The 72,089-nt window shown below is 38.5% G+C and overlaps 1 protein-coding gene and 1 long non-coding RNA gene across 4 annotated transcripts; one reads left to right on the forward strand and one right to left on the reverse strand.

Moving 5' to 3' along the window:
• Positions 1-11,140: 11,140 nt before the first annotated feature.
• On the reverse strand, positions 11,141-49,771 carry NUF2 (NUF2 component of NDC80 kinetochore complex). 3 transcript variants are annotated; one of them, XM_061120222.1, is made up of 14 exons: positions 49,644-49,771; positions 46,307-46,441; positions 44,797-44,871; positions 43,781-43,857; positions 43,224-43,285; positions 33,711-33,808; positions 32,493-32,566; positions 30,299-30,395; positions 29,108-29,170; positions 26,649-26,786; positions 23,368-23,508; positions 22,370-22,545; positions 21,305-21,440; positions 11,141-11,537 (listed from the first exon to the last, which is right to left on the reverse strand). In XM_061120222.1, the coding sequence occupies exons 2-14, from the start codon at positions 46,427-46,429 to the stop codon at positions 11,400-11,402; spliced, it is 1,398 nt and encodes a 465-aa protein (XP_060976205.1). In that variant the 5' UTR covers positions 46,430-46,441; positions 49,644-49,771; the 3' UTR covers positions 11,141-11,399. The 3 variants fall into 3 exon arrangements, with proteins under 3 accessions (XP_060976205.1, XP_060976206.1, XP_060976204.1); XM_061120223.1 differs by lacking the exon at positions 49,644-49,771 and adding an exon at positions 49,504-49,633; XM_061120221.1 differs by lacking the exon at positions 49,644-49,771 and adding an exon at positions 49,367-49,497.
• A 15-nt stretch (positions 49,772-49,786) lies between these two features.
• LOC133040482 (uncharacterized) lies at positions 49,787-54,321 on the forward strand. The gene is made up of 3 exons (XR_009688974.1): positions 49,787-50,105; positions 53,279-53,487; positions 53,903-54,321. It is a non-coding gene; the product is annotated as an uncharacterized LOC133040482 (long non-coding RNA).
• The last annotated feature ends 17,768 nt before the right edge of the window (positions 54,322-72,089 follow it).

Genomic DNA, 72,089 nt, shown 5'->3' on the forward strand with positions numbered 1-72,089 from the left:
ACTGAGCAAGGTTTGAGGGATTTCTTATCTCTGATACTAGAACAGCAGCAAAGACAGGGAAAAATTGCAAAAATGTCAAAGGCTGCAAAATTTGAAAATGGTTTCAGCAGCCCTGGGAGTTGTAAATTAGCAAATGCCTTTAGAACCATCTTTTTCCATTGCTTCCCTCTGCTCCTTTTGCCTGCCCCACACCCATTCCACACCTGTCGGTATGCCACAATTACTTCTTACAAAATGTAATCAGGTAAATCCAGGCATGCTAATATCACCAGCCATAAGTCAGCATTTATGGAGTGACCTCATTGAGCAGGACACTGAACGAGAAGCAGATGGAGGAGGGCAGGGGAAGGGGGTTATAGAGGAATCTGAAGACATTCCCTCTGTCCTTCAGTAGTTGATGGTCTAGGAGGTAATTTTTGGTAAACATTCTTATGAAATAAGATACATCTCTGTACTGACCGATTAAAGATAGAATGATAACATTACTTCAGGGCTGATAGCATTATTTGGGACCTACATTAATTGAGATTATTTTAAAATATTCTACATAGCTTGTTAGTCATTCTTTTAAGATAGGATGAGGTAAGAAGTTGCAAAATACAGTCTGGCAACGTGAAGAAAGTGACAGAAAAGAGATGAGGTGCATGTTTTCTTTTTCCCAAGTGGCTCAGACTGTAAAATATCTGCCTGCAATGTGGGAGATCTGGGTTTGATCCCTGGGTTGGGAAGATCCCCTGGAGAAGGGAATGCCACCCCACTCCAGTATTCTTGCCTGGAGAATCCCACGGACAGATGAGCCTGGCAGGCTACAGTCCGTCGGATCAGAGTCAGACAGGACTGAGCAACTAACACTTTCACTTCATATGATATAAGCATGCTTCCCATGCATCCACCTTATTTACCAGATCAGGGGCTTAACCCTTCTCTGTGAAGGACAAAATAGTAAATATTTTTGGAAATGTAGGTCATATTGTTTCAGAAAGGGGACCCCTTCCAGGGTGCAAAAGGGGGCTCTTGTCTAACACTAGGAAATGAATTATCCCAGGAGACACTTGTGCTGAAAAAGCAAGAGATTTTATTGGGAAGGGGCGCCCTGGAAGAGGGCAGGAGGGTAAGGGAACCCAGGAGGACTGTTCTGTCATTTGGCTCCCAGTCTTGGGTTTTATGGGGATGGGATTATTTTCTGGGTTGTCGCTAATCAGTCATTCTGGCTCAGGGTCCTTCTTGGTGACGCACGCATTGCTCAGGCAAGATGGATGCCAGTGAGAAGGATTCTAGGAGGTGATAGGACGTGTGGCGTCTCCTTTAACTTCTCTTCTGGCTGGTGGTGGTTTGTTAGCTCCATGTTCCTTACTAGGACCTCCTGTTGTGAAATAACTCATGCAGATGGTTACTAGAGTGCCTGGACAGGGTGGGTGGTTTCAGCGTGCTTCCCCTAACAACCTGGCGTCTGTCACAATTACTGAACTCTGCTTGACCACAGGCATAGACAGTATGTAAACAATGAGCCTGGCTGTGTTCCAATAAAACTTTATTAACAGAATCAGGGAGCCCCTGGGGGAATTCCAAATCCCAAGGTTTGCTTCTTTTTTCCTTTTCACTTATCTACAGAGGGGAGGCGGTAAGGGTGACTTTGGGGCTGAGTGTGTAGAAAGGAGAAGGGCTTTTATCCTGGAATGCCTTGGCTTCTGCAGATGAACCAGGTGTTGGGGGAGAGAGGTGTACCTCTGGGCAGACGCCCTGTGTGTGGGTAAGGCATGTGGAGCTGATTTTTGTTCCCCACCCACCTTTCTGAGAAGTTGGAAGATTAATCACCCTGAACATAAAAGTTGAGCAAAAAAAAAAGAAAGAAAGAAAAAGAAAAAAGTTACCCCTTCTCTGTATGAGCAAAAGACAAGAGAGTTTTCTTCAGAACTCTCTGGAGCCTGATAACCTAATCTGTTACATAGCAGTGGATAACTAATAAAGGATTTGGGCAAAAAGAAAAGCATAATATTTGCGTGGAGAGAAAGCCCTTAAGAGTTGACATTGTCCATGGATACTTCTTGACAGCAGAAACTTGTCTTTTTCACTTGACCTCTTCCAGTGACCACACTCATATTGCATGTGGTATAATTACTCTTAGTAAATGACCATTGTATTATTGATTGAAGTGGACACCTAAATTCTGTGAGAGTAAATGAAACCCAATCATGGATATGAGTAAGGGAGCAAATAGGGCCACATGGATAGCTATACATGCGGGCTAAGTCACTTCAGTCGTGTCTGACTCTGTGCCCACAAGGCTCCTCTGTCCATGGGATTCTCTGGGCAAGAATACTGGAGTGAGTTGCCCTGCCCTCCTCCAGGGGTATCTTCCCGACCCAGGGGTCAAACCTGCGTCTCGTGTCTCCTAGGTGGGTTCTTTACCACTAGTGCCACCTGGGAGGCCCATGTGTATGTATGTGTGTATGTGTGTGTGTGTGTATGCATGTGTGTATATGTGTGTGCATGTATGTATATGTATGTATGCATGTGTGTATGCGTGTGTGCATGTATGTGTGTATGTATGTGTGTGTGTGTGTATGTGTGTATGAGGATATATGTATATCTTTCACATATTTAGGGAGACCAATCATTCTGGTTTGCTCTGAACTGAGGGGTTTCCTGGAATGTGGGACATGCAAGGTTAAAAACTAGGACAGTGAGAGAACTAAAGGAACCCTTCTAAGAAAAATAGAAAATGAGAGAACCTGAGGGACAGATGATTACACCTTTGAATACAGTAGGGTTTCTCCATTTGTTTCTTCAACAAATATTAGTTTGCTTCTATTGTATGCTAAATTCTATTGATTAAAAAATTATGGTCTCTGACTTGAATGAGCACTTACATAAAGTTGCCTTGATTTACATTAGGACAAATTTGCCTCTAAGATAAAATACATTTGATTACTGAGAACTTTTTAAAAGATATTAATATTTCCATAACTCTTTTCTTTTTTCAAGTCTAGTCTAAAAGATGGCTTTAAGCATCTCACTGTTTTCTGAATCCTTTCCCAGGTATGCCTGGTGACATACCTGAGAGCAATAAACATTAGTAGTGGGTAGGTCACAGTCACGAGTAACATATGCTTTTTTTCCTGGTTAGATTCTATTTCTTTCAAACTGTAAAAAGCTCACCTAGCACCTCTGGCAGCTATTTGTGTCATCTCTATTTCTTGGGTTTTACTAGTAATAATAGCCATTTACAAAGAATGATAAGAAGCTCACATTTATTTTCTGATTTAATTCTTACAACAACTATGTGGAGTAAAGACTACTATAATCCCTAACATACAAATGGGGAACCTCAGGCTCCATGACATTCTATAACATGACCCAGTTCACATGGCTGGTAAGCTGCAAACATGGAATTTCAGTCTCTCCAAACCCCACATTCTTCACCACTACACTAAAGAGCTCGTCCTAATAATTGTTAACATAATGTAAGGTGCTTGCCTCTGCACAGGCTGCTGTGCCATGCACTTTACACACACCGTCACTTCCTTGGAAAGTAAAGGACTTGGTGATATGAATGTGGAACCAGTGATGAGCGGCAGGGAGTGATACTGACTTTGGTATTCAGTGTCAGGAGTCCTGCAGCACGTTTCACCCAGAAGCTGTTTAGAAATGCAGGATCTCAGTTTTTTGCATGTGTGCTCAGTTGTATCTGACTCTGCTACTCCATGGACTGCAGCCCACCGGGCTTCCCAGGCAAGAACACTGGAGTGGGTTGCCATGCCCTCTTCCAGGGGATCTTCCTGACCCAGGGATCAAACCAGAGTCTCCTGTACTGGCAGGCAGATTTATTACCACTGAGCCACCTGGGAAGCCCTGCAGGATCTCAGATCCCACCCAAACCAGCTGAATGAGAATCTGTATTTTAACAAGATCTCTAGGTGACTTGTAAGCACATCAATGTATTTCAATTGCTATAGAAGACCTATGAAAAAAGCCTATCCCCATCTGTGAATGGATTTCTCTGTTGCAGTGATTCTCTAAGTGGGATCCCTGACCAGGAGTGTCATCTTCACCAGAGAATTTGAAATGAACATTCTAGAACCCCACCCCAGACCTTCTGAATGCGAAATTCCAAGGCAGTAGTCTGTCTTAGCCTTTCGTGTGATTCTGATGAAACCCGAGGTTTAAGAACCATCCTTTAAATGTACAATCCTCACACCTGTGCTCTACTTGGAACGAGGAGCCAGCAGTGACACCCTGTGGAGCCAAGGGAAGCTTGCATGTTTTCTACGAGTGTACTTGCCTTTTTCCCCTGGTAAGATAAAACCTGGAGAAGGAAATGGCAACCCACTCCAGTGTTCTTGCCTGGAGAATCCCAGGGACGGGGGAGCCTGGTGGGCTGCCGTCTATGGGGTCGCACAGAGTCAGACACGACTGAAGCGACTTAGCAGCAGCAGCAGCAGCAGCAAGATAAAATCGTCACGATCTATATCCTTTGTACTAAAAATACAAAGCTGATTTCCTACCCGGTAAACTATATGCTTTAGAATCCTCTGCTCATTTTGGCCAAGCTGACAAGATCCTTTAATTCAGCAAACATTCATTCATCACCAAGTAGGTATAAAGGACTGCAAATAAGGGTAGTGCAGAAAATAGAAAGATTGTTCCCTGGAGCAATCTACTACCGGTTATGTTTATACCAGCACCAGCTACCGTGTACTTGCCGTGGAGTAGGCACTGTGCTGGGTTTTAAAAACTCACTCAATTCTTATGAGCTAAAGATGTATTTATTATTCCCATTTTATAAGAAATATAAATACTGACTCTAAAGTGTACGCTTTTAACCACACAGCAGAGATTCTTAAAGTGATCTCCAAAGATCACTGTTATAAGCACTGAGCGCACTTGTTTTAAGTGCAGCCTCCCAGAGACCCCTCCAAATCAAGGCATACTTAACAAGCACCCCAGGCGAATGTTATACACAGTATAATTTGGGAACTACTGTGTTACACCACATTGCCTCTGTCAAAGGGTATTATCCTTCAAAGTATTATGGATCATATCCTGAAATGAGCATCAAATATTTGTAAAGCAGTGGCAAAGAGATGATTAAATTTGTATTTTAGGGAGATCTATATATTGGCAATATGAATGGATTAGAGGAGGATGGTAGTAGTAGAGAATGACTTTATCATCTTATGAAGACAAACTAACAATGTCAACTAACAATGTCACACTAAAATAAGGCCAGGTGGTGGTCTAGGTTAATTTCCTAAGTGACTTGCTCATTCTTGTATGGGTATCTCAAATTCATGTGAGGAAAGTTCAGTTTTAAGAGCTGCATGGAATCTAAGCTAGAAATCCTGAACCAAGTACTAGGAGGATAACTGAGGTAATCTAAAGAAAGAACGAAATAGGGTCAGAACTGGAGCTTTGGCAGTCATCCTCTTAGCAAACGTTTAAAATAATTTAAAGTTACTATTTAGAACCTACTTCAATTTCTAAATAGATTGTCTATAAATTCTGATACTTTTTTTTTGAGTTGTTACTATCACTTTAAAAATTTCCAGCTCTGCTGTTTCAAATCTTAAAATCGAGTTATTCTATTTAATATCATTGGTTATGCAAGTTGTGTTATGCCCCCTGGTGGCAATAAGGATAGGAAGATGAGAAGCATATTTCAATCAAAATGAGAGAGCTGACTTAATTGAAACAGGGGACAGGCCCTGAACTTGAAATGGAATTTCATATAAAACTTTTCTGGTCTTACTAAAAATAGGAAACATCCCGTTAAAACTAAAATCAGATGTGTTAACTTCAGCCTGCAAAGTGCATATTTCAATTTCCCTTGCTTTGTCATAAAATGGATTAACTCCTTGAAATATGTCAGCTGAACTTGAAATTAAATATTTGCTCTACATATAGCTAATAAGTTGCTGCACTCATAAAACATAACTGAAGTCTATATACAGAATTTCCTTCAAGATCAGACTTTAGCATATGTCACATATACACAGTACCATTGCCTTCTTTCAGAGCATTAATTTCCCTCTATTAATAAACTTTTCAAGGTTATATAAGCCCAAGTAGCCATTTTCAAGAAGGTGTTAGAAAAAAGTTCTAAATTTTATAATTTGCCCTCCAGTCAAAACAGTCAAATAATGGTTTTAATGGGGATTATACTGATAGCTTCTTGATTAAGGCTTTTATCTGTTTGGGGACAAAAAAAGATGAGTGAAGATACTGAACTACTAGAACCTATGCTGATGTTTGGTGTAAAAAAAAATGCATGAAAGATAAATGTTTCTTCTTCGAGTAAGAGAACTTGGCCTCAGTGGATATATTATTTGGTCAAAGAGGAGGAAAAAAAGCCTATTTCTTAAGTAAACAAAGTGGTTACCAGGTGCCTGGTACTATACTATCCTGTTAGTACGAAACAGAGACAGTCACTGGCTTCAAGAACAAAAATCCTAGGCAAGTGGAGGATGTGTAAAAAAATTACAATATGATACAAATTATAGTGAAAGTAATAACAAAAAAAGAGAGGAAAGCCTGACCTTTAAAAAGGCATTACGGCTATTGTTTGGGTTGGAGACTTGAAAAATGAGTATTGTATGTTCAATTGGACATACCAAAAAAAACCCAAAAATCTATGCAAAGAAACATGAAAACACATGGAAGTGTGAGGTGCTAAGAAAGCGAAAATAGGTGCTACTCGTGGATAAAGTTCAAATGAGAACTAGCGAGAGAAAAGGCATGGGAGGCTACAGGACAAAAGGTCTTGAAATTCATGCAAATTTCTTCTGTAAGTGACAGGTCCCAAAACTTTCTCAGTTCAAGAAGCTCTTCAGTTCAGTTCAGTTGCTCAGTCGTGTCCGACTCTTTGAGACCCCATGAATCACAGCACGCCAGGCCTCCCTGTCCATCACAAACTCCCAGAGTTTACCCAAACCCATGTCCATCAAGTCGGTCATGCCATCCAATGATCTCATCCTCTGTTGTCCCCTTCTCCTCCCGCCCCCAGTCCCTCCCAGCATCAGGGTCTTTTCAAATGAGTCAGCTCTTCGCATGAGGTGGCCAAAGTACTGGAGTCTCAGCTTCAACATCAGTCCTTCCAATGAACACCCAGTCCTTTAGGATGGACTGGTTGGATCTCCTTGCAGTCCAAGGGACTCTCAAGAGTCTTCTATAACACCACAGTTCAAAAGCATCAATTCTTTGGCGCTCAGCTTTCTTCACAGTCCAACTCTCACATCCATATATGACCTCTGGAAAAACCATAGCCTTGACTAGATGGACCTTTGTTGACAAAGTAATGTCTTTGCTTTTTAATATGCTGTCTAGGTTGGTCACAACTTTCCTTCCAAGGAGTAAGCGTCTTTTAATTTCATGGCTGCAATCACCATCCACACTGACTTTGGAGCCCCAAAAAATAAAGTCTGACACTGTTTCCACTGTTTCCCCATCTATTTGCCATGAAGTGATGGGACCGAATGCCATGATCTCAGTTTTCTGAATGTTGAGCTTTAAGCCAACTTTTTCACTCTCCTCCTTCACTTTCATCAAGAGGCTCTTTAGTTCCTCTTCACTTTCTGCCATAAGGGTGGTGCCATCTGTATATCTGAGGTTATTGATATTTCTCCCGGCAATCTTGATTCCAGCTTGTGCTTCCTAGTGTATCCAAAATTCTTTTACTATGCCCCTTGGCCAAAAAAACAACAAAACCCAAAAGCTGAACAGTTCCATTATCAAGTAGTTAGGTTCAAACAACTTAATAGGTATTTATGCCCTAGCAATGTTCATTTAAACAAAACAAAACTGAAAGAGTATTTTCTTCTGTTGGATAGCAAATATTAACTGAGTGTGCATGCCAATTCGGCACTGTACAAATCAGATTGGATATTGGCACTCTCATTTCTTATTCCATAATGATTTTCATGTTATACTTGATTTGTATTGCAGCAAGCAAGAGAGTTCCAGAAAAACATCTATTTCTGCTATATTGACTATGCCAAAGCCTTTGACTGTGTGGATCACAATAAATTGTGGAAAATTCTGAAAGAGATGGGAATACCAGACCACCTGACCTCCCTCTTGAGAAACCTGTATACAGGTCAGGAAGCAACAGTTAGAACTGGACATGGAACAACAGCTGCTGCTGCTGCTAAGTCGCTTCAACTGGTTCCAAATAGGAAAAGGAGTATGTCAAGGCTGTATATTGTCACTGTGCTTATTTAACTTATATGAAGAGTACATCATGAGAAACGCTGGGCTGGAGGAAGCACAAGCTGGAATCAAGATTGCCAGGAGAAATATCAACAACCTCAGATATGCAGATGACACCACCCTTATGGCACAAAGTGAAGACAAACTAAAGAGCCTCTTGATGAAAGTGAAAGAGGAGAGTGAAAAAGTCGGCTTCAAGCTCAACATTCAGAAAACTAGATCATGGCATACGGTCCCATCACTTCATGGGAAATAGATTGGGAAACAGTGGAAACAGTGGCTGACTTTATTTTTCTGGGCTCCAAAATCACTGCAGATGGTGACTACAGCCATGAAATTAAGATGCTTGCTCCTTGGAAGGAAAGTTATGACCAACCTAGACAGAATATTGAAAAGCAGAGACATTACTTTGCCAACAAAGTTCTATCTAGTCAATGGTATGGTTTTTCCAGTAGTCATGTATGGATGTGAGAGTTAGACTATAAAGAAAGCTGAACACTGAAGAACTCATGCTTTTGAACTGTGGTGCTGGAGAAGACTCTTGAGAGTCCCTTGGACTGCAAGGAGATCCAACTAGTCCCATTCTAAAGGAGATCAGTCCTGGGTGTTCATTGGAAGGACTGATGTTGAAGCTGAAACTCCAATACTTTGGCCAGCTCATGCAAAGAGCTGACTCATTTGAAAAGATCCTCATGCTGGGAAAGATTGAGGGCACGAGGAGAAGGGGACGACAGAGGATGAGATGGTTGGATGGCATCACCAACACAATGGACATGGGTTTGGGTAAACTCCGGGAGTTGGTGATGGACAGGGAGGCCTGGCATGCTGCAATTCATGGGGTCACAAAGAGTCGGACATGACTGAGCGACTGAACTGAACTAAACTGAAACCAGTGAATGCCAAAAACCAAAACCCCAAACCCAGCTTCGTAAAGAGGTACCATTGAAAGGAATTTAGTGTGATCTAACATTGAAACTGAACTACCTTGAGCTAGCAGTTTGCACTGGTGTCCAACAGATAGCAACAATTACTCTATTTCCTTTGCAAACTTAAAATACTGAGTTTACTATGACACCCAAGAACAATTTGAAAATCTAAAAGGTTTTGTAAAAATAATTGACATAATCTAATTAGACAGTTTAGAATAACCTAATACCTTTGAAGAGGTGGATTAGAGATTGTAAACCTAGTAAAAAAGATTAGTGCAAGTACATCAGCTAAGAAATGAAGATGATACAAAGTGCAACATGGGCAAAGATATGAGAGGTGGAGACTTGGGTACATCCATCCATAGTTCTTGCTAACTAAATGGATATAAAGGAGTGAGTAGTGGCATGAGAGAAAGTTGGCTAAGTTCCTTTTCCATAAAATACTTTGAGTATTTTGATAATCATATTAGAGTTTAATTGGTTCCACCTGCAATCCTGTATTTTACGCACGAAAAACATTATATTACTCTGAAAAGGCCCGTTAGGCTTCACCAGAATGCCACAAGGTTAAAAATATCTATAGTCACCTCTCAGTATCCGCAGGGGACTGGTATCTGCAGTATCCCAGGACTCGTGGTCTCAGATTGTGTCTGCTGATGTTCAAGGGCCATAGTGGTCCTCTGTATCCACAGTTCTGCATCCATGGATTCAACCAACTGTGGATCATTTATTCAAAAGTTCTACTGAAACAAATCCACATAAAAGGAGACCGACCTCTGCAGTTCCCAGCTGTGTTGTCAGGGTATACTGTATTGGCTATTGAACATCCAACTCTGAAATTCAGGAAAAATATGACAAATGTTAACAATGTACATAATGCAGTAAAAGTTGCATGGATGTTTAGTTCATGATTGAAGTGGTGGGTGTAGATGAAAATTTTCAAGGAGGGGTAGAGGTTGAGAAGAGAAGGATGGTCAAGGGCAGACGCCTAGAGAACACACACAGTCTAGGGAAGAACAGAGGATGAGACCCTCATGGGAAAACACCTAAAAGGAGCAGACAGGCAAGAGAGCCAAGAGAGCAGTGTTACTGAGACACAGGGGAGAAGTATTGTGCAGGTAGAATGTAAGGAAGATAAAGATTAAAACGGTCCAGGGGATTTTGAGAACTAGTAAAATGATTTTAGAAAGTTCAGTGAACCAGTATGGATAGAAATAACAATACCCTTATGGGCAAGGAAATAAATAGAGGCATGTATAAATTAGGTTTTCTAGAAATTTGGCTGTGGGGAAAAAAAAAAAAAAAGAACAAGAGCTAAAGGTGGAGACAGGTCTTGGTGAGTTAAAAAATTTTTAAATATAAAATGAGAGACATGGTCATGTTTACAGCTGTTACCCAGCCTCATCAACAGACCTTTCTATGGGCCGAACTTATTTTTTTAAAAAGCAAGAAAGGGACAGGGCAATAGCTCAACTTTGTGCCCCTACTATTCCTCCCCTGGACACCTAGCCCTTTCCACTCCTCCTAGGGCTTTTCCTCTTACTGAAAGCCTACTCTCTACTTACTGTAGTATTTTATATTTCTGTCAAAGAGAAAAATAACTGGAACTCTAAACACCATTAATTAATATGTATTGTCTACCATGGCACTGTTCTAAGCAGTTTGCACATTTTATTTTCCTCATAAAAATGTCATAGCATAAGACCACTACACTCATACTTCCTCTTTCAAATAATTACACTAGAAGTATGGTATAGTAAAAACATTCCAGACCTCAGTATTATACAAAGCACAGTTCAAATTTTGGCTCAACTATTTACTCTTTCAGGACCTTCACAGTTACTTCACCCATCAAGTAGTTATAAAAATGTCTACCTAGAGCTGCCTGAGTGAAGATCAAATGAGATCCCACAATGCTTAGTGCAAAGTCAGGGCTCAATAATACTATACCTCTGTATGTTGACAGGCAAAGCAACAAAAGCCATGAAAATAACAGAAAAGAAAAATTCAAATGCAATTGTTTTATTTCAATGACTACTTACAACAAGGAGCAGAGACATGAATACCTGCACAATTTTAAGTTCATGGACATCTACAATAAATGTATTATCTTACAAAATAATAATCTATGAGAGTATATAAAAGATGACTGAGCCAACATTATTTGGTACTTTTGATACTTTCATTAACTTCAACTTAACTATTCCCTTTCAGAATATAAAATTAAAAATTGACAAGCTATTTATAAAAAGATGAGTAATTCTGTTAATCAGGTTGAGTTCTGAACATTTTCTTCTTCAGTTCAGCTGTTTTCTCATCTATTTTAGCATGACAGTCCTCTGTTGCCTTTTCAATGCCTTCGTGGTATTTCTCCAAAGCAGCTTTCAAGCTGAGAAATATTTCCTAAGTAGAAAATGAAATACAATAAGGATTATTCCATGAAATGACCAAAACTAAAAGTGAGATATAAGAATTCCAACAGTCCTATTCATATTTATTCATATTTTAAAGCCTACATTATCTTATGCACATACACATACAGACACATGTGTGTCTACTCTTATTAAGCCACACAGATGCATCAAAAGTCAGCTACCTAGAAAGAACAAAGCAGAGACATTAACAATGGCTTGAATTCTAAGACATTAAGGACATATTTTTAATAACCAAAGAAAAGTTTTTACTTCGGAGCTTTTCACGTTTACCAGGCAGATACCTAGATTTCTGTAAACAGCTATAACTTCTGCATTTGACTCTGATCATCATTTAAATTACATGTGAACAGGTTTAATAAGTAAACTACAGGACTGAAAAATATACCAATAGCTTTGTTTTAATAAACTGATCAGGCAGTCTTACTATAAGCAATAATGAGTTTTCATATAAACCTATACGGATATGTTAAGAATTAAGAAAAAACTACAAAACACTTTTTATAGACTGAATAAAATAATAAACCAATTAGTCTGCATGCATTATCTTTTATCTCATGCTTATCAAGTGCAATTTTGATCCATTTATTATTGATTTTTCCTACACAAAACAATTCTCAAATCTTGATACAAGAAAAAGTAGTATTCTGAAAGATTATAAAAGGTGTTCCACCACTGAAATAAAACAGCAGGGCTTTTCCAATGGAAGGAAAAAGCAATAAATGGGTATAATGGTTATAAATATTCTCAATTTTAACTGCTGCTCCCATTAAACTTTTCTTAAACCCATAGTATAGCTAGTACTTATCTTAGTTTAAATTCTAGTGTAGATACTGATTTTGAGCAAATTATATAGATCATAATTAAACATAGTATGAATTCAAAATGTTTCAAAAAAGAACAACACTATTTCCAGAGACTGCCACCTATGCAAGTTTGAGAACTATTGCTCTAGATTAAGTGAGAATATGAAGAGATGGTGAAGGCTAAACACTGTCCTAAGATCTAAACATGGATCATTATTAAATCATAATACAAAAATAGAAGAGTGCACTTAAGATTCCCAACATCCAATCAGACATAAAATTACTACAACTATGATGGAATATACATCATTAGGGAAATAAATAAAAAATTTTGACACCTTTATTTCTTAAAGCTTATAGGAAAAATAAGGTGAATTAGTTGCTCGCTTATGTAAACACCATTTTTAAAAATTGGCACAATCAGCAGCTACAGATCAATTTAATTTCATGATTCTATATAGGAATATGTATTTATTCATATTAATAGAAAGCTGAAAAATTTGGTAGAAAGACATTACTCAGGAGAAACTATTAAAACAAAGTGTAGCTAAATAAAGATGCATAATCTGTAAATATCTGAACCAACCATTTAGACACATTCAGGGGAACAATTTTCTCACTCAGGGACAACTATATTCTCAAGGAGGAACCAAATCTGGCAGGTAGAGCCACAATGAATGAATAAAATATTAAAGCCCAATTCCACTGGCACGTCGACAGAAGCGAACGGACATCAGAAGTTCTAAGCCAATCCTCACAGGATGTTTGTTAACAGCAATAGATCAGAGCCCTCACAAAAGCTATGTATTTCAGTTTCCAATTAAACTCTGTATCCAAGTGGAATTTTATATTAGCTTGCATAATAAGTAAGTCTCACTGTAATGGCTTGCCTGGAGTTAAATATTTTTAATCTCAAACTCTAGTTCCACAGTGTCTAACAGACAACCACTAGGAACATGTGATTATTTAAGTTCACATTTAAACAGCTGCATGCTCCTCAGCTGCACGAGCCACACTTCAAATGCACTGTAGCTACATGTACCTAATGGCCACATCCTCAGTAGTCCAGGACATCCCCAGCAGTAGGTTCTATTGGACAGCATTGGTCTAGGTAATTATCTCACTTTCCAAATCAGAGATATCAGGATTATATAATATCCATGGAGTTCTATGACCAATATAGCCATTTATCCATCAAGAATGTATTAACTCATCGACCAACATACTATTGACTGCCTTCTACCATAGCGCTGTACGTAGTATAACAGTACAGTGGGACATGCAGTTATGCTTTCCTACCCTATGAAACATACAATCCAGACTAGTTTGGATACTCAGCACTTGAAATATAGCTAGTATAAACCAGGAACTAAATTTTAGATTTTATTTCATTTTAATTAATTTAACTGTAAGTGTAAATAGCCACATGTTGCTAGTAGCTATGAACAGAACAGATCAGAATAGACTAATAATGCTATAGTATTTGAGGAGAGAAATCAACAGTATCTGAAAGGAGCCACGGAAAGTTATAGGGAGAATATATTTTTCATTAAACCTTAAACAATGAAAACGATTAGCTTAGACACAAAACTTGAATAATCCTAGGAGGCAAGGATCTTGGCTTCTTTGCTCACACTTACTCTCTGAATCAACTATAAAGGCTACTGCCTAGGAGATCCCTCTCACAGCTCACAGCTCTGTCACAGCAGAGAGGCTGAAGTGACTCACAGGAGCCATGAGCCATGCTGTGCAAGACCCGCCGAGACGGCCGGGTCACAGTGAGGAGCTCTGCGGACACACAGCTCGGTGGGAAGGAGACCGCAGTCCACTGCAGCGCTCGTGCCTGGAGAGCACCAGGCGCAGTGTGAAAAGGGAAAGACACTATATGCCAGAAGACGAGCCCCCGGTCACAAGGCGTCCAGCATGCTACTGAGCAGGAGCGGAGAACAACCACGCATCGCACCAGGAAGAGCAGGCAGCTGGGCCAAAGCAGAAACGATGCTCCCTTGTGGATACGTCAGGTGGTGAAGGCAAAGTCCGAGGCTGTATACTGTCATCCTGCTTATTTAACTTATACGCAGATCACATCAGGTGAAATGCTGAGCTGGGTGAATCATAAGCCGGAATAAAGACTGCCAGAGCAGAGGGTGAGGTGTACGGAAAGAGGAACACGGAAGCTTACATTGCCACGTGTAAAACAGACAGCCAACGGGAATCTGCTGTGTGGCTCAGGAAACTGAAACAGGGGCTCTGTATCAACCTAGAGGGGCGGAGGGGGAGGGAGGCGGGAGGGGCTTCAAAAGGGAGGGTCCATGTGTCCCTGTGGTGAGGTCTGACAGAAAACAGCAGAATTCTGCAAAGCAATTATCCTTCAATAAAAAATAATACTGCTGGCAGAAATGTCAACAATCTCAGACATGCAGATGATACCACTCTATAAAGAATACTGCAAAGGAACCTGGAATGTCAGGTTCATGAATCAAAGTAAATTGGATGCGGTCAAGTAGGAGATGGCAAGAGTGAACATCAACATCTTAGGAATCAGTGAACTAAAAATGGACAGGAATAGGCAAATTTAATCCAGATGATCATTATATCTAATACTTGGGCAAGAATTCCTTAGTGAAATGGGGTAGCGGCCTTCACAGTTAACGAGAGAGTCCAAAATGGAGTACTTGAGTACAATCTCAAAAATGACAGAAGGATCCTGGTTTGTTCCCAAGGCAAACCGTTCAATGTCACAGTAATCCAAGTCCACGCCCAACCACTAACGCAGAAAAACCTGAAGCTGACTGGTTCTATGAAGACCTACAACACTTTCTAGAACTAAAAAAGACATCCTTTTCAACAAAGGGGATTAGATTGGAAGTAGGAAGTCAAGAGATATCCAGAATAACAGGCAAGTTTGGCTTTGAGTACAAAATGAAGCAGGGCAAAGGCTAACAGAGTTTTACCAAAAGAAGAAACTGCTCATAGCAAATACCCTCTTCCAACAGCACAAGAGATGATGCTACACATAGACATCACCAGATGGTCAATACCAAAATCAGATTGATTATGTTATTTGCAGCCAAAGATGGAGAAGCTCTATACAGTCAGTAAAACAAACAAACAAACAACAACAAAAAAAAACCCGGAGCTGACTATGGCTCATTACTGCAAAATTCAGGCTTAAATTGAAGAAAAGTAGGTAAAACCACTAGGCCATTCATTCAGGTATGACCTAAATCAAATCCCTTATGATACAGTGGAGGTGATGAAAAGATTCAAGGGATTAAATCTGGTAGACAGAGTATCTGAAGAACTATGGGCAGAAGTTCATAACAGTGTACAGGAGGCAATGACCAAAGCCAACCCAAAGAAAAAGAAATGCAAGAAGGAAAACTGGTTGTCTGATGAAGCTCTAAAAACAGCTGAGGAGAAGAGAAAGGCAAGGGAGAAAGGGAAAAATATACCCTACTGAATAGAGTTCCAGAGAATAGCAAGAAGAGTTAAGAAGGCCTTCTTAAATAAGCAATGCAAAGAAATACAGGAAAATGATAGAATGGAAAAGACTAGGGAGCTCTTCAGGAACGTTTCATAGAAGGATGAGCACAATAAAGGATAAAAATGGTAGGACCCAACAGAAGCAGAAGAGATTAAGAACAGTTGGCAAGAATACACAGAAAACAGAAGGACAACACAAGAAACGTCATAATGACCCAGGTAACCACAATGGCGCGGTCACTCACCTAGAGCTGGACATCCTAGAGTGTGAAGTCAACTGGGCCTTAGGAAGCATTCCTATGAACAAAGCTAGTAGCGATGACAAAATTCCAGGTGAGCAATTTAAAAATCCTAAAAGATGACGTTGTTAAAGTGCTGTACTCAGTATGTCAGCAAATTTGGAAAACTCGGCAGTGGTAACAAGACTGAAAAAGGTCCGTTTTCATTACAATTCCAAAGAAGGGCAATGCCGAAGAATGTCCAAACTATTGTACAACTAAGTTTAATTCACATGCTGGCAAGGTTATGCTCAAAATCCTTCAAGCAAGGAGTCTGCAGTGTGTGAACAGAGAACTTTCAGATGTACAAGCTAGGTTTAGAAAAGGCAGAGCATCAGAGATCAAATTGTGACATCTGTTGGATCAGGGAGAAAGTAACAGTTTTTCAGAAAAAACACCTACTTCAGCTTCACTTGACTTTGTGGATCACAACAAACTGTTGATAATTCTTAGAAATGGGAATACCAGATCTCCTTACCTGCCTCCTGAGAAACCTTTATGTGGGTCAAGAAGCAACAATAAGCAGACATGAAACAACTGACTGGTTCAAAATTACTCAAGTTAAGGCGGTATATTGTCATCCTGCTTATTTAGCTTATATGCAGATAAAATCATGCAAAATGCTGAGCTGAATGAATCACAAGCTGGAATAAAGACTACCGGGAGAAATATCAACAACCTCAGACTTGCAGACGATACCACTCTAATGGCAGAAAGTGAAGAGGAACTAAAAAGCCTCTTGACAAGGAAGGAAAATAAAAAAGCTGACTTGAAAATCAACATCAAAAAAACTAAGATCATAGCATCCGGTCCCATCACTTTATGGCAAATAGAAGGGGAAAACGTGGAAGCAGCAACAAATTTTATTTTCTTGGGCTTCAAAATCACTGCAAATGGTGAATGTAGCCATGAAATTAAGACACTTGCTCCTTGGAAGAAAGCTATGACAAACTAGACAGCATATTAAAACGCAGAGACGTCACTTGGCTGACAAAGATCTGCCTAGTCAAAGCTATGGTTTTTTCCAGTAGTCAGGTACAGATGTGAGAGGTGGACCATAAGGAAGGCTAAGTACTGAAGAACTGATGCATTCAAATTGTGGTGATGGAGAAGACTCTTGAAAGTCCACTGGACTGCAAGGAGATCAAACCAGTCAATTCTAAAGAAAATCAACCCTGAAAATTCATTGGAATGACTGAAGCTGCAGCTCTAACACTTTGGCCACGTGATGCAAAGAGATGACTCACTGGAAAGAACCCTGATCCTGGGAAAGATTCAAGGCAAAAGGAGAAGCCAGTGGCAGAAGATAAGATGGTTAGATAGCATCTCCAGATCAATGGACATGAATTTGAGCAAACTCTGGGAGATATGGGGCTTCCCTGGTGGCTCAGATGTTAAAGAATCCACCTGCAATGCAGGAGACCTGGGTTTGATCCCTGGGTCAGGAAGATTTCCTGGAGAAGGGAATGACTACCCACTCCAGTATTCTTGTCTGGAGAATTTCATGGACAGAGGAGCCTGGTGAGCTATAGTCCATGGGGTTGCAAAGAGTCAGACACAATTTAGCGAATGAACCACAACAACAATCTTGTAGGTATATAGAGCATTTGCTGAATGGTTGACTAAATGCAGGAATAACTACAGGAAAACAGGGAATTTGGGTTTTAAACAAGAAAGTGTAGCAATAAGAGTGATATTTTAACAGCATAAATTTGGCCATACTTAGGATTCAGGGCAGATTTGATGTAGGAGAATCTTAAGGAACAAATTTAGCAAGTTTTTGCTGCAATTCAAGAATATTAGAAAAGTATGTGATAGAAATATGATTAGAAAACAGTTATTATGAATAGTTATCAGTGAGTTTTTACAAGTCATGACGTTAACTTGGTGACTGACTGGATATCAGGATTATCTAAAGAAAATCCAAAACTGCAACTCTTTGTGATATTTTGAAAATGATGATGCCACTGAAGAATATGAGGAAACTAAATGAAAAAGAGAGGAAAAGGGAAGGGGAAGGAGACAGAGGCAGAGGGAGAAGGAGAAAGTGAAGGTGAGGAAGAGGAAAGACACTGAAAGATGTTAAATTTCATAAATGTTATTTTGTAATGATAAGCTTATCCACTGAAAATATCCATCAGGCAGCTAAAATAAGGAGTTGACGTGGACAGAATAGGAAAAATAGATTTTTGAAAGCTTTCTAATAAAGATGACAATTGAAGCTAGAAGTGATGAAATATCTATGGAAAAGAATTATTTAAAGAAAAAGAAGAATAATAAAAAAGAAGGATCATTAGGATCCAACAAAATTACGAAAAGAAAAATTTGGCAATTTTAACACATCCTTCTTTCCTTTTCATGAAAGATGATTATAAAGTAAGCTAAAGGGGTTTTTTGACAAAATGTGTCTCAATGTCATCACAGGACTTAGAGACTCTCCCAAGCTATTTTGGAACAAATGGATATGACAATGTCTTCTGGGTAAAGGTATAGTTAGAACAACTTACCAAGTTGAACAACTAACTGCATCGAGTGTTTTGTTGCTGCTAAAAATCCAACTTGATATTATGCTTCATTTAACAAAAGCATTGTGCTCTGGGATTGGTGATACCCTTACTTGGAAGACTACGTTTAGTACTGAACTCTACATATTAAGCAGAATAAAAAAAGCAGGAAACAGAGTAGAGGACAGTAAACAGAATGAAAATTAAATGATATAAAGAATGGCTGGAAAACTAGCACTAATTAACCTGATGAGCAGGCTGAAAGAACCATGATCTTTATCCTCAAACATCTTAAGTACAATTTTATTAAGTAGAAGAGGGTACAGATTTGTTCCAGAGAGATGATCTTGGCCCACTAGAGTACAGAAATGAAAATTTTAAAACTCAAAACAAGAAGTAACATTTTAATGACTAAAGCTGTCCTAGTAGAACAGCCTGCCTGGCAATGAGCTTTGTAATACCAAAACAATGAAGCAGAATACATGAGTGGTTCTCAAGAGTTATGCTAAAAAATTTAGGTTCATAGGCCCCACTGCTGATGGTTCTAATTCAATATATTTGGATGAGGGGTTGCTCATCTTTAATTCTTTTGAATTCTTTATTGAATTCTAATACACTGCTAGTTTTAAGAAACAGCATGCTACAAATATTTATGGAAAGCATACTACAATATAAGGCATGGTTTCTAGGCATGGTTTGGCATGACATACTAAGGTAAAATATTTGATCACTATTGTTAAGAAACTTAAAATGTTATTGGTGAAACACATACGCACAAAACTAAAAGGAATTTAAAGCAGGCACAGGCACCTTTTATGACCACAGACAAAAGGTACTTACATTAGTAACTGGTTCATTAATTATATCTGACGAGGTGATAATAAATCTGCTCATATGATTTGGTTAAGAAGTAGGATTAAATAAGGTTTTTCTAATCCCCATTCCAGAGATAAACTGAGGGCCAAAGGCTTGGCAAATATCCAATTGAAGGAAAGTAGTTGGAATGTAAAAGAAAAGTAATTGGAATGTAAAAAGAAAGAAAAAAATCAGGACAGTGTACTGGGCAGACCATGGAAGAGGAAACCCAACTATTTTCTTTTTCTTTCTTTCGTTTCTTTCCTTCCTTCCTTTTAAAGCAGCCTCGAGGTAATTCTCAGCTGTATATATACACTTACATGTGCTAATAATCTAATGTTCTGGAGGATAAAAATTCCTGAGAACAGGTGAGGGGATTGTCTACTGTGATTCTTTTTTTTTAGTATTAAGAATCCTTGCAAATTAAATGTGAATGGTGAAAGGGAATGACAGCATGTTTAAATATCTTTCAGGTTTCAGAGGTTTTAGGATATCAATGTAGGCAAGATGAAGCAAAATGAAAAAAAAGAGGCCAAGGGATTTTACATGATAAAGGGCTATTTTTAGTGACTCCTGGTAGAGCAGTTTGGGACCACCTTGAGGCTACTGGACAAACTTTAAAGGTTAAAGAGAAAATGATAATGCAATAAACAGAGTAGGAATAGACTACTTCTTTGGGTCTTTGGCAGTCAAAAGAGAAGCAGGTAACATGTTTGGCTATACTGATATTTTGGAAGATAAAAATGTAGAAGATGCCTGTCCACATTAAACTTGAGACTGTTTATGAAACAATAAAATAAAAATACTTGAAACAGGCAAAGCAACTTGGTAATTATGATAAAATTATCATAAAAAAATCTCAAAATACAGGAACAGACCTAAGCTACTTTGTTTCAGGTAACAATTCAAATACATCTAAACTGATCATAAGAAACACTTTTGAGATTCTTTTATCAGAAAAAAGATACAAAAATTTTTTTGAAAGACTTTACTTTAAATCACCATCTAAGTTAATTTATCAAAAAAATTCAGAAACTTTATGGAGCACCTACTATTACTGCAAAGCACGATTCTAGGTGCTGACAGGGAAAAAAGGTGAATAAGGAAAAGGTGTGAGGAGACATACATGCAAACTATCCCAGGGTAATGGGAAAGATACCACAAATGGAAATAAAAGCAACAGACCTGAGGGGCCAATTTTTACTCTGAAGAACTGACAAAATCTTCAAAATGAGGGTGACATAATTTACATTTTAAACCCACGAGATTATCTGAAATTATTTCTTATGAACATGAAGAAGGAATTCATAGGGCCTGGACTCCATCTCAGGCCTGTCCAATCGTGCTAGGCCGCCTCTCCAATGGACTCTGAACTCTGTACTTAGCGCCTGTGGGAATGACAATGGAAGGATAAGACCCCTTCTAGGCAAGGGAATCTTGAAGATCACATCCAGGTTACTCATTGCCTAAGAGAAAACAGACACTAATCACCCCTGCCTCCGGACAGTATCTATCTATCGGAATGTAACCACAGGCTTATTGATTATTAACTGTTTGAACACAGAACACGTGAATGATGGAGTTATTGTGATTGTATTTACCCTTCCTTTGTAAGCCTCAAGGGATTTGGGCTGGTGGGTTTGGACACAGCAGTATAAAAGATTTTCACAAATGCTGGTCAGGGCCCTTGGCTAAGAGGAGACTCTGCCTTGGGCCCACCGGTGTAATAAACTGCACTCCACTATCTGCATCGTCCTTCTGAGTGAGTTTGTTTCCCGGAAAGCATGGCTATAACAAACATATCCTCACCTGAGACTTCAGTTTCTCCCTTTCAGCAGCATCTTTTAGTTGTTGAATTCCAAATTTAATTTTTTGGATTTCTTGATTAATTGTGGTTACTCGCTCATAGACAGCACCTCTTTTTTCTTGAACTTTATTACAGTCTCTAAAGGAAAACAGAGATGGGTGAAATTATAATTCCACTTAAGCATTTAAACAAACATTTAACTCTAATTTTGATTCCAAAGAGATTATTTGTATCAATATTTGGCTGATACACCTACACCTCAAGATTTAAAAGCAAACAGATGAGAATCACAAGGTGGTGCTATAATCAGGTCTTTGTGTGGAAGAGTAAGCTCTTTCACACAAAGCTGTTATTTAAAAATGAGATTTTTAAGTCACCTCTCCCAGCTGCACTCACTCATGACTGTTGGTGAGAGTGTGAATTAATACAACTTTCTTGCAAGGCAAGTGACAAATTAAAACCCTCAGGTTCTGCCCTTTTTCTTCATCTGCATGAGGAAGAGGAAAGAAAATCTTCAGACCATCCTAATATACCTTTTAGAAACAGAAATAGTGTCATCTCATAGACATATCTGGGGCATTTACTCGAAAAACACTTTTTAGAACTGATGGGAAGAAGATTCTACCAATGAAACATCCAAACATACTAGCCAGCAACCACGGTGACAAAATTCTTGCAAAGTACTACTTTGTACTTAAATAAAAGTCTTTCTCAAAATATGCTATAATGCTATAGACTAGCTGAACAGTAACATGAACTAGTTGATTTATTCTAACACAACTCTAGATCGCTGGCTCTGAAATGCAAAGAAATAAGCAATAGCACTAGAACCTTTCTATCGAATTATGCAAAGGATTTAGAATTGTGATTATCAGGAAAATAAATTAAAAAACTAATACCTAAAACATCTCTATACATTCAGATGTAGCAGCATCATGAGTCATAACTAACTGCTTTAGTCACCCAAAGGTGGAATACCTTTTTGAAACTAGAGGAGGTTTGGAATCTTAGGGAAAATAAAATGAATTAGGCTTTTCTAACACATTAAATTGAAAACAAGTTCATACTCAATCACTGTGCGTTTGTACTGCTTGACATCCTCATGCTTCTTATTTATTCTGAACTGTGCTGTGGCAAGTTTTTCCTTCTTCACAATCATCAGTCTTTTAAAGGAATTTTCTTCAGTCTTCAATTTCTTCAATTCTGACTCATCACTCTCAATTTGGTCCTCCAAGTTCAGGCTCTATATTTTACGAGATGTATTTAAAGTCAATACAACAAATTAGAATTTACAAACAAAATAAAGGACTGTCTTTGAGGATGAGGTGTAATAAAATACAATTTCAAAATGTGATAAAACTGTTTAAACACTGACTCAACAAAAGAGACAACAGGAAGGCACAAGGGATACTGAGAAAGAATGTGACGCCTAGAGAGGTGTGTCATTTTATCAGCAAGGACCAGGACAGAGGAACACATCAAGATCAGCCAGCAGGCTAGGTTTGAGGGGGTGAGGGTCTGAATTAAAGGTGCAGGAATAAGGAGGAGAGGGGAGACCCTAGAGACAATCTCACCTTCCAATCCCTTCTTTCCTCAAAAGAGAAATCTTTCATCGAAATCTATGTTAGTGATCCTGGGGACAGTCTGGATTGGGATGATGAAGTGAAAAGGATTTTCACGTTTCTAGCCTGAGAAACTTAAAGTATCTCTTTATATACCCTAGCTATAGTGTTAGGCAGTAAGTTGGCACTTTATGCTTACTGACTAGAAGATCATTTCCAACTGTCAGAACAGGTTTAAAATTCCATTGCTTTCTCCCAAAATATACATGGCAATACGCTATGTTAATTATTATTCATTTCATCTGAAGGTAACAATAGGTCTACTGCTGCTATGTTTAAAAACAAACCGTCTTACTCCTGAGCATACATTGCCACGTCTATTATACTGTAGAAGGATCCTGCTTTTCTGTAAGAAGGTAGTAACAGAAAGTAAAAGCAAACCCACGGGACTATAGTAAACTACTACATAATAAAAAGGCAGAAAAATTCCACACAATACAAACCTCCTTTAAGACAGTGGTTAATTTTTCTCTATTATCTGCAAGGTCCTGTATTTTCTTTTGATATAACTGCACTTCCAGCTGACATGAAGGCAGGCAGTCAACAGAGTCTCGATAGATTTCATATTTTTCCATCACTTCTTGCTTTGAAAGAAAAAAAAAAAAAACACAGAAACCAGTTTGACACTCTCCTTTATGAAACTGCAGTAATGTCAATTTGTTTGCTCTTAATTTCTGTACTTAATACTGAAAGCTTAAGAGCAAAGAACAATTAAAGTTTCTAGGTCAGTAACAAAGCACTATTGCTGACATGTGTTTGAGCACATATAATTAGGCTTCCTAATTGTTAAATATCCTTGAACAAAGGAAACATGCCATAATTTTACTAAATCACTCATTGAAGTACCTTCCAAAGGTTATTCGTAATGATTTTAAAAGAGTTCATTTCTGCTAATACTCAAACTACTCCCAATTACTCCTGGACAATTATATTACCAATTACAATCTTCCTACTCATTTGTATAACTATTACTACAAGTCATTCGTTCAAAAAGGTTAATTCTTCTTCTAAAATTAGGAAATGAGCATATGTTTACCATAAGCACTGCAATAATACAAAGGCTTCTTTCCGAGTCTACCCCTTCTTCCCACTTTATTAACCAGTTGGATTTTGTCTTTAGTGAAATGCTTAATCATAGCACTGCTCATTTTTCCATTAAGCTGTCTTTTTCCTACTAATTTGTAAATACTCTTTTGTGTCTGTGCACATCATGGATATAATCCCTTTACCTATCATATGCATTATATATATGTTTCACAGGTCTACTTTTTTCTGCAGCTTTTGGGTTTTCAATCTTAATTTTAAAATTCTATCCAAGATAATATCAATGTTCACCTAAAACTGTTAAATTTTCAATCCAATTAGAATTTAGCTTTGTAAATGGTACAAGGTATCGACCCAACTTACTTTTCTTCTAGATGAACAGCCAATTGAACCAAAATTGCTTATTCAATAAATAGACCTCAAATACTCAGATCTATTTCTGGGCTCTCACTACTGTTCTATTAATCTTTGTCTATTCTCATTAATTCTCAATTATCAGAAATGACTTAAATAACAAATTCAGAAACTCTTTTTCAATTAATAGTTTTAAAACCTTTCCTCATCCAAAAGTCTACAAGCAATAAATGCTGGAGAGGGTGTGGAGAAAAGGGGACCTTCTTACACTGTTGGTGGGAATGCAAACTAGTACAGCCACTATGGAGAAGAGTGTGGAGATTCCTTAAAAAACTGGAAATAGAACTGCCATATGACCCAGCAATCCCACTCCTGGGCATACACACTGAGGAAACCAGATCTGAAAGAGACACATGCACCCCAATGTTCATCGCAGCACTGTTTATAATAGCCAGGACATGGAAGCAACCTAGATGCCCATCAGCAGACGAATGGATAAGGAAGCTGTGGTAGATATACACCATGGAATATTACTCAGCCATTAAAAAGAATTCATTTGAATCAGTTCTAATGAGATGGATGAAAATGGAGCCCATTATACAGAGTGAAGTAAGCCAGAAAGATAAAAACACCAATACAGTATACTAATGCATATACATGGAATTTAAAAAGATGGTAATGGTAACCCTATATGCAAAACAGAAAAAGAGACACAGATGTACAGAACAGATTTTTAGACTCTGTGGGAGAAGGCGAGGGTGGGATGTTCTGAGCGAATAGCAATGAAACAAGTATACTATCAAGGGTGAAACAGATCACCAGCCCAGGTTGGATGCATGAGACAAGTGCTCAGGGCTGGTGCACTGGGAAGACCCAGAGGGATGGGATGGAGAGGGAGGCGGGACGGGGGATCGGGATGGGGAATACATGTAAATCCATGGCTGATTCATGTAAATGTATGGCAAAAACCACTATAATACTGTAAAGTAATTAGCCTCCAACTAATAAAAACAAATGGAAAATAAATAAAAAGGAAAAAACAAATCACAGAAAACATTTGAATTCACCTATAATACTCCAGTGTGTATCTCTAACACAGAAAGGATGAAAATAAAATAACACCAGAGGAGCTAAAACAAAAAAACAAAAAACCTTTCCTCATAAAGGATGCTAAATTGTCTACCCAGTTCTACTTCTATCCCCTCCTAAATCTATCTCCCACTGTTAATTCATAATTTTTTTAAACATAAATCATACCATGTTCCAACATCCCCAACTCATAAATTAGCCAATGGTGCACTCCTGCTCTAATGGTAAAATCCAGCATCCTGAAAAACCTGCCCGTTGCCTATTTTTCCATCATCATCTCGTACCATTCTCCTTCTTATACATCATACTTTCTTCCTTGAATATAACTTCCTCTCTACTACTTACCTCATACAATTGGCACATGCTGTTCCCTTTGTCTTGAATGCTCTTCAAAGCATATATTTACTAAGATAACCTCTGTTCATCCTTCAGATGTAAGCATAAATTTTTACTTCCTTCCCATCTTTACCTCTAACTTTCACAATACTAAACTAGAGTACTCTAATTATGCTTTTTGAAGCACCCTATGCTATTTAACTTCCCTGGTGGTTCAGACGGTAAAGCATCTGCCTACAGTGCAGGAGACCCAGGTTCAATCCCTGGGTTAGGAAGATCCTCTGGAGAAGGAAACAGCAACCCACTCCAGTACTCTTGCCTGGAAAATCCCATGGACCGAGGAGCGTGGTAGGCTACAGTCCATGGGGTCGCAAAGAATCGGACATGACTGAACAACTTCACATCACATGCTGTTTTTTATTTATTTCTCTTTTTGGTGCTTAAAAAACAAACAAACAAACAAACACAGTTTTTAGAGCAGTTTTAGGTACACTGCAAAATTAAGCAGAAGGTACAGAATTCCCATATACTTCCTGCCTCCATACATGCATATCCTATATTTTTTCATACTATATAATTTAAAATTATATAACTGATTATAAAATTAACACCATTCTTCCTTAAGATATAGTGACTAAGTCTTATGAGGACAAATCACTTCTGTTTTTGATCACCCAGGGCAAAAAAAATTTGTTGCATAATTAAAAAAATGTCTTGAAATTATACTTCTTTTCTTATATCCACTTTAGAGAAGAGCTAAAAATTAGAGACAAAGGCAAAAAGTCTAAGAGGGAGAGATGTATAGATAATTTGGAAATTAGAAAATTAACACATGATTAAACAAGAGTTACGAAAAAATAAAAGAGGGACAGAAAAGCATTAAAATAAAAAGAAAACTCACTCTGGAATTTTTAAGCTTCTGGACTGTATCTTTCATTTTTTCTTTATAATTCTTAACTTTCTCTGGAGAATCCACAATTTTTGTTTTCAAATTCTCTTGTATTTCTTTCAAAGAAACTACTGACAATTTTAGTTCATTCTGTTGAAAAAACATTTAAATATATTAGATATAATAATAAAACTAGTGATTTGCCACTATAGTAATGGAAAAGAAAAAAGAAATTGGATCTGATTTTGCTGTAGTCAGAACAACATACACACAACAAATTCTAACCGTATCACTTTCCTGCTTGGCCGCTCACATTTGTCTGCAGGCCAAAGGTCAGGCTCCCTTTTACGTTATGGAGCTCCTACTCTCCTCTCCGGTGTCATCTTCCACCAGCTTCCTGCTACACCCTACAGTCCAGTAATTCTAGTCTGCCTTATGTCTGGACAATTACAAGTGATCTCTTTCTGATCTCGGAATACTACCATCCGATTCCTGTACTGCAAATGAATTTCCATTAACCTTTGAAAATCCTCTTCCTACCTACTCTGTATTTTTTCTATAAACAGTAAAATCATGTACATGATAATTATAATTATGTATTTAATATGTGTTTCTGAATTAACTGAGCAACCTGGGGTTGTGAACAGTTATTTTTGCTTTCCCACAACCCAAAGAAAGTAATAGCACTGAGAAGGTACTCAGTATATGGTTATTGAACTAAAACAAATTTCCTTCTTCTAAATTTCAGACTATCAGGGGAACTGAAGGAAGGGTCTCTGAGAACTCTCTTACATAACACAAATTCAGTCCTATGAAAAGAGAACAAAACAGCAACAAATAAATATATGCATCTATACATGTGCATGTAATAGCATAGAAAAAGGACTGGTAAGGTATAACCTCTAGGGAAGGTTGGCTGAGAGAAGAGGGTCTTTCATCTCTCTCTCTCTCTCTCTCTCTCTCTCTCTCTATATATATATATATATATATATATATTTACAACAGGAATGTATCACTTGTATAATTTGTCTAAATTATTTTTAACCAAAATTTTTTTTAAAAGTTCTTACTTTTTCATCAACTAACTCAGAAGCAAAAACTGAATGTTTGAAACAATATATTTGTCATTATTAGAATTTAGCATACCACCACGTTATCTACTCTTTTAATACCCTATGAAATTAAAGATCATTTTCCTTACATTAGCACTGACTATCACTTTTAGTCCCTTCACAAAAACTCTAAAATTTGATATTATATATCACTACAAAGTGATTTTATTTTAATATAGATTTAAATGGGACAGAGAAATGAGTAAAATTGAACCATAATCAATACTACTCTGATAAAAACATCTGGCAATAAAAAGAGTGATAAAAAAATAAGGAATATATTATACTAAAGTAAATTTCAGATAGTTATAAAATATAAATATCAAAATAATAGGGAAATCATAAAAGTACAATGGGAAAATATTGGAAAAAATGAGGAATGAGATAGGCCTTTCTATACATAGAATTAAACCCAAATGTAGAAGGCTGTCTATCAATTTTACTACATAAAAACATGAACCTTCCAATAGGAAAAAATGATGAATTTGAAAGACATAGAGTTAAAACCCCTAACTCATGGAGGTTTAAAAAAAAAATGAAATTAAAAAGGAACATAAACAGGTAATTCACAAAGTAAGAAATAATAACAAACCTCTGAATAAGGTGGTCTAAATCACTGAAAATCAAAAAAATCAGAATGAAGATGAGACATTTATTCCTCTATAAGAAGGACACAGATTAAAAAGGAAAAAAAAACATAAAAATATCCAATTTTGACAACAATGCAAAAAAAGGAATACTCTCATATTCTATACTGATATGTTTTTAGAAGTCAGTTTGGCAACATGGGTCAAATTTAAGTGTAATTCTCTTTAGCCCCAAAACCCTACATTTAGGAATCGACTAAGAAAAAAAGCAGCCTGGTGGGCAAATATAGATGTACATGTATAGGTGTGTAGCACACATATGCTATTGTTCAATAGCAAAAAAATTAGAAGCAATGTGAATGTCTATCAATAGGACACAGGATCGACATTAAGGTGCAGTTATCAAAATAATGGAGATCTATATAGACATGAGAACTATTTATACTATAAAGTGAAGAAAAGCAGGTTTGAGTCACATAGAGTATAATATCATTTATGTAAAATTACACATATATATGTATATTTGCTTAGAGAAATGTAATCTGTGACATGTATCTGATTGTGGTGAATTTGTAGGTGATTTTCACTTTTGTCATACATTTCTGTGTTTCTGTATTTTTTACAACAATAGCCATCTATTCTATTGGAAAAAGTTAAATTAGCTTCACTTAAAGGGAAGAAAGATAGAAATGTTTAATAATAACGCACAGTTAAAATACTCCTACACACAAGATTCAAACCTTAAATGCTAGTTAAACGAAAAGATGCTTACCAAACGCTTGGTTTTCTCTGAAATATCTGACTTCTTTTGTGAATTTCCCTCTTGCAGCACTATCTAGTAAAAAAATAAACAACCATTTTACAGCAATTCAAACAGATTTAAATTTAGTCAATGCTTTTTCACAAAAAAGAAGTCAGAAAGTAGAGGAATTAAACAGATTAGACCAGATATTCTCAAACTTTCTCTGTTTATTATGACCCTAAGGCCAAAATAAACCCCTAACAGATCCTTTATTGGGTCATTAAATTCAAATAACTGAGTATTCATGCCCTAACAACTTAGTAGCCCTTTGAAAAAGTAATACATGCAAATTGAAAGAAAAATACTATTTTTATGTTATTCTTAAACAGCTACAACTACTTCCAAATTGGATGGGTATGGGTATATTGTAAAAACTAAGTACTGTACACATCTTAGAATGATGAGTCACTGGCAATTTTCATTTCCTGTTGCATGATAATATACACACAGCACTTGGCTTTTTATTATGCCAAAAGCCAAAAACCCAGGTTCAAAAGATATGAAAGGAAGGTAACATGAATTCATGTTGAAACTGCGAACTACCTTGAGCTGGATACTCAAGCAGTGTATGACATGCTGAATGTTGTTTTCCTTTAAAATTTAAAATATCCTGAAGCACCCTCGTGGGCTTGCTGTAGCACCCAGGGTGCCTCAGTGCACAATTTAGAAACATCAGGATTAGATATAGAAAAAAATCTTAATTCTAGTCAACAACATCACATATACCTTTGATACCATCAATAATAAGTTATTAAAATTCTGTTGACCTGGACAACAGAAATACATATTCATTATAAGGTGAACAAATGGACACAGCAATATATCCTATTTGTTTAGTAACTGAAAGTAATGTGCTGTTAGCCCCTCCACATCACATATACAAAAAACTCTTGAAAAAGATCTAAGGTGTCTAACAATAGACACCGTTTTTATTTATTTAATTTTTATATATGTAAATATATAAAATATATATATTATTATTTATTTAATTGGAAGACAATTACTTTACAATATTGTGATGGCTTTTGCCGTACACCAGCATGAATCGGCCACAGGTATATGTGTACTCCTCCATCCTGAACCCTCCTCTCATTTCCCTCTCCACCCCATCCCTCCAAGTTGGATACCCGGGTACCGGCCTTGGGTGCCCTGCTTAGATACCGTTTTTTGACGAAACTCTTGATTCAGCGATTGCTGCAGCTCTTGAATATCATCTGAAAGCTGCTTGAACTCTGCCTGCTCTTCAACTGGGACAGAACTGAATACAGCAAAATAAGTTAAAATAAGATGTATCAAGTTCTTAACCTTGAAAGTCCAAAAAAGCTCTCTGCTCTTCAACAACTTAAATGAAAAAAACTATCTGCTTTCATGTTTCTGAATTCTCATCCTTCCACATGACAATAATTTAAAATCCATGACCTGGACTCTACTACCCAGTAAAAATAAAAGTCAGATGAGCTCTTTAAATCCCTGCCACCAATCTACGCATGGTCTCATCTGCATACACATCTACCCTCACTCCATTCATTTTAGTGCTGATCCCATCTTTCACGGGTTCTCACAACCTCACACCTCTCTACTGTATCATCCATTTGTTTTGCTCCACAAATCCTTCCTAAGAGCACTTTCACATGTTCTAGTCTCTTCCATATGAATGCTCTCAACTTTAGTTTTTGATATGTGGTAGAGAATTGTTACTTTAATTTTCCATTTCCTTGACTGCTATTGAGTTTAATGATTTTTACGTATTTTTAATGGTATTTGCACTTAATCCTCTGTAAATTCCTTGCCCATTTTTAAAATTACTTTTTCCCATCAGTTTGTAGTTCTTTGTATTTTAGGAATACTACATGGGCATCATTAGAGATTGAAACACTTTGCTGCAAATGTTGCAAATTTCACTTCCAGTTTGCCATTTCTCTTTTGACTTGGTTTATCATAAATTTTGTTGTTGTTCAGTCATTAAGTCGTGTCCAACTCTTTGAGACACCCTGGACTGTAGAAAGCCAGGCTCCTCTGTTCTCTACTGTCTCTCAGAGTTTGCTCAAATTCACATCCATTGAGTCCGTGATGCTAACCATCTCATTCTCTACCATCCCCTTCTTTTGCCTTCAATCTTTCCCAGCATCCGAGTCTTCCAACGAGTTGACTCTTTGCATCATATGACCAAAGTGTTGGAACTTCAGCTTCAGTCATTCCATTGAATATTTGGGGTTGATTTCCTTTAGGATTGACTCATTTGATCTCTTTGCAGTCCAAAGAACTCTCAAAAGTCTTCTCTAGCACCATAATTTGAAAGCATCAATTCTTTGGTGCTCAGCCTTCTTTATGGCCCAATTCTCACATTCATACATGACTACTGGAAAAAACATAGCTTTGACTTTATGAACATTTCTTGGCAAAGTGATGTCTCTGCTTTTTAATACTCTGTCTAGTTTGTCACAGCTTTCCTTCTAAAGAACAAACACCTTTTAATTTCATGGCTGCAGTCAACATCCACAGTGATTTTGGAGCCCAAGAAAATAAAGTCTGTCATTGCTTCCACTTTTCCCCTTCTATGTGAAATGAAGTGATGGGGTCAGATGCCATGATCTGCTTTGAATGTTGAGTTTTAAGCCAGCTTTTTCACTCTCCCCTTTCACCCTTGTCAACAGGCTCTTTAGTTCTTCACTTTCTGCCATTATAGTGGTATTATCTCCATATTTGAGGCTGTTGATATTCGAACACTGTACAAACCTGCCATCTTAAATTTTATTATCTGCCTCCTACTCCCAGTCTTTTCAGTTTACTGTTGTCTCTAAAGGCAATTTATGCCAGAGCAGGCTAAAAACAAAGTTTTTAACTGAAACAGAAAAACCCAAAACATCAACATATTAGAAGGGATAAAAAAACCCTTTTGTTCAAAATCAATATATATAAAGCCAAGAAATTATAACCCTTGAGTGATTTCTTCTCTTATCTGACCTTTAAGTCAAAACAAAACAAACCAAACAATAAACCTCAGCTGAAGGAATAAAAATTTTAAACAATTAACTGATCTGAAGGAGAAAGACAGTCCTGTCAGTTACTGCTTACTACATAAGATAAATACCACTAGATATAATTTAGGGGCATAAGTTAATGGCTCTAAACATGTCTGGCTAATGTGCTAACAACAAAAAAAGAAAAGAATATACTATGTGTATATTAAGAGTTAAAAGAAGCTAGCTTTTCTTCTTGAAAAAAGGTCAACTTAAATACTCTATTTAGTAAGGAAGATAAAAGAGATGAAGTAGACTATAGATTGTAAAATACTCTTTACCTTCATTTTGCATTTTGAAATTGCATTTATTTTATTTGTAAATTACCTACTTACTCAAGTCTCTCCAATTTCATTAATGCCTCCTGGTGTGCAGTATTTAACTGCTGCATTTTGTCCACAGAAGATTTCTATTAAAGCAATTTTAACAATTTAATATTAGCATTTTTCAATATCAATCAGTGATGTGTTTAAAAAATATCTACCAGTACTTGCACACTCTACAACTTTCACCATGAGAATTAAGAAATTTAAGAAAGAATTAGGCACCTATGACAAATGAGTTAGGAATTTCTTTACTTATTCAACATACAAATGTTGAGTTCTTAACACAATTAATCATGGTGCTAGGTACCAGGAATAACTCCCAAGAAGACTAACTTGTAGTTCCTGGACTTAGATAGTTCAGTCTCTTTAACAAGTCAGAAAAATAAATATAAAACCATACAACTTGTCATAAGACTGAATATAATGACATTCAACCCAACTTGGGTAATGTCTGAGAAGGAGTATCACGGAGGGTTCATAGAAATGACAGAAGTCTGAGCCATATCTTTAAAAAAATGAGAAATTAGCCAAGCAAAATTGTGTGTTAGTATGTGTTGGCACACATATCTGTATGCTTTGGAGAGTATTTGATGTTTAAGTGGTATAGGCTGATCATGATTTGTACAAGGAAATATTTATCTATGTAGCTCAATTGTTTAAGTACTAATTCTCTGGTGTTACCCAAGTGCTTTTCTAAAAGTATAATACCCCAAACTGAGGGCAGATGGGAACAAATCACACAGATGACCCAAAATCTTTCCAAATCCTCTAAATTATTGGTAAAAGGAATTTAAAGTTTAAAGTGATTTACTTGATTCTTATAATGCAATGCTGAGCAAGCAGATGAATACCTAATTAGGCCATTATTTAGAAAGCAAATATAAACTTCAAATTTCTCAATTATTTAAAGAACATTACACTATCTATTAAACTCTAAAGAAAAAGAATTTGATTATCACTATTGTCTTCCCCTCCTTTTCTAATAAAGGAGTCTCCGGTACAAAATTAGAATAAAAAACCCAGCCTCTCCCTAATGATACCAAATATAAAAGAAAATCTCATTCTGAGATAACCTTACTAAATTTGAAATTTCATATAAATATGTAAATTTGATTCTAATGGCCATAAAAAATTAGTTATCATGACAACCATTTCAAGACATATTATTGGTGCATAAATGATGTTATTGATCTGGTATATGACCCCCAAAATACATTTGAATCTTACATATTGCCAAAGAAATTCCATATATGTCTCACGGCATGCTTCTCGGAAGTGAATAAAGTTGATAATGCCGCTTAAAAACCGAGTTGTCCGTTTTGCCTCTAAAAATAGAAAGCAAGCCTTTCTTAAATAAATCTTGAAACAATAAAAGTGAAAATTTATCTTCTTCCCCCATATATTCTGCTTATAGTATACAGAAGAAAAATATTTGTATGCTAATTAACCAAAGTACAGAATATCTGCTCTAACTCAATGATCACAATTACCTTAACAATAATAAAAAAAAAAAAACCCCAAAAAAAGCAATTTTGGCCATGAGAGAACAGAGACCAGATATACTATCCCATCCTAAACAACCAGAAAACCAAATAAAAAATATAAAATAACAAGTTGTAGACACTGAACTATAAGTAATATATGAGAGCAATTTCTAAGAAAGGTAAATGAGGTGAACCCTACTAATGCACTAGCCTACCACTTGAGTGAATTTTCAGGCTGTATCCTGGGAGAGATCACAAACAGAACTCTTGAGTTTTGCTGAGACATGAAGACAGAATTTAGAGTTTGGAGAGAACAAAAAAATTTGGATCTTTAGAGTTTAAAGAGGCCAAGGAAGCTAGAATATATAAAAACTCTATCTTCTTGACTCAGCCTTCATGAATATAGTCTATAAATACATTGTTTGCTCAGGAAGGTTCAGAAAAGCAATAGCATTATAAGGACAGAAAGGAGAGACCCAAATCAAACTTTTACAGCTGAAAAATAAAATATCTGAAATGAAAAATGCACTAGATAGGATTAACAGCAGATTATATCTACAGATGAAAGGATTAATGAAACTGAAAACAGCAATAAAAGCTATCCAAAATAAAAGTCAGAGAGAAAAAAAAGAATAGAATATTTAGGAACTTAAGGACAACATCAAGCAGCATAATAAATGTGAGTCCTACAAAAAGGAACGGTAGAAAAAACTTTTATAGAATAGCTAAATATTTTCCAAATTTGACAGAAACTTGAAACATATCCAGGCTTCCCTGGTGGCTCAGATGGTAAAGAATCTGCCTGCAGTGCAGGAGACGTGGGTTCAATTCATGGGTCAGGAAGATCCCCTAGAGGAGGAAATAGCAACCCATTCCACTATTCTTGCCTGGAGAACTCCATGGACAGAGAAGCCTGGAGGGCTACAGTCCACAGGGTCACAGAGAGTTGGACACGACGGAGTGACTCACACACACACACATAAACATATCCAAGGAACTAGAAACATATCTAAGGAAGGGGGACAAAAATAAAAGCTTCAAAGGAAAACTTATGATAAAGAGAAAATCTTATTAAAAACTGCCAGACATGAGGAGACTCAAGAGAGAATAACTCCAGGCTCAGTAAGCAATTAGTTTGGATTATTAACTTTCATGAAGAAACAGCTGATCACACCTTGGACTCACATGACACAGGGAATTGGAGCTGAGGTCCCTACAAGATGTGGGACTCTAAAAAGGTTACATCCTTAGTGAGATGGTAGATTAAGGGGAAAAAATGCAGGGAAATGACAAAGTTAGTAGTGTTTCTGCATCATCTCTGTGAGGAAATAATCTCCTCTGAGAACTCTAAATCTTGGACTCATTGCCATAAGCATTTTTATTTTAAACTATATATTTGATCTAAGAACTATCAAAATTAGGCATTTAGATAAAAAGTGGTCTTTGACCAATGATAATCCTGAAATAACTTCCAAAAACAAAAGATATCTCAGAAGGGATGTGGCCTCAATTCTCGAAGCCAAAGAGTCACAGGACTACTCTGTTGAAGATAAAACTTAAATTTATAATCACAAATGCATGTGTGTGTGTGTCAAGTACAGGCAGGATACAGAGGAATTGAAACTACCACACAAACATCTATAATAAAGCCATGGGATGCAGCTAAAGCAAGGCTAGAGGGAAATTTATAGCACCAAACATCTATGTTAGGAAAGAAGAAAGGTCTCAATTGATGGCCTCAGCTTCTATCTTTAAAAGACTAGGAGGAAAAAAAAAGAAAAGCAAACCCAAAGTAAGCATGAAAAAAGAAGGAATAACAATGAGCACAAAACCAATAAGACAAAAAACAGAAATAAAATACCTAAAAACTAGTGAGACAAAAAGCTGGTTCTTTCAAAAGATCAGCAAAATTGATAAACCTCTAGCCAGACTGATCAGGGAAAAGTAAATGAATGAAGAAACAAATAACTAATGTCAAAATGAGAGAGGGGACATCACTACTAACCCCAAAGGCTGTTCAATGATACAGGAAAAAATATGAGCAACTTTATGTTAATAAATCTGCTCATTTAAAGGAAATACATAAACTCTCTGAAAAGGTAACCTACAAAAGCTCACTTAGTAGCTCTGGAAATAACCAGCATAATCCTTTATTTATTGAAAAAAATAAATTAATTAATAATTCACACCTTCCCACAGAGAAAACTCCAATCCCAGATGGATTCACTGGTGAATTCTATCGAACATTTAATAAGGAAATAATACAAGTTTTACATAACTATTTCTGAAAATGAAAGAGGGAATCTCTCTAAACTCATCCTGAAAGGCCAGCAATATCTTGATATCCAAATTTGTCACTGCAGTAGCATTACAAAACAAAAAAATACAGACCAATAGCTCTCATGAACATGATAACAAAAACACAACAAAATATTAGCAAATCAAATTCAGCAATATGTTAAAAAAAAACTATATCATAACCAAATGGGATTCATCCTGAATACAAAGTTGACTTAACATTAAAAAATCAAACAATGTAATCCACTATTCTGAAGAGAAAGCACATGATTTTCTCACCAGATGCAGAGAAGAAATTTAACAAAAGTGAACACCCACTCATGATACAAAATACAAAGAGAACTTGCTTACCCTGATAAACACCATCTAAGAAAATCCTATAACTAACATACTTCCTGATAAAAGCCTAAATGCTTTCCCCTGAAGAATAGGAATAACACAATGATGCATACTCTCAACATTTTATTCAACATTATGCTAGAAGTCCTAGCCACTGCAGAAGGAAAGAAAAATAAGTAAAATACATCTAGCTTGGAAAGATGTAAAACCGTCTTTGTTCTCAAACAACAGGACTGCCAGTGTAGAAAACCCTAAGGAATCTATTCTAAAAATCTATTAAAAATAAGGTCACTATATAAAAAACAATTGTCTCTCTACACTAGTAATGTCCAATCAATTCAAAATTTAAACTGAAAGAAATATACAACATCACTTACAGATAAATTTAACAAAATGTATATGACCTGTACTCTGAAAATTATAAAACACAGTCATAAAAAATTAAAGACAACCTAAATAAATAGAGGTATAAACACTTGGATCACAAGACCTAATATTATCAAGTTGTCTCAATTATCCACCAAATGAACTATATATTCAAAGTAATCTCAGTCAAAATTCCAGGAGATTATGGAGAGTAGAGGGGGCATAAAAGTGACAGGCTAATTCTAAAATTTATATGAAAATACAAACGACCAGAACAACTAAAACAATTATGAAATAGAGAACAAAGTTGGAGAACTTAAACACTGTCTGATTTCAAGACTTACTATAAAAGCTAAAGTAATCAAGATAGTATGGTTGGTGCAAAGACAGACATAGATCAATGGAGCAAAGAGTGAAGCCAGAAACATATATATTAACTGACTTTTTAACACAGAATTTTTAGAGCACTTTAGGTTCACAGAAAAATTAAGCAGAAAGTAGAGTTTCCATGTATTCTATGTCCTGATACAGACTACCCCACTATCAACATCCCCCACCTGAGTGGTACATTTGTGACAAAAGATGAACCTACACTGACATGTCATTATTAGTCAAAGTCCATAGTTCACATTAGAATTCACTCTTGGAATGTACGTAGAAATCCGTACATTCTACAGATTTTGACAAAGGTATAATGACACAAATATAACACTGTATAACTACAGTATTTTACAGGATAGTTTCACTGCTGTAAAAAATCCTCTCTGCCCTGGTTATCCATTCTTTCTCCCACCGCAGTCCCTGGCAAACAATGATCTTTTTACTATTTTCATAGTTTTTGCCTCTTTCAGGTTGTCATAATTGTAATAGTCCTGGAAATAGCATTTGCAGACTGACTTCTTACATTTAGCATTATGCATCTAAGATTCCTGATGTCTTTTTATTGCTTCATAACTCATTTCTTCATAGCACTACGTAATATTCCCCTGGCTTGATGTACTAGTTTATTCATTCACCTACTGAAGGATGTCTTGCTTGCTTCTAGGTTTTGAAAATTATGAATAAAGCTGCAAAAAGATGTCAGCAGGTTTTTGTGTGGACATGAGCTTTCTAGATGTTTGGATAAATACCAAGGCACATGACTATTGGGTCACACAGTACGGATACACTTAGCTTTGTGAGAAACTGACGTCTCCCAAGGCTGCTTTGCTATTTTGCATTCCCACAAGCGAGAAATCAAAGTTCCTGCTGCTCCATATCCTTCCTCATCAACATTTGGTATGGTCAGTGTTTTAGATTTCTGCCGTCCTAATAGATGTGCAGAATGTACACTTCTGACAAATGTGCCAGGGTAGTTCAATGGCAAAAGGATAATACGTAGTGTTAGAATACTTTGATAATCATATGCATAAAGGAAAAAAAGTGAACCTTGCCCTTAGCCTCACATGATATACAAAAATTTATGCATTAAATAATAAAGGCTGAAACTATAATACGCTTACAGCAAAATAAAGGAGTAAAATTTAGCCAAATGAATACTTGAGGCCAAGATTTTTTGACAGAATGCAAAAAATAGTTTTATGAATGACAAAAGAAAAATCAATTCAAATATAAATTAGAATATTCAAATTATTAGAATATTCAAAACTCAAATATATTTTGCTTTAGAAAAGACATGGTTATGAAACTGAAAAAGCAAGTAACAGACCAAGGGAAAAATTTGTATAACACATATCTGATAAACTACTTGTTTCCAAAATATCTGAAGAAACCTTCCAACTCAATCATAAGACAAACAATTCAATTTTTAAAAATTAGCTAAAGGATTCAAATAGATACTTCACCAAAGATATATGGATAGCAAATAAGCATATGAAAATTTACTCATTATTATCTAGCCATGAAGGATATGTGAACTGAAACCATGAAACATAACTGGACAGTCTTTGCGTGCATGCGGGCTCAGTCATGTCCCACTTTTTGTGATCCATGTACTGTAGCCCACCATGCTTCTTTGTCCATGGAATTTTCCAGGCAAGAATACTGGAGTGGGTTGTCATTTCCTACTCCACATGATCTTCCCTGACCCAGGATCAAATCCACATCTCTTGTGTCTCCTGCATTAGCAGGTGGATTCTACACTACTGTGCCCAGAGACAGCCATTAGCATGTCCAATTAAAAACCTACAGTATCAAGTACAAGGAGGATGTAGAAAAACTGAAACTATCACATATTGCCAATGAAATTCACTAGAGCTTTACGATACAGCCACTTAGAAGAACAATTTGGCAGTTTCTTAAAAAGGTTAAGCATGTGCTTATTATGTAAACCAGCATTTCCATTTTTAGCATTTATCCCATCTGAATGCAGAGTTCCAAAGAAGAGCAAGGAGAGATAAGTAAGCCTTCCTCAGTGATCAATGCAAAGAAATAGAGGAAAACAATAGACTGGAAAAGACTAGAGATCTCTTCAAGAAAATTAGAGATACCAAGGGAACATTTCATCAAATATGGGCTCAATAAAAGACAGAAATGGTATGGACCTAAGAGAAGGAGAAGATATTAAGAAGAGGTGGCAAGAATACACATAAGAACTGCACAAAAAAGATCTTCACAACCCAGATAATCATGATGGAATGATCACTCACCTAGAGCCAGACATTCTGGAATGCAAAGTCAAGTGGACCTTAGGAAGCATCACTATGAACAAAGCTAGTGGAGGTGATGGAATTCCAGTTGAGCTGTTTCAAGTCCTAAATGATGATGCTGTCAAAGTGCTGCACTCAATATGCCAGCAAATTTGAAAAACTCAGCAGTGGCCACAGGACTGGAAAAGGTCAGTTTTCATTCTAATCCCAAAGAAAGGCAATGCCAAAAAATGCTCAAACTACTGCACAATTGCACTCATCTCACACGCTAGTAAAGTAATGCTCAAAATTATCTCCAAGCCAGGTTTCAACAGTATATGAACCGTGAACTTCCAGATGTTCAAGCTGGTTTTAGAAAAGGCAGAGGAACCACAGATCAAATGCCAACATCCACTGGATCATCCAAAAAGCAAGAGAGTTCCAGAAAAACATCTATTTCTGCTTTAGTGACTATAACAAAGTATTTGACTGTGTGGATCACTACAAACTGTGGAAAATTCTTAAAGAGATGGGAATACCAGACCACCTGAACTGCTTCTTGACAAATGTGTATGCAGGTCCGGAAGCAATAGTTAGAACCGGAAATGGAACAACAGACTGGTTCCAAATAGAGAAAGGAGTATGTCAAGACTGAATATTGTCACCCTGCTTATTTAACTTATATGCAGAGTACATCATGAGAAATGCTGGACTGGATGAAGCACAAGCTGGAATCAAGACTGCTGAGAGAAACATCAATAACCTCAGATATGCAGATGACACCACCCCTATGGCAGAAAGCAAAGAAGAACTAAAGAGCCTCTTGATGAAAGAAGAGAGTGAAAAAGTTGGCTTAAAGCTCAGCATTCAGAAAACTAAGATCATGGCATCTGGTCCTATCACTTCATGGCAAATAGATGGGGAAACAATGGAAACAGTGACAGACTTTATTTTGGGGGGGCTCCAAAATCACTGCAGATGGTGACTGAAGCCATGAAACTAAAAGATGCTTGCTCCTTGGAAGAAAAGTTATGATCAACCTAGACAGCATGTTAAAAAGCAGTGACATTACTTTGCCAATAAAGGTCTGTCTAGTCAAGGCTATGGTTTTTCCAGTAGTCATGTATGGATGTGAGAATTGGAGTATAAATAAAGCTGAGCACCAAAGAATTGATGCTTTTGAACTGTGGTGTTGGAGAAGACTCTTGAGAGTCCCTTGGGCTGCAAGGAGATCCAACCAGTCCATCCTAAAGGAAATCAGTCCTGAATATTCATTGGAAGGACTGATGCTGAAGCTGAAACTCCAATGCTTCGGCCAGCTGATGCAAAGAGCTGACTCATTTGAAAAGACCCTGACGCTGGAAAAGACTGGAAGGTGGGAGGAGAAGGGTACAACAGAGGATGAGACGGTTGGATGGCATCACTGACTCGATGGACCTGAGTTTGAGTAAACTCTGGGAGTTGGTAATGGACAGGGAGGCCTGGCGTGCTGTAGTCCATGGACTCGCAAAGAGTCAGACATGACTGAGTGACTGAAATGAACTGACCTGAAAACCTTTGACTGTGTGGATCACAACAAACTGTGGAGAATTCTTAAAGAGATGGGAGTACCAGACCTTACCTGCCTCCTGAGAAACCTGTATGCAGGTCAAAAAGCAACAGTTAGAACCGAACATGAAACAACAGACTAGTTCAAAATTGTGAAAGGAGTATGTCAAGACTGCATTTGTTGCCCTGCTTATTTAACTTATATGCAGAATACATCATGTGAAATGCCGAGCTGGATGAAGTACAGCTGGAATGAAGATTACCAAGAGAAATATCAATAACCTCAGATATGCAGATGACACCACTCTTACGGCAGAAAGTGAAGAGGAGATAAAGAGTCTCTTGATAAAGGTGAAAGAGGAGAGTGAAAAGCTGGCTTAAAACTTAACATTCAAAAACCCAAGATCATTGCATTCGATCCCATAGCTTCATGGCAAATAGATGGGGAAAGAATGGAAACAGTGACAGGCTTTATATTCTTGGGCTCCAAAATCACTGCAGATGGTGACTGCAGCCACAAAATTAAAAGACACCTGCTCCTTGGAAGAAAAGCTATGACCAACCTAGACAGTATATTAAAAAATTAGAGAAAACATTTTGCCAACAATGATCTATATAGTCAAAGCTATGGTCTTCCCAGTAGTCATGTATGGATGTAAGAGATGGACCATAAAGAAGGCTGAACACGGAAGAATTGATGCTTGTGAACAGTGGTGTTGGAGAAGACTCTTGAGAGTCCCTTGGACTGCAAGGAGATCCAACCAGTCAATCCTAAAGGAGATCAGTCCTAACTATTCATTGGAAGGACTGATGCTGAACTGAAGCTCCAATACTTTGGCCACCTGATGTGAAAAGTCGATTCATTAGAAAAGACCCCAATGCTGGGAAAGATTGAAAGCAGGAAGTAAAGGGGACGACAGAGGGCAAGATGGTTGGATGGCATCACTGACTCCATGGACATGAGTCTGAGCAAGCTCTGGGAGATGGTAAAGGACAGGGAAGCCTAGTGTGCTGCAGTCCGTGGGGTCGCAAAGAGTCAGACAAGACTGAGCAACTGAACAGCAACCTTTATCCACAGAAATGAAAATATGTGCATACAAAGATTTGTTCCCTAATGTTCACAGCAACTTTATACCCAATGGCCAAAACTGGAAGCAATTCAAATGTCTTACCAACTGGACAATGAATAAATAAACTGTATACTTATGATAGACTGCTACTCTAAAATAAAAGGACAACATACTAATAAATACAATAACGTGGACAAATCTCAAAAGCCTTCTGCTAAGTTAAAGAAGCCAGACACAAAAGACTATAGACTCTATGATTTCAATTACATGAGGTTCTGAAAAATCAAAATATTATAGTGATAAAAAGTAGATTAGTGCTTGCAGGTTAAATGCATGACCAAAGAAACCTGACTGCAAAGGGATATAAGGGAACTGTGAGGGCTCATGACTGTGGTACGGGTTATATTACTATATACATTTCCTAAGATTTATTCAGTTATGCATTTAAAATTAGTGAATTTTTTATTTTGTATAATTTATATGCCAATAAACAACAAAAAAGTAGGAGATCCAAAATGGGATAAAAAATAAATTTTTATATAGTACACCTAATACCTTGAAACATAAAATAACTTGAATCAAATAAATTAAGGGACACAAAATTAGGAGAACTTTACATTTTAATACAGCATCATGACTATCATGATTATCAGTGTTAAAAGGTGTTTTCTTCACGGTAAAAAGTAATTATGATATTTGATAAAACTGGTATGATTAATTCATTATGCAACATCACAGCTTGCATATTGTTTGTATTCATAATCTCAAATTTACAGAACGTTTTCAAATGTAAGGAGTTAAGAAAAACTAATCAAAAAAACAGCTTTTCTGTGACTTTACAAAGGAAAATTTTCCAATAATGGGATATTAAAAAATTCATCCTTGAGAATCAAGACACACTTTCTAAACCCAAGTTTCTTTATGTCTTTTCTTTTTTCACATTATTGACAGAAAGGTAAAATGTTAGATTAAGGCCAAACATTAAAAATTGTTTTAATTTTCACTTACTTGGATATAGAATATCAGCAATCTCAAAGTCATTCACCCGACAGATGGGCAGAAATGAGTCCCTTGAAGATAAAGTGGAGCAAGCATATTGAAAAGTATCTTTTGAATTACATTCTAAGTCAAAGAGGATAAACATCCTTTTATCAAAAAGACTTCTGGATATATTTCTCAGTGTCAAAGGACTGAGTCAGAAGTCTACTACAATACATAATCATATACCACTGAAATCTACTTTTTCTGTATATTACACAACTATTCATGTAATACCAAGGTATAGTTATAGATTCTAATAACACATAATCTTGGCGGTACCAGGACTCTCTAAGACGCAAAACTCTAACAATTTTAGACTCACAGTATCTTAATACATCAACTGAAAGAACTGAAGTGGAGGCAGTTAGCTGTATTTGCTAGAAAAGTACAATTTTGAATATTTATGGGAGGGAGTGGAGTGAAAAATGGTAGAAATTCCTTTCCAAAGAAAATCATGTCTTTAAGAAAGCCAAATGTAATGTAAATACAAATGTGGAGTAAGAAAATAATGACTCTTTACTTACAAATGAATAAACAAATTGCTGACTGGTAAGAAGCCTTCCATTATATGTGGATACATGACTTCAGAGTTCACTGGCATCTAAACGTAATAAATCACAAAATCCAAATTACAAATTGATTAGACAAAACGAGAAAAATTTTCAACCTCAAGAAAGTTTAATCATAGATTAAAATAAAAATATATTAACTTACTATCATTAAACAAACAATGCAGATCGTGGCACAAAACTAGACGTGTCATTAATATTAATAATGCTCAGTTCATAAGTGAGTGCTCAATAAAGACTTTTTAAATGAATGAAAAAATAAAGGGGCAATGATTAGCATTTGCTAAATATCAGGTACTCTGCTAAATTACATAAATATATTCTTAACATATATTCTTTCTTAATTTTTATAACAACAGTAGGACAGAGTACTAACCTTATTTTATAGACAAAGAAACTAAGCCTTAACGAGACTTCATAGCAAATAAATGACAAACCCTTTGATTTTCAAACAATATATATTGAGATTCTACAGATACTGCATTTTTGTACATCTTCAGTTGATGCCCTGATGATTTAACAATAACAGCAAAAAAAGATTAAGAAAAATAATTTTCCTACTAGAAATACCTAATTTGCTAAAAGTTCAACTACTTTATTTCAACTGTTTCCAATCTCAGTGCATATCTCTTATTCTAATTTGGAAGTCCTTCCTGAGAAAAGAACAGTATCTGTGAAGACTTTGCTATTGCTTATTGTAGTCTCTGAAGACAAGCCTGAAAATCTGTGAATAACTGCAGAGAATCAATAACTTGTGCAATTTAGGTCTTCAGTAATAGTTTTCATCTTAGTAAAGCTATCAATATAAATCATTACTACACCTAAGATTCCTTTGTAAATGACATTAACTTTAAATAAGCCTTTGATTTTGCTAAAAATAAAGTCAAGAACTTCCTATCCTGAAAACCAATATCAATGTGAGCAGGAGAAATGCAGCAAAAGAACATAATTTTGCTTCATCTTAAACCCACCATGTAAAAATGCTCCAGTCGAATTCCATATACGATCTGTAAAGCTCTCATGTAGATCATATGCAAGACTTCAGGCTATAACAGAAAAATAACTTTTAATACTCTGTTGTACCACTATCACCATTACTGTCCAATATTGTAGTTAATGGATAAACAGAAGGGTGACAACATTACTCCGTTTCCCTTGAGGTATTTTTTTGCCACTTTTTTAATTGAAGGATAATTGCTTTATAGAATTTTGTTGTTTTCTGTCAAACATCAACAAGAATCAGCCATAGGTACACCCGTGCGCCCTCCCTGCTCAGCCTCCCTCCCAACCCCACCCCTCTAGGTTGTCACAGAGCTCCTGTCTGAGTTCCCTGAGACATACAGCAAATTCCCACTGGCGATCTGTTTTATATATCGTATTGTAAGTTTCCATGTTACTCTCTCCATACATCTCATCCTTAATTTCTCCATATTTTAAAACACCTTATATACTCATCAGTTTGCTCATATGTGCTAAGTCATAGGTACTGGTCAATAAGATCAGTTGTTTAGGCTTTATACACAGAAAGATAACAAGAATACTCAAACACAATCCAAGCAATCTATCCACATTTAGGGAATGGAAGAATAGGTTAGTCTTTCAAAACATGTCATCAAACATATGACAAAAATAATGAGGGCATTTTTTTTTTTTTTTTTAAGAAGAACATGGGAAACCTTGTTTGATGCCTCAGATGTTAATATGCCTTAGCTGTTAAAGGGACTATTATGATCCAGGAGGTATACATTTAATAGGATAGTATGGGATTTTTAACTTTTATCTTCTAAATCAGCAGTTTCCAAACGCTGGTCTATAGAACCTTTTCTCATCCATATGAGAAACAAGTGTGTTTATTCTGAGATTATTCCTTCCATTTTAAAGAATTAAAGAGTCATCAAGATCAAGTTTAAGTTCTACATCATTAAACCAGGTTTTATTATGTTATCACTTCAAGATGAACACAGGAAAATGGAAGGAGACTTTGGGATTTTCTGTGACACATGACTAGTTCATTTCTGCATTTAACAACTAAAGACATAAAAAACACTATGTGTCAAAACAAGTCAATTCCCTGTTGGGGCATAATGCAAGAAAATTAATCTGTAAGCTTCCCAAGAAGATTGTTTCTAAGCACTTTTTGTGATTGGAAACCACCTGGAGTAAGTTCCTTCAAGCTTTACCAATAAATGATACCCTCAGACCACTACTCCAATAATAAAGTTTAATGTACTGTAATACATCTATGGTTTAGAAGATTTTTTTGGAAGACAACAACCGCCTTAAAGACTTGAATTCCTAATAGGAATGCAGAAGCTGCCCCACATAAAAGCAGTGTTATTTTAAAATAACTCTACTTGAGAGATTTTCTCTGGATTAAAATTACTAGCCTATATCAAATAGTGATATACATGCCTTTCCCCACACATTACAGACCTAGTGTAGCCTGTATATTAACCACATGCAAAAAGAACCCCATTTTACCTTGGGATTTGGAGAAAGATCATTCTTAGAGAGGTTTTTACCATCAGCTCCTGTTAAGATTTTGTTTCGAATATGAACCACAATTTCAGCTGCATTATATCTAGGAAAAGACAAAGTTTCCATCTTGGGAGTCTCCTGTTGGTTTGAAGGAATTAAAAACAAAGATCAGAAACATGGCACAACCAGCAGTTCTCACTGCCTGGAAGCTGACAAATACAAGCACAGAATTAACAAGCTAAGGTTGAACTATATTTATGGTAGTGCTATTATCAAATCATCAAACATCCTAGTAAGATTATATTAAAAACAAATATATATATATATATATATACACACACACACATACATATTCTAAAACAGCTTTTATTCTAAAGCAACACAGTCATTTTCTCATTTAACTAATACTGTTTTCTTTTTCATGGGAAAGAGGACTTAGGTTGAACAGACAGATGAGAAACTATGTTTTTTGGTTTGTTTTTTTCTAAAGTTTGGGAGGCCGAGTTCAATAAGATCCCGAAGATTAATCCTCAAAGTAAAATATATAGGTAACACTATCAGCAGAATCTATACACAAACAACAGCAACATAGGGTAAATAAATAATAAGCTGTACTGTACTCTGATTTGACATTCTATTTAATGACACACAGTGAGATGATTAATAAGGTTTAAGATGTAAGTAGGACGAGAGAGAAAAAAACAGAGTAAGAATAGAATAGCTGTGAGTAAAAGTCATCAGTCATGTCATCATCATTCTTTGTGACACATGGATTGTAGCCCACCAGGCTCCACTGACCATGGAATTTTCCAGGCAAGAATACTGGAGTGGGTTGCCATTCCCTTCTCCAGGGGATCTTCCCGACCCAGAGATTGAACACAGGTCACCGGCACTGCAGGTAGATTCTTTACCATCTCAGCCTCCAGGGAAGCCCATGAATAGCTGTAACTGGCAGGAATTCCAATCACCAGATGAGAACTTGAAAAATAAAATAACCAAAAAACCACTCCGTACAATGTCCTTCAATAGTGAAATATTCGCACCTGTGTCCTCCGAGAGCAGTTGTTCTCACAATTTTGGAGACACTTTTGGTTGTCTGCACTAGACTGAGGATGCTACTGGAACCTAGTGGGTAGTAGGCCCAGCATGCTGCAAAACACCCTGAAAGGTGATTGACAAATAACTTCCCAGCTCTGCCTAAACATTAGAAACATCACAGAATTCACTGTCTCAAGGCAACTTTTTGTCCACCTTAGTATGAATCTAATAATCAGATAACTCTTTATCACACTATACAGAAATCTGTTTGTTATAACTCATTCTGGTCCTACTTCTTGTCACTGCAACTAAATAGAATTTATTATTCCTTGGTCACAAGACTCCACTTTCCAAAATGTGAAGAAAGCTATCATATCTCTCTGCTAAGTCCTCTCTGATCTAAAGAAAGTATAGTTTAAGAATAGCCACTCCATTTATGACTTTTAGAAACTATCATTCTGCTCATTTACCTGTACAACTATTTCATCAGTGTCTTCTTAAAATGTAACGCTCAAACTGAACATAATGCTCCAGATATGGTCTGATTACGGTGGAATATCAATACAGTTGGCAATAGTCACTACTCATCTAACGCTACTATAACACTTACTGACAAATATGTGTGTGTGTGTGTCTGTGCATGGGCGTTTGACTCAAAGTCCCAGAACTTTTTCAACGTAGCCCACTTCTCCATGACTTTTTACATGACTTTGTAGTCCAGTAGCCAGGAGTTCTCCATGCTCTTTTTACATAACTGATTATTTGAACCTTAAGGATTTGTATTTCCTATGACTGAATTTCCCATTATTCCTATTTCATACTATTGAATTTCATAATTTGCATTTCCTATTATTGACTTTCATAATTCCAGACTTTCCTTCTATAGTCAGAATCTTTTTGTATCCAGATTCTGACACCTCACATGTTATATGTCCCTTTTAACATAAATATGCATTCTATATTTTCATCTAAGTCATAGATTTGAAAATCATTGCCCAAAGAAAGACTGCAGAAAAAGTCAATTTTCCAAAACAAACTATTAATATAGCTGGCTCAGAGATTATTCTAATAGAGAAAGAGGTGAAAAATACAATATCTTCATAATTATTATCACACATCTCTCCCTTCTAAAGTCTTGTGCACTTTGCTATCAGGTTAATCTGCATAGAACAACAAATGCATCAGGTAACATCTTTACAAAAATAATTACTTGCCCTACCCATCACATCAAATTCAAATGTTTCTGCTTGGCTTTTAAAAACTTCCACAATTTAATAACCTAATCTATTTTCTGTTACAAGTTAGTCTCCTCCAGGACGTTTCCCAAACTTCCAATGTTTCCTTTTGAAACCACCTCTCCTATCTAACTTCTGTTTTTGTTTGATAGTACAATTTCAGTTCCAATTTGTCACGAGTGTGTGGGGAGAGGGAGGGAGAACGGGACAGGGAGGAGAGGGAGAGAAAAAGACAAGAGGTGGAGAGGCCTTCCAATCCAGTTTGAGCTCTCTGGTGAGATAAAGTATATAAATGACACATGTAAAGTAGCAGGCCATTTACTGCAAATCACCTCTAGGTGTCTCATTATCTGCAACACCACAATCCAGCGCACAGCAGGTTCATTTTTCTAAAATAAACTAGATCGTGGAAATCAAAAGCCCAAGGAGCCGATGCTAAACAAAGAAAAAAGAGTCCCAACCTCAAAAGATTAAAAGTTTCCTGAATTTATTCAGGGAAAATGATCGTGCCATGCACGCAAAGCGCTATATATACACCGCCCTCTTCCTCTGACTTTTGGATTAAGCATGATATTTCTAATATCACACCGCAGGTTGACGAGCTGCGGTCCAGTGGGTCGCAAAGAACACGACCTGGCGACTGAACAGCAAAAACAACATGATATTTTAGCCTTTCGATGTTTGGTTTTGACTTTGGTTAAGCGATGTTTAAGTAACGGAGATTCATGACAGCATCTGGAACCCCATTTATATCTTCTAAATAAATCGGTTAAAAATATAGAAATACAACCTTCAACTGACCAGCTGGACCTCAAGTTTCTTCTCGCGTAATCTTTGCTGTACCAGACGACAGACATTCGTTTCGTAGCAAACGAGTTCAGATTGTTTTGGGGACTAAAATCTAACAAAAACGACCGATGAGCTCACCCACACCACCCAAAGGCGGGCTTCTGCAGCCTCCTCCCCAGCGACGCGTGTAACGAAAACAATGTCAGGTCCGGGGCTCCAGGGCGAGAGAGCACACACTGTCTCCCGGACTCCGTCCACGCGTGTCTCTCTGCTCTCACCTACAGCAGCAGCCGCCCTCAGGACGGCGGCGAGTCCGTGGAGCAGCCACAGGCGAAGTCAAAAGTCAGCAAACACCGACCGTTGTCAATTTTCAAACCCGCCGCCTCCTACTGGAAGTCCCTCCCCGTTCCGCCCCACCCACTTCCTGCGCTCCGGCCGCGCCGGGTACCGGCTGGGCTCAATGTGCTTAGAGCGGTTGGCGCTGGAGGCGCGAGGGAGAACGCTGGGCTCTAGGCGGAACTATTTTTCGCGGAGTTGACGTCCAGTCGGAATTGGATTCTGCAGGAACTGGGAGAGCCGCGGTTTGGGCAAGCAGTCCGGCACGGCCGCGGAATTCCCGAGGTCCGTGGACGTGTTTGGCTTCAGAGGTGAAGAGCGAAAGTGAATAGAGGGTTTCTGGAGACTTAAGCTAAGCTCAGCGTAACACGGAAAGGAGGACGTGGGGCTATCAGTGGGGCAAAGTAAGTCATAGAGTCTCAGAGTGTTAATAATGCTGATGCTTTTTGAGCAGAGCTCCCGGGTTCTGTGTTGGATGCTTACAGGTGTTCTCTTTTTTCAGTTCAGTTCAGTCGCTCGGTCGTGTCTGACTCTTTGCGACCCCATGGACTGCAGCACGCCAGGCTTCCCTGTCCATCACTAACTCCCCGAGCTTGCTCAAACTCATGTCCATCGAGTCGGTGATGCCATCCAACCATCCCATCCTCTGTCGTCCCCTTCTCCTCCTGCCTTCAGTCTTTCCCAGCATCAGGGTCTTTTCCAGCGAGTCAGTTCTTCGCCTCATGTGGCCAAAGTATTGGAGTTTCAGCTTCAGCATCAGTCCTTCTAATGAATTTTCAGGACTGATTTCCTTTAGGATGGACTGGTTGGATCTCCTTGTAGTCCAAGGGACTCTCAAGAGTCTTCTCCAACACCACGGCGCCGAGCTTTCTTTCTAGTCCAACTCTCACATCCATACATGACTACTGGAAAAACCTTACCTTTGATTAGACAGACTTTTGTCAGAAAAGTAATGCCTCTGCTTTTTAATATGCTGTTTCGGTTGGTCATAGCTTTTCTTCCAAGGAGCAAGTGTCTTAATTTCATGGCTGCAGTCACCATCTCCAGTGACTTTGGAGCCCCCAAAAGTAAAGTCTCTCACTGTTTCCATTGTTTCCCCATCTATTTGCCATGAAGTGATGGGGCCGGATGCCATGATCTTAGTTTTTTGAATGTTGAGTTTTAAGCCAGCTTTTCACTCTTTCACTTTCATCAAGAGGCTCTTCAGTTCGTCTAGGGTTTCTGCCATAAGGGTGGTGTCATCTGCATATCTGAGATTAATGATATTTCTCCCGGCAATCTTGATTACAGCTTGTGCTTCATCCAGCTCTGCATTTCTCATGATGTACTCTGCATATAAGTTAAATAAACAGGGTGACAATGTACAGCCTTAACGTATTCCTTTCTCAATTTGGAACCAAACTGTTCCATGTCCCGTTCTAACTGTTTCTTCCTGACTTGCATACAGATTTCTCAGGAGGCAGGTCAGGTGGTCTGGTATTCCCATCTCTTAAAGAATTTTCCACAGTTTGTTGTGATCCACAATATCTTTTTTAGGATTCATTAAAAAGGGAAAAGGGGCTAATAGATACCGTCATCAACTTAGGGATTAATTCAGGGAAATTATGCCACTGACTTAAAGCTATGTGCAGAAGTTCGTGCGTGCATGCTAAGTCACTTCAGTTGTGTCCAGCTCTTTTGTGACCCTATGGACTGTAGCCCACCAGGATCCTTTGTCCTTGGGATTTTCCAGGCAAGAATACTGGAGTGGGTTGCTATTTCCTACCCCCATGTAGGATAGAATCCTGGTCTTTTCTTCTGCCTCCCTTCTTTCATGCACTTTAGATCCCAGATGACAGACATGTAAAGGCCGAGCAGACCTTTGACTGACAAGACGGGGTGCTCAGTGAGACCATCACAGCCTGCAACTAGGACTTTATCTTGAACTCAGGTGGTGTTCCTATGGTAGCTAGTGCTTTTGGTTAAAATTTTAACCAAAAATTTCTTGTCACTTGTTTAAGTGACAAGATTTCCAAATTGTTTCTGCTTTTTTTTTTAAGTGGGTTAGTAAGGATGAAAAGTTGATTCACTTGGTCTAGTGTGGTAGGAATAGGTGAAATACTAAGAGATTGGGTCTTATGCCCTCCTTGCCATCAAAGACCCACTCATTGGAGGATGGAGATTTCCTCGGGGCCACAAACATTTCCAGCAACCTTGTACCTAGTTAATTGAGAAAATCCAAGCCCTCATGTGATGTATCTCAGCTTCCTGTCCACCCCACATTTATCTGCCTCTCTCTTATTGGTCTTGGAAAATGAATAGCACCCACTCCACCCGTGCTATTGACCAGTGCCTCTTCCTAGACCTCTGTTACCTTTCACACCATTGGTCAGACCCTTCTTGAAACCTGAATCCCTTTGCTTCTCTCCTGTTTGTTCTACTTATCTCATGCTTCTTAGGGTCTCTTTCTCTGCCTGTCCTTTAAATAGTATACGTTTAAATCTTGATTTTTTTTCTTTTTTCTTTTTGATGAATATTCCCATTCAGAGTACCATCCATGCTCATTGTTTCAAGCTATTTGCTTAAGGATCCTAAAACCGCTGCTATACCTGACTTCTTCCTCGAGACTCAGACTTTTGTTTGCCTGCTAGATAGATCCATTTGGGAGGGCTCATGAGCCATTCAGATTCTAATTTATCCCTTCCTTTTCTTTCAGCTACCAATCTATCTCACTGTTGCCTCCAGCCTTACAACCCTCACCTACATCCCCCAATTTGTCTTTTCAGTAGCAGCCAGAATGATCATTCTTAAATGTAAATCGGACCATTTTACTGGTCTATTTAAATGTCTACAACCCTCCCCCGCCCCCTGCCACCTCCACCATCACCTGCAAGATAAAGTCTACCTCCATAGCCTGTATCCTAGGACCTCCATAATCTCACCACTGTTTATGTTTCCACTATCATCTTCCATCACACCCACTTCCCCTTCATGATTCTGTTTTACACTTAGAGAACTTTTCATATTCTTATTGACACTGTCTGGATGTCTTGATTTTCTTTGCCTAACTCCTACTTTCTTTACTTATTTTTCAGATATCTTCTAGAAAGCCTTTCCCTAATCCACAGACTGAGCTAGTTGACTTTCCTTCTGACTTTCTGAGTGTTGATTGATTTATCCAGAAAATACTTAGCCTCTTATTTTATGCCAGTCACTGAGCTAGATATGGAAATATAATAATGAACAAGTAAATGTAAAAGTCAATCTAATAATTGACCTGACAAAGCTTATACTCTCATAGGGAAGGGAAACATGAATTTAAAAAAAAAAAAATGTAGTTCAGTCTGAATGGTTCCATGCTTGTGAATAGATAGGAATTAGCCAGATTAAACGCTGGAGGGCAAGATAGAGACAACTGTAAAGGCCCAGACAGGAGAGGAGAGCATAGTCCAGGAACAGAGATTCTAGATGCAGGGCTGGAGAAGCAAATAGGCTTAGATCATGAAGAGGATTGCTGATCATATTAAGGCATTTGACCTTCTTCCTAAAGATTATAGTAAAGTTGAAAGGTTTCAACATGATTAGGTTTGTATTTTAGGTGATGACTCTGACTACTGTGAGAAAATGGAATTGAGGAGTGGCAAGACTAATGGAAGGAAAACCAGTTAGGCCATCATTGTAGTAATCCAAGGAAAATAAGATGGCGACCTGTACTAGGGCATTGCCAGCGTGGATGGAACTATAAATCCTGGAGGGATCCAGGAAGTAGAACTGGCAAGATTTGACAACTGGATTGGAAGGCCAGAGGTGAGAGAAATAAAGGGTAGAGTTCCATAAACAGGTTTTAGTGAAAACCCTATTTGCTGTCATATGTTCACAGCCTGAAAGGCCTTAGACATTGTAGATGCTTGACAAATATCTGCTGAGTGAGAGTTTTCTGGCTTGAGCCTAGATAAATGGAATGCCATTTTCTGATTTAGGAAATGTAGAGGTGAACTCACTGGGGGAGGTGACTGATGATTGAGTTTTGAATGTGTCTAGCTCAAGATGCCTGTGGGAGATAACATGTGAAAATGACAGATACGATGCAACTGGGAGAAATCTCAGGCATATTCTTTGTATACTTTAAAAAAATAAGGATCTATGTTTTATTGAAATGATCTGTTTTGTGTCTGTCTTCACTATTACACAGAACTAATTCTTTTTTTTCTCTTTTTTTTAGCTTATTTTTCAATTGCAGGAAGATTGCTTTACAGTGTTCCTACTATCCAGCAACTTGAATCAGCCGTAATTATATATATATCACCTCCTTGGGCCTCCCTCCACCCCACTCCACCGCCACCCCCATCCTGCCCCTTCGGGTGGTCTCAGAGCACCTGGCTGGGCTACAAGGGCTGGTTCTAAATGACTTGATTCCCTAGCACCTTACACCATGTCTGGCACAAACAGGGCACCTGGTCGTTGTTGAACTGAACTACTCCTTTTTAAACATGGTACATCTAACAGGATAAATTAATAGTAGTAGTCTCTGAGGAGGGAGACTGGGGATCAGAGTGAAAAGATTCTATTGTATATATTTTGGTTCTTCATGCCTTTTCCCTCATTTGCTTATATTTCCTATGAAAAATAAAAATGATGAGAAAGAAATGCTCAATTTGTATGAACTTTAAACTGAAAAAATACTCCACCTATGATCTGATACAGAAAGTGAAAGTGAAGTCGCTCAGTCGTATCCAACTCTTTGCGACCCCATGGGCTGTAGCCTACCAGGATCCTCCGTCCATGGGATTTTCCAGGCAAGAATACTGGAGTGGGTTGCCATTTCCTTCTCCAGGGGATCTTCCTGACCCAGGGGATCTTACCGGGGTCTCCCACATTGTAGGCAGACGCTTTACTGTCTGAGCTACCAGGGAAGCCCATGATCTGATACAGAGTAGAATATTAATGCTACATGAAGTCATACTGTTAATAGCGTTTTTTGACCACATCACATTATCAGCTTTTTTACAAATTTGATGGTTGTATCATTGTTGCTATTGTTCAGTTCATTATTAGATAAATATTTATGTCTTAAAAAAAGTGAAATTATCAGCACATACTTTATATTAAGGGCACCAGAAAATCTTTGAAACTATGTATTGTGAGGTATAGTTAAAACTTACTAAGCCAAAGGAGTATGGTACTTTTATATCTCCTTAACAATTCATATGAGAGAAAACAGTATGCCTCTTTGACCTGTCAGTTAACATTTATTGTTTGCTAACATTACAAGTAATGTCCAACATGCAAAACCCTTTCTTTACAAGTGTTGGAATGTTCCTTTTACATCTTCAGTTCAGTTCAGTTCAGTTGCTTAGTCGTGTCTGACTCTGCGATCCCATGAATCGCAGCATGCCAGGCCTCCCTGTCCATCACCACCCAAACCCATGTCCATCGAGTCGGTGATGCCATCCAGCCATCTCATCTTCTGTCATCTCCTTCTCCTCCTGCCCCCAGTCCCTCCCAACATCAGGGTCTTTTCCAAGGAGTCAACTCTTCACATGAGGTGGCCAAAATATTGGAGTTTCAGCTTCAGCCTCAGTCCTTCCAATGAACACCCAGGACTGATCTCCTTTAGGATGGACTGGTTGGATCTCCTTGCAGTCCAAGGGACTCTCAAGAGTCTTCTCCAACACCACAGTTCAAAAGCATGAGTTCTTTGGCGCTCAGCTTTCTACACAGTCCAACTCTCACATCCATACGTGACCACTGGAAAAACCATAGCCTTGACTAGACGGACCTTTGTTGGTAAAGTAATGTCTCTGCTTTTTAATATGCTGTTTAGGTTGGTCATAGCTTTCCTTCCAAGGAGTAAGTGTCTTTTAATTTCATGGCTGCAATCGCCATCTGCAGTGATTTTGGAGCCCAAAAAATAAAGTCAGCCACTGTTTCCATTGTTTCCCCATCTGTTTCCCATGAAGTGATGGGACCAGAATGCCATGATCTTAGTTTTTTGAATGTTGAGCTATAAGCCATCTTTTTCACTCGTCTCTTTCACTTTCATCAAGAGGCTTTTCAGTTCCTCTTCACTTTCTGCCATGAGGGTGGTGTCATCTGCATATCTTAGGTTATTGATATTTCTCCCAGCAATCTTGATTCTAGCTTGTGCTTCTTCCAGCCCAGCATTTCTCATGATGTACTCTGCATATAAGTTAAATAAGCAGAGTGACAATACACAGCCCTGACGTACTCCTTTTCCTATTTGGAACCAGTCTGTTGTTCCATCTCAACTGTAGTTAATTATGAATGAATATGTAGTAATGCTTTTATAGGTTGTGAGTTGGCATTTTAGTGTATAATTTTTTTTAAAAGGTTGGGGTTCTAGGTGCACTACAGATGTACTGATACTTAGAGGTGAATTCTAGGAGCATTTTGTTCCCACAGCCTACTCACTGGGTGGCGCTGTTGTATTGCTGTTGACCTCACACAATTTAGACGTTTTCATTTTCTTTTACATAAGTAAATAGAGTGATGAACATTGAACACAGTGTTCTAGGTGGGAAAGTTAGAGTCTGACTTTGTTGGCTTCTGACTTTGTTGGCTTTAAGATACGTATTTAGAGTTCAGGCTTAAGACAAACAGCCTTGAATTCAAAGCAGGTCTCTGTTTTTGTATTGCCTTATAGTCATTCCAGATCTGTTAATCTACTTCATTCCTCATCTGTGTCCATCTTTATTAGTATATTTGGGAACTGGGCTATACATTTGAGTTACTTTAAACAGTATCTTCGTTTTGGTTTCAAATGAAATTTTTAGTCTGAAACCATAAAATATATGTCCTTTGTTAATTTGTGATGAACTCTAAACCAGATGTAAGGAAGCAAAAATTTGGTATATTCTACTTTAACCTCTTAGTATCCTATCCTCAACTTTCACATCATCCTGTATTATTGTAAGATAGCATAGAGAACCTTGGGCTTCCCAGGTGGCACTGGTGCTAAAGAACTGGCCTGCCAATGCAGGAGACGTAAGAGTTGCTGGTTCGATCCCTGGGTTGTGAAGATCCCCTGGAGGAGGGCATGGCAACCCACTCCAGTATTCTTGCCTGGAGAATCCCATGGGCGGCGGATCCTGGTGGGCTATGGTCCATGGGATCGCACAGAGTCAGACACTACTGAGATGACTGAGCAGCAGCAGCAGAGAGCCTCAGAAATCAGTAGCCTGTATAGATTGAATATTGATAAAAATATTTGTCTAATGTGACTGTTTAAAATATGACTTTTGTACTCTGGGTATTTCTGAATTTGGTATTGTGATATCCTATAATGAGATCAGTCCTGGGTGTTCATTAGAAGGACTGATGCTGAAGCTGAAATTCCAATACTTTGGCCACCTGATGCGAAGAGCTGACTCATTGGAAAAGACCCTGATGCTGGGAGGGATTGGGGGCAGGAGGAGAAGGGGATGACAGAGGATGAGATGGCTGGATGGCATCACCGACTCGATGGACATGAGTTTGAGCAAACTCTGGGAGTTGGTGATGGACAGGGAGGCCTGGCGTGCTGCAGTTCATGGGGTCGCAAAGAGTCGGACACGACTGAGTGACTGAACTGAACTGATAGTGCTACCAGGTATTTCAAGGAAGTTTAAGAGATTCTTGGGGAGGAGGGTTGGGAAATGTGAACACTATGTTAAAGTTAATCATTTATAACAAAATTTGGAAAAGGAAGTTAAAAAATAGAACCAATAATGACAGTACCAGAAAACTCTGGAAATAACTAGCTTTTTTGTCAGAGTTTTAGTGTCACGTTGTCATTCCAGTAGATTCTTTTATGCTAGTAACTTCTGTTATCTAGAGTAAATCTTCTAGTACAGACTTTATTTAATGAACTCTTAGAAGGAAATCACTTCTAAGTTCTCAACATCTTCTTTCCATAGCCCCTAATCTTATTTCTCTCAAAAAGAAAGCTGTATCTGTGTGTTTTATCAAAACATTTTTACATAAGTACCAGGTAAGAGTGTCTAATTTCGTCATTATTATTTGAAAAAAGTACCCTTCAGTTTTCACTGACTGTTAAGCAGGCAACCAATAAACAAATTGACCATATAAATTCAAAATTGATAGCTGAATGTTATGCCTAGGATAACCCATTAAGACAGTTTCCATTTATATTCCTTTTGCATACAGTATTTAAATAATACTAGTTCACATTCATAGAAGATATTCTAGGTGCTAGGTCTGTGTATTTTCCCATTAATTCTCAGAACTGCATGAAGTACTTTCCATTCCCATTTTTCAGATGTAAAACCGAAAACTTAAGAAAACTTAAATAGTTTGTTATAGTCATATATCTAGGAAAAGAGCCAAACTTTGAACCCACGCAGTCTGACAGTGGAAGCTGTCTTTAGCTACTGTACTGTACTGCCTAATCTCAAACCCTTATAGCTGGTAGGGGCAGTGTTAACTTTTGTAACAGACCACTTCTTATGTTCCTCGGGTTGTGTTCCCGGGTCCTCCTAGGAAGGACTATATCCCCAGATACCTTCCACCCTTTACCACCTCCCTACAATACTCACACACAAAACCAGTGTTGCTCCTGACACAGTCTGCTTGGCATTAGTGCCACAGCCCACAAGTTAACGGGGAGCTCTCTCTCACAAGGCTGCTGCTGCTTCAGCGGCCCGCTGCAAGTCCCACATTGTCATCTGTACTTCTGACTGATGGACTATAAATTGGAGGTACCACAGTTCCCTCCTCAGGTTTCAGTAATTTGCTGGAATGACTCAGAACGGGGAAGCAAGTCTGCTGGTTTGTTGCATATTAAAGGATATAAAGGAGTAGCCAGGTGTGAGACACATGCAGCAAGGTCTGGATGGGCCCAAGCACAAAAGCTTCTGTCTCCACTGAGTGGGGTGCTCCCTGGTACGTGGATGTGCTCATCACCCCAGAAGCTCTCTGAACCCCATACTTTCATCCTGCAGACATGACTGATTACTAACTCAGTCTCTAGCCTCTCACCTCTGGCCACTCTCTAAAGAATGGGGATTGCAGCTGAAGTTTCCAAGCTTCTACTCATGGCTTGGCCTTTGGTGATCAGCCTTCATCCTGAAGTTATCCAGGAGCTCACCATAAATTGCCTCAGAGCAAAAGAGGCTCATATTACGCAAGGTGTTTAGGTGGTCTGTGTTAGGAACTAGGGTCAAAGACCAATTATTAGAACAGAAGATATTCCTAGCACCTTTATCAGTTAGCAAATTACATAAGTTTTAGCATCGCTGGCCAGGAGCCAGGGCCTAAGGTCAAATTTTCTATTATATCACGTAGTAAGAAACTACAATGTCCTTTTATCTGCCATGTTTAGACTCATTATTTTGGTACTAGTGTGTTTCTCACATCATCCAGTCCACTTTTCTTATTCAACTTAATCTTCCACTACATGTGTTTTATTTGTTTAGTTAATTTATACTGTGTTAATTTCTACTGTACAGCAAAATGACTCAGACTCAGTTATACATATGTGTGTGTGTGTGTGTGTGTGTGTGTGTGTGTATTCATATGTACACTTTCCTTTTTATATTCTTTTCCTTTATGGGTTATCCCAAGACGTTGCTCTCTATGCAATATAGTAGGACCTTGTCCATCCATCCATATGTAATAGTTTGCATCTACTAACTCCCAACTTCCATTCCATCGCCCTGCAATTCTCTGACCCGACCTCCCCCTTGGCAACCAAAAGTCTGTTCTCTACGTCTGAGAGTCTGTTTCTGTCTTTCGCTGTCTTTTAAAACATCCCTCTGTTCTCATCAGACTGGTCTCCTTACCATAATCCCAGCTCCCATCACTGTCAGCCCTCAGTAGCTTATTTCCACCCTGGTGTATTTTGTTCCTTTTCCATTTAGAGTTCTCTTTCCTCTATTTCCTGTCTAGCCAAATTGAATTCAGCGATCACTTCTTTCACCCATCCTTCACTTCCTGCTCCATTCCACACAGATCTCTCTTTTATTTGCTCTCCTAGTATGTACCACATAGTAACATACCATGTTATAAGCTCTTGGGTCATTCCATACAGGTAAATGTGATTATCTTAATTAAACTGCAAATACTCTTAAAAGTCCTAAAATCACACTCAAGTCCTAAAGTTTCTTCTTTATACATCCTATAACAGTGAACTCCAGTTGGTCTATAAATATAGTCTGACCCATGGACGTATTTAGATCCCTGATAAAGTTTTATCAAGTTAAATGAGAAAAATAAGACAATGTAGTGAGTTTCTCATAAAGCTAGATTTATTTGGTTTAAAAATCACCTTAATATTACATTATGTCTTTTCTACATTATTATTTTTTGAGTTGAATTGTCATTTTTTTCCTAAGGTGATTGTAATAATAGATGGCTGTTTTCTAAATGTTCCTATTTGTCAAAGTACATAATTTTTCATCCTGTGCTGGTACCTCACTTTTGCTTGTACTGCTTCAGATAATCCAAAAGTCAGAGCATCACTGCCATCACATAAGAATTTAATGATTAGTTACTTTAATTTATGTTGCACGGCTCATTTATTCAAGAAATTTCAGCTGAGTACCAACTCAATTTAAAATGCATTAAATATTAAACACATTGAGAACACGTTGGTAAACACTGAAATGAGGAGGGATTCTTTTTATTCAGTTGTTGTCTGGCAGAGCATGTTCTCTGGTAAAGTGATCTGAACTAAAGGTTAAGAATCACTCTTACAGAGAATTTTCTTTTTTTTAATGTAGTTCAGTAGTCAAAATCATTTGTGATGGTGAACTTGTTTGAACTTCAAATTTTTGGACCCCCACCCCCAGACCCACAGAATCAGGATCTCTGGGTTTAAAAACTTTAGCACTTTAAAGTCGTTTCCCCAAGTCATTCTGATGCAGTTCATTAGAGTTGAGAACAACTGCTAACCTAGCGGACTAATTATAGATCTAGATTCAGGACCCAGTTCTGCCAGTCACTAGTCATCATTTTTTGGGGAAAGTTTCTTGACATCTGTAAATCTCAGCTGTTCTAGAAAATACGGTTAATAAGTCTGCTGGGATGAGGATTAGTGAGATAGTGACTGTAACATAGTGGCCCAATGAGTGTGGTCAGTAAATACTCCTTAACTTCCTTTCCTTCCTCTGAAATTCCTTTGCGCTTTGTTAGGTAGAATAGTTTCTGATAATTTATTTGACATTACTCCTGACTGCAACCAGTTGTGTGTTACTAATTTTTTTTTTCGTCTTTTTTTCTTATTGCTGTTGAAGCCAAGGTCATCCCACGTGTCATTAAGGAGAAGGAATATAGGACTTTCTTAATCCCCAGGTTCCTGCTGCTCCTTTTCTTACCAGCAAGTAACCAAATGGACTAGAAAACATGTGGGTGTGGGTTTCTGTCTGGGGAAATCCTCCTTAACTCACCTTCACAATACTCGTGACACCAGACGTGGGGGAAAGAGGGTCCACAGAGGGGGCGTGCAGTTCCCATCAAGCACTATTCAATAGCCAGCTGGGTGTCCCGCAGGTCAGTTCAGTGCTGGTACTGTCCGCCTGGAGCTCGCATCAGATCCCACAAGTTAAGGAACTGAGTCCACAAAACTGCCCGCATTTCAGATGTCAGTCACAAAGTCTAGGTTGTTACCTGTGCTTCAGTCACCTATAAACCAGGGTTTCCGTGACCCCTCCTTGGGTTTGATCATTTTCTAGAATGGCACACCAGACTCAGGGAAATTCTTACTTGTGTTTACCAGTTTATTATGAAGGATCTAATAAAGGATACAGGTGAGTAGTCAACCGAAGAGATACATAAGATGAGATCCAGAAGGGTTCTGAGCATATGAGTTTCTGTCCTTGTGGAGGGGAGTTGTCCTACCCTCCTAGATGGACTTCCCTGGTGGTTCAGATGGTAAAGCGTCTGCCTACAATGCCAGAGATCTAGGTTCAATCCTGGGGTTAGGAAGATCCCCTGGAGAAGGAAATGGCAAACCACTCCAGTATCCTTGCCTGGAAAATCCTATGGACAGAGGAGCCTGGTGGGCTACAGTCCATAGGGTGTCAAAGAGTTGGACATGACTGAGCAACTTCACTTTCACGTTTACTTTTTCACCCTCCTAGATATGCTCACCAACCCAGAAGCTCTCTGAACACCATACTGTTGGGATTTTTATCACGGCTTCATCATGTAGGCATGATTAATCATTAGCTCAGTCTGTAGCCCTTCTTCCCTTACCAGAGAATGGGGATTGAAACTAAAAGTTCCAAGCTTCTAGTAATGGCTTGCTCTTCCTGGGGACCAGCCCCCTTGGAAGCAATCCAGGAGCCCACCAAGACTGCCTCATTAGAACAAAAGACACACTCCTATAACCCAGGAAATTCCAAGGAATTTAGGAGCTCTGTGTCAGAAACTAGGGTCAAAGACCAAACATGAGAACAAAAGATGCTCCTAGTGCTTCTATCACTTAGGAAACCCTTAAATTATAAAGGTTTTAAGAACTCTGTTCCAGGAAGCAAGGGCAGGAAGCAAAGGCATTGTTTCTATTATTTCAGTTTCCTGTTCAATAAAATAGGAACTTATTCTAGATAATTTAATAGATTCTTCCTGCTTAAAAAAACAAAACAAAATTTTCTAATTTTCATTTCATAAATAAAAACTAAGAAGTCTTTATTAAGTTCTCCAACTATTACCACTTTGCCAGTGTAGAATGCTAGACTTATATTGGAAAAAACTATTTTACTTTAGGGAAAATAAAGGATATACTAGAGTCAATTTTTATATCAATGATGACATCTCTTTGGCTCAGAAAGGAGATGTGGTAGGTAGGGAGAGATAGCAGGGGCTAGAAAGTGGGAAAACCACACTCTGAGTAGCCTAATCATATCAAAATCCCATATCTCTTTCCTCCATTTTAGTGTTACCCCTTATAGGAGTTGCTCCCAAATATGAGATGAGTTCTTTTGTATATGAATTCAGAAATTAAAGATTAGGAAAAAGGCATTTTGTGTTATTAAATAATTTGCTAGGGCTGCCATGAGAAGTACCTCAAACTTGGTATCTTTAGCAACCAGAAATTCATCATCTCATAGTTCTGAAGACTACAAGTGCAAGGTTTATTACTGAACAAGGCCAGCACTTAACGCAAGCTTGGCTGCTTCCCAACTGAAAGTCCAGTATTCAAGAGACAAGTGTTGGTGGAAAAGGAGAAGTCATTTTTTTTTCAGGAGACCAGAAATTTGGAAGGTCGGTGAACTAATGTCCTAAGACTACCTCCAGGTTTCAGGTTGGAAGACAAAAGTTTTTAAGACAAGTGTGAGGGAAGGGGCTGCAGAGGGCATGAAGGGCATGAATTGTGCACAATTCTCAGACTGGTTGACATCAAGGTGAAGTTTTGAGCATCATCAACATTTTGGTTTCAATCAATCTGGGGTCTACATGGTTGAAGTCAGCAGTTTTCATCTGATGGAAGTCTGCTTCCTGTAAACAACTTAGCAATATGTGTCTATGCTTTATCTATCTATATCTTTCAGGGAACTGGGAGTTCAGTGACTCTGCCACTGTGACTGGTTTATAGTCCAAATTGTTACCAGTTTTCTAGCCCAACAGCTATTCTTCATTTTTACATCTTCAGATTTCCTGCTCATTAACTGTTGAGCCAACATTTGCAGAATCAGGGGAGGCCTGGGACTCTAAAGCAAAGCCTTTCACTTCAAAGGACAGGGATATAGGAGCTTGTATGCAGTTTCAATCCCCCTTTTACTTGATACTCCTCAATCTTGAGGGGAACAGGATCAGGACAAGAAAGGGAATACAATTTTGTATAGAGGGGTTAACCATAAACTCTACTGAGGAAACAAAGTTTGGGAGTTTTGGTCTCAGGGCATTTGGTCTCAGATTAAGGTGTCAACAGAGTTGGTTCCTTCTGAGGGTTCTGAGGAAGAATCTGTTCCATTCCCCTCCCCTAGCTTATGATGGGTTGCTGGCAACTTGGGTATTCCTTGGTTTGCAGATATACCACCCCAGTCTCTGCCTTCATCTTCACATGGCATCCTCACTATTTTGTATCTGTGTCCAAATTTCTCATAAGGACACCAGTCATATTGGATCACCCAAATGACCTCATTTTAACTTGATGACTTCTATAAAGACCCTATTCCCAAATAAGGTCAAATTCTGAGATTCAGGGGCTTAGGACTTCAGCATATTTCTTATGGAGGGTGTAATTCAATCCATAAAACATGATTCACAACACCCTTCCTGAACAGGATCTATAAATAGCCTAAGGGTTCAAACCAGGACAAATGTGCACGCTTTCTTCAGAGCAAAATACAATCCCTTTTTGTACCTCCTTTTTAAATTGAGTACTAATTTATTATTTTTATATTGATTAATGTCCTTTGAGTGCAACATGGTCAGTTTATGTGTTTCATTTTATTTTTCTTAGAAACAGAACTCTTAAAAAGCACGTCTGAATATCTTCAAAGGGAACAAGCAAAGGTAATTGAATTGGTGGCACTTTGGGTCTTGTCATAGAGAACAGTAGGTTTCATTCAACAGATCATAGACGGCTATCCTAATTTACTGAGGACTGACAGTGTCTCTGAATTCTAAAACTGTGCACTTAGTGAATTGTTTTTTTATTGTTGCTAAGTTGTGTCTGACTCTTTTGCAACCCCATGGCCTGTAGCCCACTAGGGTCCTCTGTCCATGGGATTTCCCAGGCAAGAATACTGGAGTGGGTTGCCATTTCCTTCCCCAGGGAATCTTCCTAAGCCAAGGACCGAAGCTGCATCTCCTGCATTAGCAGGCAGGTTCTTTACCAGTGAGCCACCAGGGAAGCCCACTTAGTGAATACACAGAAATAAAGTTGAAAGGAACATAATAGAGTGAGCATGTATCCGTTTAGAACAACTTTAAAAATATGCCCAAACTCCAGGCTGCTGAGAGCATAGCAGTTCGCTAACAGTGTGTGTAGTCAGTGTTCACTGACCCATGTTACAGCCGTATCATTCTGAAGGTAGTCAGATACCATCACTGGGCACCGCAGCTTTGTAGTGCCAGCCACAACTCATCAGCTGAGGACCTGTGACCCTTACAATCTGGCTGAGAGGATAAAGTAAGGGGAGCACAGTGCAAGAGAATCACAACTAGAGATGCCAACAAAACGGAGAGCTTGTCCGCTTATTCCTTGCTCATCTGTAGAACCTACAGGCCTGCTTTAGAGTTCCCTTTGGAACACAGTGGGGTAGGAGAGAATTCTTAAGAAAGCTTGACAAGGAATTCAAAAGAGTATGTTTTAAACATGAAAGAAAGTGCCTATTTCCTTCTTAGATATTCTGAAAGCAGAAGGCTTACTAGTGTAGCCTGCACCTCTAAGGCTTAAAGGCACCAAAGTAAGGAATATTTGGGAAGAGAACCCATGGGTTATGAGGCTGCATGAGAAAGAATATACTGGTGCAGGGCGGGTGCGGGGAAGGATCCCTGAAGTACCTCAGACAGCCATAGGACCAAGAGGCTGAGCCCCCATCCAGAAAAAATATTGCAGCAGGAGACACGCTAGGCTTAGGACAACTGAACACCTCTTCAAGAACTAAGTACTCCACCAGCAAAGGACAGAGTCATTCCAAGCCAGGGAAATTCTAGAAATGCCTCACACCCTGGTGTGTGGATGGTTTTGTAAGATGACCTCTGGTTCTCCTGCCTCCCCCCCGCCCCACCCGTAATTTCAGTGAAAGTAGACCCAAGATGGGGGGGGGGGGGGGGAAGAAGTGGAAGAGATGCCATGCTTCACCTACTCCCCTCCCATTTTAAAGTAACAAGTCTGTGTTTAGTAATTAAAAGTGACCAGAAAATTATGGAATCTGTCTAAGATACTCTTAAATGAGAGATTTAAGATGGCCTAGTTGGAGGTATCATCTGCATATCTGAGGTTATTGATATCCCGGCAATCTTGATTCCAGCTTGTGTTTCCTCCAGCCCAGCGTTTCTCATGATGTACTCTGCATATAAGTTAAATAAGCAGGGTGACAATATACAGCCTTGATGTACTCCTTTTCCTATTTGGAACCAGTCGGTTGATCCATGTCCAGTTCTAACTGTTGCTTCCTGACCTGCATACAGGTTTCTCAAGAGGCAGGTCAGGTGGTCCGGTATTCCCATCTCCTTCAGAATTTTCCACAGTTTATTGTGATCCACCCTTGTGGCAGAAAGTGAAGAGGAACTAAAAAGCCTCTTGATGAAAGTAAAAGAGGAGAGTGAAAAAGTTGGCTTAAGCTCAACATTCAGAAAACTAAGATCATGGCATCCAGTCCCATCACTTCATGGCAAATAGATGGGGAAACAATGGAAACAGTGGCTGACTTTATTTTTCAGGGCTCCAAAATCACTGCAGATGGTGATTGCAGTCATGAAATTAAAGGACACTTGCTCCTTGGAAGGAAAGTTATGACCAACCTAGATAGCATATTAAAAAGCAGAGACATTATTTTGCCAACAAAGGTCCATCTGGTCAAGGCTGTGGTTTTTTTCAGTGGTCATGTGTGGATGTGAGATTTGGACTGAGAAGAAAACTGAGCACCAAAGAATTGATGCTTTTGAACTGTGGTGTTGGAGAAGACTCTTGAGAGTCCCTTGGACTGCAAGGAGATCCAACCAGTCCATGCTAAAGGAGATCAGTCCTGGGTGTTCATTTCAAGGACTGATGCTGAAGCTGATACTCCAGTACTTTGGCCACCTCATTCGAAGAGTTGACTTATTGGAAAAGACTCTGATGCTGTGAGGGATTGGGGGCAGGAGGAGAAGGGGATGACAGAGGATGAGATGGCTGGGTGGCATCATTGACTCGATGGACCTGGGTTTGAATAAACTCCGGGAGTTGGTGATGGACAGGGAGGCCTGTCATGCTGCGATTCATGGGGTTGCAAAGAGTCGGACATGACTGAGCAACTGAACTGAGCTGAGTTGGAGGTAATAATTAGAAGAAATGAAACAGTTTAAGGTATATAATGTTTACACTGTAAACACTCTTGAAGCAAGTCATAATTCTATTCTCAGAAGGGATCTTCAGGGCTGACAAGCTAGAGATAATTGAAGATGATTATTAGACCACAGGGCTTTTTTAAAGGGGTTTCCTGGGTGGTGCTAGTGGTAAAGAACCTGCCTACCAATGAAGGAAATGTAAGAGATGTGGGTTTGATCCCTGGATCCAGAATATCCCCTGGAGAAAGAAACGGCAACCCATTCCAGTATTCTTGACTGGAGAATCCCATGGACAGAGGAGCCTGGTGGGCTACAGTCCATAGGGTTGCAAAGAGTTGGAAATGACTGAAGCAATTGAACATACATGCATGCACGCAACTGAGCTAAAATAACTAGAAAGGAAGGCTTTAAAAAAGAAAAAAAAGCCTTTTTAGCTATTCTCAGTGTTTGACCCTGTAATCATTAAAGAGTCAGTATCTGATTGTTGTATATTTTGAAATCCCCATTTGAATAAATTCAACAGAACATTTATTTAAGAAATATGTATTGATGGCCTCTTATTAGGCAGAAAGCATGTTAGGTGTTGGCAGTATAAATCCAAAGAAGGGGGCCTTTCCTGATGGTCCAGTAGTTAAGAATCCAGCCTTGTAATGCAGGGGATGAAGGCTCAATCCCTGATGGAGGAACTGAGATTCCACGTGACACAAGTACTGAGCCTGTGAGGCACAACTAGAGAGCCACCTTGCTGCAAAATATTTAAATAAATATTAAATAAATAGATATCAAAGAAGGTATTGCTTGTCCTTGAAGAGGTCACTGTGTGTGTATTTATAAGTTCAATTCGGTTCAGTCGCTTAGTCGTGTCCGACTCTGCAACCCCATGGACTGCCTCTCTGTCCATCACCAACTCGCAGAGTTTACTCAAACTCATGTCGATTGAGTCGGTGATGCCATCTAACCATCTCATCCTCTGCCATTGTCTCCTTCTCCTCCTGCCTTCAATCTTTCCCAGCATCAGGGTGTTTTCAAATGAGTCAGTTCTTTGCCTCAGGTGGCCAAAGTATAGGAGTTTCAGCTTCAGCATCAGTCCTTCCAATGAACACCCAGGACTGATCGCCTTTAGGATGGACTGGTTGGATCTCCTTGCAGTCCAAGGGACTCTCAAGAGTCTTCTCCAACACCACAGTTCAAAAGCATTAATTCTTTGGTGCTCAGCTTTCTTTATAGTCCAACTCTCATATCCATACATGACTACTGGAAAAACCACAGCTTTGACTAGACGGGCCTTTGTTGGCAAAGTAATGTCTCTGCTTTTTAACATGCTTTGTAGGTTGGTCATAACTTTTCTTCCAAGGAGCAGGTGTTCTTTAATTTCATGGCTGCAGTCACCATCTGCAGTGATTTTGGAGCCCAAAAAAATAAAGTCTGTCACTATTTCTATTGTTTCCCCTTCTATTTGTCATGAAGTAATGACACCGGATGCCATGATCTTAGTTTTCTCAATGTTGAGTTTTAAGCCAGCTTTTTCACTCTCCTCTTTCACTTTCATCAAGAGGCTCTTAGTTCTTCGCTTTCTGCCATAAGGGTGGTGTCATCTGCATATCTGAGATTATTGATATACCTCCACCAGAGGACTACTAGACATACTAGAGAGTGGATAGAAGTGTAGAGTAACACCCAGGAGGAAGCAGTTGACCTTCTGGGGAAATCAATAGATGTGTCACAGAAAGCATGACATTTAAGCTGGTCCTTGGAGTAGTTCTTGTGGTTCAGCTGGTAAAGAATCCACCAGCAATGCAGGAGATTTGGGTTCGATCCCTGGGTTGGGAAGATCCCCTGGAGAAGGGAAACGCTACCCACTCCAGTATTCTGACCTGGAGAATTCTGTGCACTGTGGGTCGCAAAGAGTCAGACAGGACTGAGCAACTTTCACTTTCCCTTTGGAGTAGGTACACATTAAGCCTATGAAATATGTGGTAGCCTTTAATGCCTTGCTCAGATTAGTTTATCAGGTTGTTTTTCCACCTGGCAGTTTGATGAGAGCAGGGCAGGGAAATTCTGATGGGAGGAAAGAGTGCCAGAGAGAGAGGGCCTTACAAGGAAGGAAGTCTGGAAGTCAGAGCTCCCTGAGTCTCCCCAGGGACGTAGTAGGGATACTAGGAAGAAAAGCTCTGCCAGAAGCGGGGGGAGATAAAGCTGTAGCCTATATCACTTTACTTGGGTCTGGCCTGGTTCTACCGATCTATTTCAGGGGTTCTTTTTGAACCCCTGTATATTTCATATGCAGGATTCTGTCCACCAGACAGGACAGTCACTGACTCTTAAGACTTCCCTATTTGAAACAATGTATGCAGATGGATATTCATATGGAACAATAAAACAAGGGCTGAACTAGGTACAAATGCTCATGGCAGAATGAGTAAGTAAGCACACACAGAAGTGCAGTTCAAGTTATTTTCATTCTTATAGCCCTCTGAAGCTTTGATGATCTAGTTTATGTTTTTAAAATTTCCAGTTTCAAGGAGGTATATACTAAGATATTGGCTAATTGTATGATTTGGAATAATCAGAAAGATCCCATTTTTAAAAGTAATCCTTAAACTAGAAGGTTGGACTAAATTACCGCTATGAGCCTTTCCAGGACTACCTGTAATTTATGAGTATTAGAGGCTAGTTCCAATACTTTGGCCACTTGATGCAAAGAAGTTCTAATTCTTTGGCCACCTGATGTGAAGAACTGACTCATTGGAAAAGAACCTGATGCTGGGAAAGATTGAAGACGGGAGGAGAAGAGGACGACAGATGATGAGAATGGTTGACTGGTATCACCAACTTGACGGATATGAGTTTGAGCAAGCTCTGATAGTTGGTGATGGACAGGGAAACCTGGTGTGCTGCAGTCCATGGGGTCACAAAGAGTTGGACACGACTGAGAGACTGAAATGAGAGGGTAGTTCAATCAGTGCTAATTATCTTATAGTCAGATTTGGAGCACTTAGATCAAATTCATTTATTTAAGAACTATTATTAGTAAGGCTGCCAGATAAAAATACAGTTCACCTGTAAATCTGAATTTCAAGTAAGGAGAAATGACTTTTTTTAAGTATGCTCCATGTAATATTTAAAGATGCAAAATACTCAAAAATTAGACTTAAAATTAATCTTTAACTGAAGCTCAAGTTTAATTAGGTATCTTAATTTTTTTTCCCTAAATCTGGCATTCTTATTATTAAAAGCTGGGCTCTGGGGAAGATGAAAAAGTGAGTCAATTATAGATTCTGCCCTTTAGTCAAAAGAGATTCAAATGTAAAACCACATTACAAAATGAAAAGTGATAAATTTATCAGAAATATAAAGTGAGAAGATTATAAAAGTTGGCAAGAGGGAGAAATTACTTCTAGGCTTAAACAACAAGGGAAATCTCTGAGCTGGCTGAGAAAGATGGCAGGATGAAGGCATGTGGATGTGGTAGGGAGAGGAAGAAGGTATTCCTGGTGGACGTCATGCCTTCAGCAAAGTCTTGGAGGGGCAGCGTGGAGCGAGGGAGGCCCACTAGTCACTCAGTCTGACTGTAGTCTGATTACATGAAGGGAAATAATGCCAGAGAAGATTGGAAAGCTGAGTTTGGGCTATACCAAGGGAGCCTGGACAGATAGGGAGGGAAGGGAAGTTGCTCAGTCGTGTCCGACTCTTCGTGACCCCATGGACTGCAGCCTACCGGGCTCCTCCGTCCGTGGGATTCTCCAGGCAAGAGCACTGGAGTGGGTTGCCAGGGATGGAGACTGGAAGTCTGAATAGGCCAAGGAGTTTGACTTGGTGCTCAAAGGTTTTTGATCCAGGATGACACTGCACACCAAAGAGACAAGGAGAGTATGAAAGATCATCCCAAATCAGTCACCTCTAAGAAAACATGGCTCGTTAGTTTTGTCTTTGTCCACAAAAGAAAACACATCTTAAAATATGTACTAAGCAGAGAGGAAATGTGGTAAAGTGGAAAAACCCTAAGCTTGGCTATAAAAGTATTCTGAGTTTAAACCTCCATTTTCCCTCTGACATTTTCTGTCTCTGAAGCATGGTTTCCTTATCCGTAAAGCAGGACTAACTATGTTCTTGTTATGCTTGGGTGTTGTGAGTAGGTACCACCATGTACCCGGAACACAGTGGGAGCTGACCAGATACTAATTACTGAGTCATTATTTTGCTTACTACTTATTCCTCTCTAGCTTCCAGAGTTTCTTATTTTATTGTAAAAGGTGAAGATGCTGCTAGTAAATAGAAAATTTCCTTTCAAAAATATTTATTTTTTCTCTCTTTGTAAAGAATTAATATTGTTAAATAAAGAACAGCGTGCCCATCTGAACTGAAAAATACAGGAATAACCAAGAAGCCAATATTTGGAATATGGGGGCCAAATATTTGCTTTAAACTGGCTCCTCAATGTCAAACAAACAAACAAACAAACAAGGTTCCCTTCCTAACTTAAATATCACATGGTTAGAATGGGTATCCTGGGAAGAGCTTGAGTGTTTCTGGGTGATTATTAAGTGAAAGCAGCCATTTATACTTATTTATCTGTGGCCTGACCAGATGATGTGAAAGTTGTACCTCAGCTGCTGAACCAGGGAGTCTCAGGTATGCTCCATACTTGTTGGAATAACAGCTTGTGTGGTCTGAGAGCCAGAGGGAAGGAGAGACTTGAGAAATACTAGGACAGTTTATCCGTGTGAGATCCATCTAGATTATTATTCTTCTGGTTTCTGGTTTTCTCCCCTAGAATTCTATCTCAGTTGTTTATGTAAAATGAGCCACAAAGACTCATGATAAATTTGTTCTCTGAGAATGGCAACTAGAGGAATGGTTACCCAAAGTGCCCTGTCATGGTCTGAAATAGCCACCATTGCTGAGCTTATGTGTTTACAGATAATGCCTCCCCATTTGGGCATTTTTCTTTCAAAAATGAATTCTCATCAGCAGTTACCTTTGTTCATACATTTTCTCCTTGACTTCATTCCCGTCCCCATTGCTGAGTACCCAACATAGATTTACAGCTTAAGAGAAACCACCTGTTCCCTTGTCTCTCCCCATCAGACCTGCAGTTTGCTCTCAAGTTGATTATAGTCCAAAGTAAGCGGTGTCTTCGGTTCATCCTCATACTTTGTACTTGAGGTCAGTAAGCTCGCTAAGCGCACAGCTGTGGCACCGTAGGATTCCTTCAGATTTTAAACACACAGACATGGTGTTTTCAGTCCCAGAAGACCAGTCCTTGAGTGATTTGCCCTGGGTAACATTTTTGGCAGGCTCTCTTCCTTTGTGTTTAATAGCATTCTGGATTCATGTTTGGGAGACTCTCAAATTTATTTCCAATCAGATAAAGGTGACCTTCCTCGTCTCCAAGCTGAATCTCCCATGAGACTCATGAGTTCTGTTGAGGCCTATCACAGCTGTCCTTAGTT

The sequence above is a fragment of the Dama dama genome, chromosome 20 (assembly GCF_033118175.1).
Source record: "Dama dama isolate Ldn47 chromosome 20, ASM3311817v1, whole genome shotgun sequence".
NCBI classification, from domain to species: Eukaryota; Metazoa; Chordata; class Mammalia; order Artiodactyla; family Cervidae; genus Dama; species Dama dama.

What these genes read in the sequence shown, in the direction of transcription:
- NUF2 (XM_061120222.1), bottom strand. Translation starts at nt 46,429, where the DNA reads ATGGAAACTTTGTCTTTTCCTAGATATAATGCAGCTGAAATTGTGGTT. An exon ending in ATCTTTCTCCAAATCCCAAG is followed by an intron (nt 44,872 to 46,306) that starts GTAAAATGGGGT and finishes TTTCTGTTATAG; the next exon opens with CCTGAAGTCTTGCATATGAT. An exon ending in GACTGGAGCATTTTTACATG is followed by an intron (nt 43,858 to 44,796) that starts GTGGGTTTAAGA and finishes TATTACGTTTAG; the next exon opens with ATGCCAGTGAACTCTGAAGT.